The sequence below is a fragment of the Empidonax traillii genome, unplaced genomic scaffold, assembly GCF_003031625.1.
Source record: "Empidonax traillii isolate 1590-97213 ecotype Southwest subspecies unplaced genomic scaffold, ASM303162v1 scaffold40:size2234952, whole genome shotgun sequence".
Classification (NCBI taxonomy): domain Eukaryota; kingdom Metazoa; phylum Chordata; class Aves; order Passeriformes; family Tyrannidae; genus Empidonax; species Empidonax traillii.
Window position 1 is genome coordinate 284,864 of NW_020955233.1, and position 68,659 is coordinate 353,522.

The 68,659-nt window shown below is 50.7% G+C and overlaps 4 protein-coding genes across 4 annotated transcripts; 3 read left to right on the top strand and 1 right to left on the bottom strand.

Moving 5' to 3' along the window:
* Positions 1-1,078: 1,078 nt before the first annotated feature.
* PROCR (protein C receptor) lies at positions 1,079-3,348 on the top strand. Its single transcript, XM_027878282.1, has 4 exons — positions 1,079-1,162; positions 1,293-1,529; positions 2,328-2,594; positions 2,671-3,348. Exons 1-4 carry the CDS (start codon positions 1,108-1,110, stop codon positions 2,781-2,783), a joined length of 672 nt encoding a protein of 223 aa, XP_027734083.1. The 5' UTR covers positions 1,079-1,107; the 3' UTR covers positions 2,784-3,348.
* A 5,383-nt stretch (positions 3,349-8,731) lies between these two features.
* On the bottom strand, positions 8,732-19,653 carry DNAJB11 (DnaJ heat shock protein family (Hsp40) member B11). The gene is made up of 10 exons (XM_027878276.1): positions 19,578-19,653; positions 18,832-18,988; positions 17,519-17,616; positions 16,532-16,664; positions 15,526-15,668; positions 14,263-14,345; positions 13,715-13,772; positions 13,076-13,187; positions 12,679-12,838; positions 8,732-9,605 (listed from the first exon to the last, which is right to left on the bottom strand). The coding sequence occupies exons 1-10, from the start codon at positions 19,643-19,645 to the stop codon at positions 9,541-9,543; spliced, it is 1,077 nt and encodes a 358-aa protein (XP_027734077.1). The 5' UTR covers positions 19,646-19,653; the 3' UTR covers positions 8,732-9,540.
* A 258-nt stretch (positions 19,654-19,911) lies between these two features.
* Positions 19,912-30,082, top strand: TBCCD1 (TBCC domain containing 1). The gene is made up of 7 exons (XM_027878263.1): positions 19,912-20,325; positions 20,415-20,564; positions 21,786-22,152; positions 23,021-23,207; positions 23,946-24,443; positions 28,835-28,997; positions 29,553-30,082. Exons 1-6 carry the CDS (start codon positions 19,912-19,914, stop codon positions 28,962-28,964), a joined length of 1,746 nt encoding a protein of 581 aa, XP_027734064.1. The 3' UTR covers positions 28,965-28,997; positions 29,553-30,082.
* Positions 30,083-31,409: 1,327 nt separating this feature from the next.
* On the top strand, positions 31,410-38,544 carry CRYGS (crystallin gamma S). The gene is made up of 3 exons (XM_027878283.1): positions 31,410-31,787; positions 36,131-36,373; positions 38,231-38,544. Exons 1-3 carry the CDS (start codon positions 31,767-31,769, stop codon positions 38,501-38,503), a joined length of 537 nt encoding a protein of 178 aa, XP_027734084.1. The 5' UTR covers positions 31,410-31,766; the 3' UTR covers positions 38,504-38,544.
* The last annotated feature ends 30,115 nt before the right edge of the window (positions 38,545-68,659 follow it).

A 68,659-nucleotide genomic window follows, 5' to 3' on the forward strand; every position in this document is an offset into this window, starting at 1 on the left:
TGGAGAGTTGGGGTTGATCAGCTGGGAGAAGTTTTGAGTTGACCTGATTGTAGCCTTGCAGGGCCTGAAGGAGCTACAAGAAAGATGGAGAGAGACTATTTCCGAAGGCATGGAGTGAGAGGACAAGGAAGAATGGTTTCCCACTGCCAGAGGGCAGGGATAGATGGGATATCGGGAAGGAATCCTTGGCTGTGAGGGTGGGGAGGCCCTGGCACAGGTTGCCCAGAGAAGCTGTGGCTGCCCCATCCCTGGAAGAGTTCATGGCCAGGTTGGACAGGGCTTGGAGCAACCAGGTACAGTGAAAGGTGTCCCTGCCCATGGCAGGGGGTGGAGTGAGATGATTCTCAAGGTCCCTTCCAACCCAAACCAATCCCTGGTTCCATCACTGCATGCCATGCTGTAGCAGACTATGTGATGCTGTTCCTTGCTGCCCCAGGCTGTGCCCTACTCTGCCAGTGGGATGAGTTGGAGTTTTTAGTATACATTTCATATTTTAGGAATTTTAATCAATAGCTGGTTTAGGTGTAATTAGAAAAGAAACGAATGGAACAAGCCCTGCCAGGGATTTCTCTTCCCACCCCTCAGCTTAGGTCCCTCGAGTGTCACCCCCTTCCACGGATGGGGATCCTGCTGTTGGATGCCCAGTCCAGGCCTGGTGGGTGCAGCCTGATGCTGTGAGGCTGCTCCCTCCATCCCTCCCCCATTCCCTGGGAATGGTCCCCATCACTGTGTCCTCACTGGTCTCCCAGGGGAGTGGGATGGACCCTGTCGAGACAAGGGATGGGGAAACTGAGGAAGGCGCTGGCTGCTCGCCCAGTTCCCTCTGTCCCGAGGTGATCTTGGAGCCTCATCCCGCATCCCGAGGCGCTGCAGGGCCCGGCATGTCCGGCAGGGAAGGGGTGCGGGTGGCTCGGGTGAGGAAATGGGAGAGACCTGGCTAGAGTCCCGCTCTCCTCCTCCCACAGCCCCACCTCCCCGGCCGGCTTAACATCCCATGGGCCAGCCTGGGGCCACCATTCCGTGCCCACCGCTGCCCCCACGCCGAACTCCCGGCCGGGCCAACCCCGGGGCCACCGTCCCGTCTCCATCCCCGTGCCCGTCCCCGCGATGCTGCGGCTGCTGCTGCTCTGGGGGGCCCTGGGCTGCGGGGCAGAGCAGGCGGGTAAGGCAGGGACACGGGGACCGGAGAGCTCGAGCTTGGCGTGGGGGGGACACGGGGCTGGCGAGGGGGGGATGGACACGGGGCTCGCGGGGCTGACGGGGTGGTAGGTGATGTCCCACGTCTCCCGCAGCCCCGCTCACCTTCACCATGGTGCACTACACCCGCGTCTTCGAAGGCAATTCTCTCTTCTGGGGAAACGCTAGCCTGAACGGGCGGCTCAGCCACGTGCTGGAGGGGCACAATGTCACCCAGGTGCTGCCGCTGGAGCCTCCGGACGCCTGGGCATGGCGTCAGAAGGACGTGCGCACCTACCTCAGCTACTTCAGCAACCTGGTGAAGCTGTTCAACAAGGAGAGACCCATGGACTGTGAGTGGTGCCCGGGGGGCACTGGGGCAGGGGAACCACCCACCCGCGCTGCAGGGACAGGTGGGCAGAGGGGTGGAGGCACGGCCATGTCCAAAACCTCTCTGTGGGCAAAGGGAGACTTTCTGTGGAGCCGGGAATTTCTTATCCAGAGCCTGCCCGGGGAATGGGGTGATGCTCAACCTGCTGCTGCTCCTCAGGAAAAGGGCTGGGACTGCAGCTGGGGGAGACGGTGAGGTGCAGGCACACTGCCTGCATCCCAGCTGCAACCCACCTGCACCCTGCCTGCATCCTGCTTGCTTTCTGCCTACTCCCTCCCTGCTCCCTGCCAGCATCCCACAGCTTTCCGGGAGCCATGGGATGCTGCTGGTGATAGTTTCGTGCTCCTGCACCTCTCCACGAGCCCATTTTGCTGCTCCTGCCCAGGCTGTGCTTCACCTTCCTTTTCTTCCTTACCCCCAAATCTGTTGCTCCCCAGCTCCACATTTCTGCATCTGCCCCTTGGGGAGCCCTGTGTCCCTGCGGGGTCTCTGGTGTGACACCCCCATGCTCTGGTGTCCCCCTGCTCCCTGGGTGCATCCATCCCAGAGAGCAATGAATGCACCGAAACATTCCTGTCTTCGTAAAGCCGGAGCTGTGCTGTTGGGAGATAAGGGAGGGAAAATAATCCCAGCTTCTGGAGAAGTCACCGAGGGGGAGCAAAGCTGTGGGTGGGTGGCTGTTGCAGGGCTGAGGCCGTGCGAGCACAGGGCATGGTTTGGGTGGGGCCTGGTGACCCCGTCTGTCTCTCTGTCCCTATAGATACCCAGAGGCTCTGCTGCCACCTCGGCTGCCACCTCTTCCCCAACGGCACATCCCACAGCTTCTACGAGGTAACCCTCAACGGGACGGCCTTCCTGAGCTTCCATGTCCCCAACGCCACATGGCAGCGGCGCTGGCCCGGCCAGCACCAGGTGGCTGCCTTTGCCGAGACAGAGCTGATGAAATACCCCATAACCACCCATGACCTCCAGCACTTCCTCAACACCACCTGTGTCAGCATCCTGCAGGCTCAGAGCGCTGGGACAGGTCCGTGCTGGGGCTGGGGCTGGGGACGTGGTGGGGTGACCCTGGTCGTCACCTCCATCCTTCTCGGCTCTTGCAGGAAAACTCAGCAGGCGGTCACGCGCTCCGCTGGTGCTGGGGCTGATCCTGGGGACCCTCTGCTTGCTGGGCATGGCTGTGGGGATCTTCTGGTGCACGGGAGGGAGCTGCTAATGGAGATGGAGCTGTCCTGCGTCACCCCATGGACACAGGGGGTGGTCCCATAATCTCCCTGTGGATCCATCATCTCTGGAGGCAGAGGATGGACCCATCATCTCCCTATGGATCCATCATCTCCCTGTGGAGGCAGGGGACGGACTAATCATCACTCTGGGGAGGCAGGGTATGGATCCATCATCTCACCAGAGAGACCATCATCACTCTGTGAATCCGTTGACCAAGCTACTCCCCCATAAGGGATGCACGTCCCCAGTGCCACAGGCTTTGCTCCCAAGGGACACCAGTGGCTTCCCTAACCTGTCCCAGCTGGACTGACCTCCCCAGCAGCCCAGGGATGGTCCCCATGCTGGGCTGGCACAATGTATTGAAACTCCACAGAAACACACTTGGCACAGATGGAAAAACTGAGAAAAGGGGGATGGTGGGGAAAACAGCAAGAGAAACAGCCAAGGAACGGTTAAAAGGGTGGAGTTAAACCCTCATCTATCCCTGTTCCAGAGGGGATGGAGGGAGAATGTCATACCTTGTGTAATAAAAGCACCCATCAGATCCCACCACAGCTTTGGCTGCTCTCATTCCCCCCACCAGCACCAGTGGGTTGTGGGTCCATCACCAGCACCATCACAGGTCCATCACGGGCTGTGGATCCATCATGGGTCCCTCACAGGCTGTGGCTGCTGGTGCCAGTCCCAGTGTCTGACTCTGAGCCGTGCACTGAGTTTTCCAGGCCTCTGGAAAGAAGCTGTTGGTGTTTGCTGGAGGGGTTTGCAGCTCCTGAGCTAATTTCAACCTTTGTCCAGCTTTGGTTTGACTCAACTAAGTCATTTGCCCACTATTTTTCATTCCAAGGCCAAGCACAGACAGCTGTGAGGGACAGTTTTCCTTTTTCACAGTCCAAATCCCAGCTAAAAGCTCCTCTTTGACTGTTTAAACTTTGTTTGTATCAATAAATTCTTTCACCCAGAGGGAGATTTTGAGCTCTCCTGCTCATCTCCACCTCTCCAAGGACAGGAAGGACTGGGGACGAGCCAAGAGCTGGCTGGGGACACTGTAAGAGGGGACAGTGCAGGAGAGACGAGCTTTCGTGGATTAACTTCCAGCTCTTTCTTTTCTGAGAAAGAGCAAGAAGGGGTGGGATGGGGGAAGATGGGAAAAGAGATGTGGGACAGAAGGGATGGGGAGATGACCCTGGGGATTGTCCTCTAGCAGGGATGGAGGAGGAGGTGCCCCAGGCCCTCATCTCATCACCCTGGCCCACGGCCATCCCTGAATTAGCCCCCGCCTCCCCAGGCTCCGGGGACAGGGACTGACGTGTTCCCCACCCTCTGGAGGCTCTGAGAGGCTGGAGAATCCAAAACAACAGTGCTGAGGCACGTGAGCATCATCGCCCTTGGCAGGAGCTGTGCTGAGGGACAAGCACTGCCTGTCCCTGCCATGGGTATCCACGGATGCTGGAGGTCACACACAGTGGGTTTGCTCCTCGTGGAGGGATAAAATCCCTTCCAGCCGAGAGAAACGGCCTCGTTCCTGGCTCTGCTTCAGGTTTTGGGCATCTCTGCTGCCTGCATGTGTTGCACTGTGGTCCCCAAGAGCTGGAGGGATTCTCATTCCCAGTTCCCCCACCCTGGGCTGCAGCTCCCTGCTCTGGCTGTGATGGAGCAGTTGGACAGCCAGGCTGGCACCCAGGACAGACCCAGGCTGGAGAAACCAGGGAGGTCTGGAACAGCAGGTTTTGTTTTGCTTTTTGCTTCAGAAGTGCATCATCTTTTGGACAGATGAGGAAGTCTCCGCTTGGAGCAGCTCTGGAAAAGCCTCTTTCCTGCTCCGGGGCCCCCTGTGTGTGTCGGTTGCAGCAGGAGAGTGCTCCAGGAGCCGACTCCACTGCTTATCTGGAGTTCCCACAGGGAGATTGGGGCAGCACCTGGCAGGGGGAAACCCCCAAACCTTCACGACCCCAGGGAACAGCCTCACCTCAATCCCTATCCATGGGCAATGCATCCAAACCTTCCACCCCCATCCCTTCCACCAGCACTGGTGTCCCACAGGGATGTGGTGATCAATAGCAGAGGGGTTGTGGTGGCAGCACCCACTCCCAGCACACTGTAACTCCACAATTTCTCTTCCTCATTCCCAAACCCCCAATTTGTAACCCCAAACTTTCTCCTCCTTATCCCAAACTTCCCAAAATTTCTCTTCCTCATCCCAAAACCTGCAATTGCCTCATGGAGGGGCCACCAAAGTTGTGACAAGCTGAGGACATGTGGCCTGGCTACTTCAGAACTGGGAGCTGGGCTCCTGTTCCGTCACTTTTCCGACAGGGATCAGCTCCCTGGCAGCTGGCAGCCTCATGCATGGCCCATCCTTTCCCAGATTTGGCCCTTCTTCCGCCCTGGATCCCAGCTCAGGATTGCCACCTGCGTGTCACCACTGATCCTGTCAGCCAAGGGGGGTTTCCATTTGTTCCTTGGGGTTTTTTTGGGTCCTGGTTTGTTCTGCACACAAACCTCTGACAGCTTTCATCAGCCCCTGGAGTGAAGCATCCTGCTTTTCTGCTGGGATTGCCGGGCAAGGCTCTGTTTTCCATGCATGGTTTCCATCACTCCGCTATTGTGCCTTGGATAAGGGTTCAGATAAGACCTTGATCCCTGCTCCAGTCAGACCAGTGAGACCATGCCCATGTGCCAGGAAGGAGCTTTTCCCTTCGTCCCTATCCCATGGGAGACTTGGATGGGGTGGGAAGGTCTCCCCCCACTCCCACATTCCTTTTTGGACATCAGCTCCCTCTGCAAGGTCGGCACCTCCATCCATGTCCTTCAGGAGCCTCCATGTCCCTGGGACAAAGGGATGGATGGCTCCAGGAGCTGCCCAAACCTCCTGTGCCTGCTGGGGTGGGGAGGGGGAGAAAAGTAAGGCTGATGGGATCCATCTGGAAGGAGGAAGGGATTATTCCTGTAAACACCTCTTACGCACTCGGAGCCTGCTCTGGTGTCATTGTGGCTTTTCTGGCCTAAACAAACCATGTCCTTCCAAATTTCCAGAGGTTACAGTGTCATAGCCCCAGAAGTTTGAATTCCTGGCTTTGCGACACCCTTGTTAACCCCAGGAGCTCCACTGGGGTGGGGGGGTCTGCTTTTCTGGGAGGGGATGAAGGCTGTTGGGGATCTGCTTTCTAGCAGCCTCCTGCTCCCACATGGAAGCAAGCGGCTCCCTGGAAATACAGCAGAGGAAAGGGCTGTGCTGGCCAGTCCCTCCTGGCAGGGCGGATGGGTGCCCATCTTTGCCCTTTTCCCTTCCTGCTCGCCTCCCAGGTCAGCTGCAGCACGCAGGAGGAAGCTGGCCAGGAGCAGGGATTGGTGGGCGGCAGCTGGGATGAAGGCAGCAGGATCCCATCCATCCCACCACACCTCTACCCCGCCCCCATGGGCTGCCCTCTCCCTGAGCAATCCAGCAGCAGGGGAGCTGGCATGAGGGCTGCTGGCTTGGGTTCCAGTGGGGAATCACAGCCTCACCTTCCCTTCCCAGCTGGAGGCTCCCATAGCAAAGCCACGTGCCCTCAGAGCAATGTTCTCCTGGCACTAACCCCCTCTCCCTCCTTCCCTCCCTGCCCGGCTCCAGAGCAGAAAGGCTCACATACAAATAAGGACTCAAAAATAACAAGATTTTTCTTTGGAAGAAGCCAAGCCTGGGTTGTACTTCCAGAGGAATTCCTGTAGGGAAATGGCTGTTTGGGAACACTTTCACCCCCTTCCCAGACTCAGGAAGCCCTTGCATGGCTGAAGCCAAAGGGGAGCAAACTCCCACCCCTCAGGATCCCCACACCGAGGGCTGGAGCTCCTTGGAGTGGCCCCAAAACCTCAGCACCTCATCTTGGATGGGGAACGTGGCTTTAGGTGAAGCCAGCCAGGTTGTGGAGGGAGAGGATACATGGATAAGGCTGCAGGGAATGATGGAAAAGTGTATCCGAGCCCTGTTTTCGCTCTATCATCAGCCTGCTATGGAATCCTCATCCCATCTGCTCCTTCTCCTCCCCTGGGATGGGAGGAATCCATCCAAAGGCTGGGAACCCAGCGCCGATGGAGGTGATGACATCTAAAACCCAGCCGGTGGTGAGGCCCTGGAGGTGAGGAAAACCATTCCCTTCAGGAATAAACCAGGATCCCATTTCAGCCAGGCCTCCCCAAAGCAGCAAGGGACAAGTGTTTTCCTAGGAGAACTGAAAAACACGCCTCTAACTGAACCCCCACAATCCTCACATTTAAGGTGAGATCTAGGGTAAAAGAGGACCAGGAAATTAGGGTTTATGTGGTCCAATTTGGGAACAGCATTACATAGAAAGGGTTGGAAACCCCGGCTGTGCATGACAGAATTCCCAGCTTGGAAAATTTGCTCTGTCCGGATTCTTGTTTGGTCCCTAACCAAGATGGAAACACATAAACCTCCTGGGAAGCATTTATATGGATAAAGGATCCAGAAACCTGTGGAAATGTTTGAGCAAGCACTGCTGTTGCTGCCAGGAAAAAGCATGGAAGCCCCGGAAGCTTTGTCTGGAGGTGGGAAAGGTGGAGGACACCCCCCACAGCGGGAGGTAAAGGATGGAAGGAAGCAGGGTTGCCTGCTTGGAATTTGGGGCTTTTATTCCTGTTTTCCTACGTGTTGCTGTACAATTCAGGGCTCTGCAGCCATTGTTGTGTTCCCCGAGGAGTCCAGCCCCACAGTGCCATAAAAACAAATCACAGGAAGGAAAGGGATTAGCAGGGAAAGGAAAAGCAGCAGCGGGAACAAGGAGCCAGGCCCAAAATAAACCCACTGGCTGCTGCTGGGGGTGCAGGTAGGAAAGGTTACACCTTCTCCTGGGGGAAGTTGGGACTTTGGAGTGAAATCCCGGCTTTTTTGGGTTTGTTGCTACAGGTGAACATCGGCAGCATGGTTGCAAGGGGCTGGGATAATGGGAATCAACCCCATGCACAGGGATATAGGAAGGAATATCTTTGAAATCAGAGGTTTCCTAGAAATCTGAATTGAGGGGGAGTAGAGGCAGAGCTGCCCTGCAGCACCTGGAAAAAGGCTGGGCAGGAGCGGGGCAGAGGGAGCAGCCTCAGCTGGGAATAACAGCTTATCCTCAGGGATTTTGAAGAAGACTAGCAGGGAGTCCAAGGGTTTGGCCTCCTGGGCTAGTCTCAGCTCCCCAGACTCCGCTGGGCTCTGCCAAGGCAAATGGACAAAGGATCCAACAGGAAAACTTCCCAGTGCTGCTGCTTCCGCTGCGTCAGCTCCCGCTGGAGCCGACGGTTGGGTGGGACAGGGCTGGATCCAGGGACACGGGCTGGATCAAGGGCAGCAGGGACATAGGGCCTGCGCGGGGCTGTTCCCACCTCACCAAGCTCTGCCAGCTCCCAGTAAGGAAAATAAACAACAGAACAACCTGGAGGCTCCACCTGCTGCTCCCCACCAAACAGTTCTATCTGGAGGCAAACCAGATCCTATCCACTTCCCGAAAAAGGGAATGGGGTGTAAGGCAGCAGCTGGGAGGATCTCACTTTCCAGCCCCCAAGAGCGCTGAGGGAACAGGAAGGAGGGTGGAACCAGGTGGGGGTCAGGCTCTTCTGCATAACATGCAACAGGAGAAGAGGAAATGGCCTCAAGTTGCTCCATAGGAGGTTCAGATTGGATATGAGGGGAAAATTCCTTCCCTAAAAGAGTGGCCAGACATTGGAACAGGCTGCCCAGGGAAGTGGTGGAGTCCCCACCTCTAGAGGGATTTGAAGAATGTGGACTTGGGGACATGGGGAAGTGGGGCAGTGCTGGGGGGACAGTTGAACACGATGGGCTTGAGCGGCTTTTCCAACCTCAGTAACTCCAGGATTTCTCTTGCTGCTTCCAAGAGGGAAGCACAGGCCTGGATGTCCCAGGGAAAGGGCTGTGGAAACATATCACCAGGGAGGTTTTGCCATTCCAACTCAAACACACACTTTATTTTCCGTCAGCCTGTCCCGTCCTCACGGAGGACAGAGCGCAGAAGGGGGGAGCTTTTCCAGTAAATGCTGGTTACAGGTGGGGGAAAAGAGGGAGAACCAAGACCATGAAGCCATTCCCAAATCCCACTATGACCCAGGAGTCTTCGCTATGCTGGAGGAACCTCCAATTTCAAACCAAGCGATGACTTTTGGGACAACAGGACTAATTGGTAGTTAAGAGAGTCCATAGAGGCCTTAAAAGACTATTCGCTCCTTTTCCAACCATTCCCAATCCATTCCTAACAGCACCAGTATTCCTGCCTCAAAACCACTGACTCTGAACCAATACTACATCCCAGACTCAGAGGGGAAGGGCTAGGGTTAAAAACACCACCCCAAAGCAACAATATTTTGGAAGAGATGGATACAAAGGACATAAAAAGCTAGAGCAGCTCTGAAAATACGTTGAGATGGTCGAGAAAAGTCACATCAAAATATATTTAAAAACCAGAAATTCCAACCTGTGTGGAATTTAAAACTCCCTTCCCCAGCTCTATTTTCCTGCTCAAGGAATCTCTGTTGTTCCAGGACGTGGAACATGATAGGCAGCACCAGTTGTGTCCTGAAAAAGTATTTCCCCCAACTCTGAGAACTTCCATCATTTACAAATTAAAAATTAGCTAAACCTCAACCATTGCCCTCCCCCCCTCTCCCTTTTCCATTCTCCAGTGGGCAGGAGAAAAGACCACAAGCAAATCTGACTTGGCGTTTCCACGGAAGTCCAATTTTCCCACCCATCAATACCCCTGCAATCCGTTGTACACCTTCTGCATAGGTCCTTGCTTCAACAAGTGCTTGAGACCTGCAAGGGAAAGGACAGTGACTGAGCAGGGCACAGAGGGTGGGATGACTCCTCAGATACACCTTCCTCACTCCTGAAATCCCACTCATCAAGCATTTCAAGGAACTGACAAGTCCCAGGGCCTGGCAGGATCAAATTCTTACCAGAATAGCCAAAAAGGGTGAGTCAGCCCTTTAAATCCATAAAAGCCCCTCTCCTGGGGTTGGCAGGATAGGGAAGGACTGGCAGGTCTCCACTGCTGCCGAAAGGGCAAGTCCACCCAGAGCAGAGGAAGCAGAGTGGGAAGAATGGATGTGTCACATTGTTTTTCCAGGGATTAAGGAGGGAGCCCCTCTGATTAAGTCAGTTTGGTCACTCAGTGCCCTGAGGCCCCTCAGGGCACAGCTCAGACCAGAAGCAAGACCCTCAGAGCCCCAGGAGGGGCTGTCAGGTCCCAAAACAGCTCCCCACACCAGGGGTAACTTCCAAGTAACATTCACTAAGGAAGGACACTGAGGGGCTGGAGTGTGTGCAGGGAAGGGAATGGAGCTGGGAAAGGGCTGGAGCAGCAGGAGCGGCTGAGGGAGCTGGGGGGGCTCAGCCTGGAGAAAAGGAGGCTCAGGGGGGACCTTTTGGCTCTGCAACTCCTTGACAGGAGGGGGGAGCCGGGGAGGGGTCAGGCTGTGCTCCCAGGGAACAAGGGACAGGAGGAGAGGGAACTGCCTCAGGCTGTGCCAGGGGCAGGTCAGGTTGGATATTAGTAATTAAACCAATCAATTTACTTGTACAGAAGAAAATTCCAACCCTTCAGGCATGGAAATCCTTCAGGAAATCCTGCTAAGACAGTTTGTCTCCCTGCAATCCTTGTCCTGCTTGTCTGTCCTTAACTCTTTTAGGCTACACGTCATACCATCCTTTAAAACCAGTGATTGGATGTATAATTGTCACAGTAGCTCTGTTAAAATACAGGAAAACTGGCCTGGAAGTAGTAACTGGAATGAAGAGGGCTCTCTGCCAGGTGAGAACTATTCATGCTGAAGGGCAGAGGCTCCTGATCTTTTTCCAGAAACAGGAGGACAAAGCAAACCCCTCTCCAGGAGCTGCTGATCCCTAGGGGCAGGTCATTTTGCAGGGGGTGCAAGGTAAGTTCACTTCCCCACTGCATCAAAGGAGGCTCCAAGTTGCTTCCTGGCTGGTGGGTGAGAGGATGTGGCTCCTGGATGTGTGATTCTTAGAAAGGAAGGATGTGGCTGGAGAAAGAGGTACTCCAAGAATACAAAAAAAAGTGGGATTAGCAGCATTTGTGCACCTTGTTTCCTGCTACCCTCAGTAGTGAACAGGGTATTTCAACACATATCAGAGGTTCAATCAGGAATTCCAACCAGGAATCCTGCCATTTGGTGCTACTGCACTTCAGGCATCTTTTATTGGAGGCTGAAGGCAATTTTTACTTTGAAATGTTGCTGATACCACCAAGAAGTGACAGGTTACAATACAGAGACAGAGTCAGCTCTGCTCAATTCCACTGGCAGGAAAGAAAGGATTATTTATCTTATTCCAAAGCTCAGAATGGTGCTCTTGGAGCCAGAGTATCTTCTGACAGCCCCAGGAGCTGGACATATGGTTAGGAGATAAGAAAACAGGACCACAGCCAACAATAAGGAAAAAAGGAATGTTTTGAATTCTGCAGCCCAGTTTTCCTTTGGATGTGTACAATGAACCACTGCCACACAGCAGGAATTGACCTATTCCCTCATAAAACTCCTTCAATCATTGGATGTTCAGAGATACCCAACACACAGGAAGGCATCTGACTGCCTACCCAGTCACCTTCCCCTGGGAAATGTGGAACTGCTTTAGGAGGGAGAGAAACACCCTGTGCCCGAACACACTCATGGCAGCACTATCATCTGTCTCTCTGCTCCCAGATATCTGTAAAGGTGCGGGAGGAATTGGCCCAAACACGGAGGCTTCTGTCACTGCTCCTTGCCCAGTGTCTTCCAAAGTGCCAAGAGCAACAGCTGGAATAACCTCCTATGTTTCAGAGGTGTTGTTGCCTGATGAAACTTCTAGAAGGGCAGCAGTCTGGAATGAGACTCCACAGTGACATGGCCCCTGTGCCCCGTGAGACACCCTTGGAACAAGCGGGAAAGCACGGGGATAAAACCAAAGTAGGATCACCCAAAGCACAGCCAAGGGGCACAGACCTCCCAGCCCAGACAGCTGGAGGAGCCACAGAACACCCGGAGCTGCAGCAACCAACAGGGCTGCCCATGGCAGCTGGCACAGTGTGGCCAAGGCGGCAGCGAGTGCCCCGGGGCTCAGCTCACCACCCAGGGCTTGGCTTCCCTCCATAAACTTGAGGAGCTCAGGAAATCCACTAGAAAAGCACCTTCAGAGGAAGCCCTGGAAGAAGTTCTGGGCATGGGGATTTCCTGACCAGCTGCACTGGTACATGCCAGGAACATCTTTGCCCTGTGGCAGAGGACAAGGCCCTTGATGCCCGCTCTGGTGCAGGGCAGAACTGACCTTTGCTGGAGCAAAGAATTCCCAGCGAGGAGCAGAGGGAATCCTGTCAATTTTAGGATTTCTACACGGTTCATCAAGCTTCCATTTGAGCACTGAAGCTAAGCAGCAGATCTCTCCTAGAGGGAGTAGGGTAGAAGGAGGTGTGGAGAGGAACAACCCTTCTGACACAGTGTGACATTCCTTACCCTCGACAGCAGAGGGATTCCCACAAGTCTTGCCTCCAAGAAAGTAGTAGCAGGGGCTGGAAAACCCTTCTGTGATCCCATTCCAGTGGAGGAAAGGCAGAGGCTAAGCCCAGCCAGATGGCCAACTCCAAAACAAAGCACCTGCAAACTTGCCAAGTGCTACATTCCAGCAGCAGCACATCCCAACCTCATCTGGCTCCCTACAGCTGCAGCAGCCAAACTTCGCTGCTTCCCAGGCAAATGGGAGTTCATTACAGGGCATCAGCCAACTGTGTTGTTGTACAAGGGGCACAGGGACAGGAGAGCCCTCCCTGAGCACTCCAGCTCCAGGATCAGCTGTGCCAGGTTCTTATTAGCTCTGGTGGGCTCTGAACACCCACCTTCCCGCTGGTCTGCGGTCAGCTGCTCCTTGGGGAACTCCACATCAAAGGTGATTATTAGGGAGCCTTTGATGTTGTTGTTATCAAAGTTTGGAAGACCCTCTCCCTTCTTCCACAGTTTGGCGCCGGGTTTTGTGATTTTATCCCGAGCAATGTGAACCTGAAGGGAAAAGGAATTTTAGGACATTATTAGTGTTGCAGAATCAGAATCCCAGAATCAGCAAGACTGGAAAAGACCTCCAAGATCACTGTAAGACCCACAGTTCAGAGCTTGTTTTGACTCCGTGGGAATTGGGCTGGAAGGCTCCAGCAGAGGGAATACTGGATATAACCAGATCCTGAGCAAGCACAGGAAACCTGCAGGTAGATCTGGGTTCCACAGCACCTTGGGCCTCACCTTGTGCCCATCCAAGTGGGCAATATCCATCTCAAAGCCTGTCAGTGCCTCGACCAGCGAGATCGTCACATTTGTGTACAAGTCGTCTCCCCTCCTTTCGAACACTGGATGCCTGTGGAAACAAGAGACACTGAACTCTCCTCTTTCCCCAGTGGGGAAAAAGGCCCTTCAGCTTCTTCCCTTCTCTTTGGGAGTTTGGTGAATTCACAAATAGGAGGGGAAGTGAGGAATGAATCAAATTTAGCCTCATTTTCCTGGGCAAGATAAGTACTGCTCAGTGCCCTTTCTATTTCTGGGGCAGTGAGTGCTGAGGTTGTGACTCACACAACAATTTTCTCAGTAGTGAATGTCCTTAAAACGGGGAGATGGTATATTTGTGGAAAAAGGAGGTATTTCATGTGAATCACACACGGTGAATTCAAGCTAAAAAAATTAAGATGCTTTGATAACCCCACTTCTAACGAATCCAGCTACTCCAGCACCATCAGGGTTGAACATCCTGCACAGCCCTGAGTGCCAGGGCTGCACCGACATGCTGCAGGGCAAGCTCCATGCCAGAGTGGGCAACACTGGCCAGAAAATGCCTTGCAAGCTGCCTTTATAGTCAGTAGGAAGAGCCTAACTAGGCCAGGGACTTACTTAAGAACTTTTATTCGGAAGCGCAAATCACCGGGCTCCCCATCCACATGGGGCTCACCTGGGAGGGAGAAGGAATTGAAGAAGATAGTTATTTTTAGGAACAAGTAGAGAAACAAGCAGGATATGAAACACAGACTTCCAGCTCACATGTTAAAGGAAAAAGAAACCAACTAGTTGATGGGTAAAACTCTGCTTAAATATATCTAGAAGAGCTTAGGCCTCTCTCGGTGTTGCCTCAGTGAGGTCTCACCTCTCTGCTGTTCTGGAAGACCTGCATGTCAGTGGTGTCCTTCATCTCCCTGGGCAGAGAGGATTCCCTCACACAACAAGCCTGGAGCAGATGCTCCTGCTGAAGTGTTACCTGAAACATCAGACCTGGTGCTGGTTTAGGGCATGTCCCCACTCCCAGCGAAGAGACGCTCCTGGATTTCAGCACATGCAGAGGACACAGCACTTCCAACCCCCACAAAGTGGGGCTTGGACACCCCCAGTGCCATGAACAGCCTTGAATCATAGAAGAGGAGCAGGTCAGAGCTGAGCACACCTACCTTCCCCAATGAAGGGATACTCCATGCCATCCCTCACCCCCGGCTCAATCTCTACTTCCAGCGTCCGCTCCTCATTCACAAGCCTGAAAATGGGAAGAGCAACCCAGCACTCAGTTTTTAACTCTATTTCAGCTTTATTCCATGTGGTAGTTTTAATCTAGGCCTTCCCTGGTGATCAGTTTGTAATCAAGGAAGTGGCCATGTACCCAGTATTCCATACGATTTTTACGTAAATCAGGGTATAAGTAAGAAGGGAAGAGAGGCCTTTGCTCTCTTCTCTTCCGACGAGGTTCGGGAGCAGTGGGTCCTTGCGTTGGTCTCGCTTATCTAAGGCTGAGGCCTGCAGCGACCGCTGGCCTGCCACGTGGAGGTTTGGAGAGTGCTGGTCGTGTCTGCCAATCCTGCTTTTCTAAGGGACGTGGTGAGATCTCTTTTGCTAGTTACTAGTATAGTTCTTGAGTTTGATTGTGTATATCTGTTCGGTGTCCCTTTTTTCCCCTTTCCCTTTCCCTCTGGGGGGTGTTTAAATTCCCTTTGCTGTGTACATAGTATTTTAATTGTGTATAACTGTAATATACATAAAATATATATATATTTATATAACCAGCTTGATTTCGGGTTCTTCAATTTGCACAGTTTTTTTATTTTGCCCTAAGGGAAGAAGGGAGGGGGAAGGGGGGACTGCTACTGTGAGTTCGGACATTTGGCAAGGAGCCAGGTCCAAACCATCACATTCCAGCTTTTTATGTGTGTTAAGGGGTAATGGGAACACCCTCAGAAGCTCACATGTACTCTTGCCTTGCTCACATCTACAACTGGAGGGTCAGTGCTGCCTTTTTTAGGTGCTCAGCTAGTAGGGGAGGCAAAGTTAAAAGCTCCTAAATGCGCAGGCAGCACCTGGATGTGTGACCACAACACGGCATTCCATGTCCAGCTGTTCCCAGCTGGAAGCTGTGTGCTTCCCCAATGCATTGAACCAGATTTAGTTATGGCACTCCACTGTAGTGTGACTGTGCAAGGAATAAAAGGCTGGAAGAGGAAAGTGGGGAGCTTTCCATCTAACCGAGCTCTGCTGCAAGAATAAAGATTGGCCCATCGAAAACGAGAAACCCGTGTTAGAACTTCCCACATTCCCCAGTTCTTACTGGGAATACAGACACTTTCCCCCACCTAGCGGTCGGTTTGGGAATAAACATCCCTATATTACTCGGTAAAATCACAGGATTTAGGATTCTGAGGAGTAGTGAAGAGCTTCCAACTTACTTGACATTGGGACACTCATCACAAACAACCTCCTGGGTCATCTGGAAGCGCCCAGGCCCCAGCTGGGTTGTCCTCATCTCTTGCCGGCAGTTGCATTTCCGTTTGCCCGGCGCCTGTCTGGCTACTGGTTTGTTCCTGACAACCTGCAGGGAAGAGGAAGAGCTTGATGTCAGCACTCCTGGGTCTCCAAAAGGGTCTGGATTTCTCAAACAGCTTGAACACAGAATGGTTTGGCTTGGAAGGGACCTTGAGGATCCTCTAATTCCAACGCAGCACCCCGTTTTCGTGTGTGACCTCAGCAAAACATCCCAAATTTTCACCTTGTGATCACACATTAAACACCAGGAAAGCTCTCTCTGACACCACAGTTGCCATTTCCTTTCCTTTTCCTGCACACCTTTCTACAGAGGAAAGGGAACACCAGGATGGAACACCTCACACTTTGGTTGTGACACTTCCTTGTCCCACAGAACGGGGAAATTATTTCAGGTTCCCCAAACACCCATAGCACAAAATCAGTCAATGAAACACCAATGTGCAGAACAGGAGGGATTGTCAGCACCAGAAATGGAGTTTGTTTAAAAGAAATAGCAATTTTCATATACTTCTCCCAATTATAAAATCCAAAAACTTGCAGTGACATGTTTGGCCACCTGGAGAGACCATGAAAAATCCTCAGTATGGTTTTGAAGGGATTGTAAAGTGAATTGGAGGCTTATGAAGAGGCCCTCAAATATCATTAAATTCTACACCTGCTCTAAAACAGCTCAGCTAGTGACTGACAGCCAATAAATAAGTATTATCCCACTTCACAGAGACACAGCCAGATGGAAAAGGTGGATGAATGTGTGGTTTCTTCAGTAAGCTACAGCAAAGAGCACCACAACATCCCCCATGGGCAGACACTGAGAAAAGGAGCATCTCTTGGAGCTGTATTTTAGGGGGAGATATTCTGAGCACTGGTCAGACACCTCAAACCTGGCAGCACTCTGGAAAGTGAACTTACTTCTACGAAGTTCCCTGAATAAACCTCCTCCAGCGTGACCTCCAGGTCCACGATGATGTCACTCCCTCGGGGAATGTTCCTGTCCTGCTGGCGAGGGTTCCCCCCAAACATGAATCCGAAGTCCCCAAAGAAGCTGGAGCAAAGCACATGGGTTAGTTCAGGAAGGAATCCTGGGCAAATGCTTCAATCCCGCTAAACAACAGCCTCCTCACAGTCCTAAAGCTCCAGAGGAAACCCAGGAACCTCGTTTTGCTCCTCTAGGACACTCCAGACAAAGCAGCCGCTTTGGTAGAGTTTTCTGTATTAAAGGAACCACATTTTGGAGTAGGAACATCTCAAAATCTGCCCAAGGGAAGTCCCCTCTAATGTGCACTGCTGCTCAGCTGCCACTACAAGGTGTCATGTCTAAGTGGTTGGTTTTCAGTGGTTTGAGGACAAAAGGGGTGAGGAAAAATTCCTAGAAAATCTATATATTGTCCTCCAGAGGCAGTGTGAATTCTCACCCAAGATCACATGAGATGAGCAACTTCAGGAATGACTTTAGGAAGTTTGTGCCTGGCTGATCCAAAGGGGCAGAAAATCAGGTGCAGCTGCCTTTGGATTGTAATGCTCCAAATTCCACAGTTGCTGTGAAAGTCACCCCAGCAACACTTTGCAGAAGTGTCCTCGAAGGGCACACGTGGTATGCCAACAGGTTAAACCTCAGTCACACACAGGGAACTTGGGAAAATCCCCATGTATTTGATAAAGGTGCTGCACCTGAAAAATCACCCACAGGGGTGTCCATGTGGGAAGCTCTTGAAGCAGGGAATGATGCACAACCAAACTGAGAATTTCACGTAGGATACCCACTGTAAATGTATTTCCTCAGGTTCTCAACTCTCACAGCACAACAGTGACTCTGGACTGGGTAGAAACCATGTGCTTGAGCATCACAAAATCAGAGCAGCAGCTGGAGACCAGCTTAGAGTGGGAAAACCTCCTTACTGGGAGAAGATGTCTCCATGGGAGCTCTGGTGCCCATCCTTCAGTCCCTCCTCACCGTAGGCATCATACTGCTTCCTCTTCTCCTCATCTGACAGCACCTGGAAAACACATGGAAGTAGGAAAGACATCACCTGCAGCTTAGGGGAGTTGTTTAACAAGGCTCTGAATGTGCAGCACTCTGCACTTGGGGACAACTAGTCAGGCTTTATGTCACAGAAGCCTTGTCTAGGGCTTGCTTGCCGTGCTGGTCTACAAGAGTTAAGCGTTTATCACTTAAACCCATAAAAAAATTACACTCAGATTATTAAAACAACATGGAAAATATACACACTGAGTTTATCTTAAATATTAAATACAAATTAGAAGGAATAACTCAAATCCTACAGGGACACACTGAAAAAAAAATCATACACCACCATCCTGTGGTTCAGTCAGGACTTTTAAGACTGTGAAGCATCAGTTTTAATTCTAAAGTTCTGATCACATTTACTCTTCCTTTCCCTGTTGATCATATTTGGAAAGGTCAGAGTTACCAGGTGAGCTTCCAGAAGGCTGGAGAGGAGTGGGAACAGGAGGAAAAGCAGCTAAACCATGAAAACTAGCCTGAAATTTGGGGTGCCCAGAGAAGCTGTGGTTGCCCAATCCCTGGAAGCATCCAAGGTCAGGCTGGATGGCACTTGGAGCAGCCTGGGCTAGTGGGAGGTGTCCCTGCCCACAGCAGGGGGTGGAATGAGATGGGTTTTGAGGTCCTTCCCAATCCACACCATTCTGGAATTCTATATATGCCAGTTATAAATGCCAGCAACAGGGACAAAACCACTGGTGCCTTCACGAGTTTCACCCAGTGGGTGAGGCATGCTCCTTGAAGTCCCTTCCAACCCAAACCAGCCTGGGATTCCATGAGAATAAAAGGTGTAGCATAAAATCCAATACAGTAATAGGGGAAGGATGGAATTTGATGGAAGGAGGAAAAAGAAGGGAGGGAATTTGGTATAATAGTGGAAGGTCCCTGTCCATGGCAGGAGGTGGAATGAGATGATCCATAAGGTCCCTTCCAAGTCAGAGCATTTCATGATAATAAAAGATGCAGGACAGAATTCAACAAACTGACAGGGAGAGCATGGAATTTGCCATGGTAACAGGGGGAGGACGGATTGCACCTGGACCTTACGAAGAGCCTTCCCATTCCCCACATTCCCTTTCTCATTCCCCTATAGAATGCTACAGGACGGATCCTCCCGAACCTCCCTGGCTCCATGAACACCCTCCACCCTTCCTGGCTCCAGAAGGACACTCCCGGCTCCAGGTCTCACCTCGTAGGCAGCTCCCAGGTCCTGGAACTTCTCCTGCGCCCGTGGGTCGTCGGGATTCCTGTCGGGATGGAGCTGCAGCGCCAACTTGCGATAGGCCTTCTTAATGTCCTTGATGGAGGCGCCGCGGGAAACCCCCAGGATCTTGTAGAAATCCCTCCTGCAGGGGGAGAGGGGAGGGAGAGGAAGGGAGAGGAGAAGCGGATGGAGAGAAGGGGTGGGAAGGAGAGAGAAATGGAAGGGAAAGGGAGAGAGGGGAGATGGGAGATAGGGAGGGAGAGGGAAGGGGAAGGCAAAGGAATGGGAAGGGAGAGAGAAAAAGGAGCAGGGGATGGGGAGAACGGGAAGGGAAGGGAGAGGCGATAAGGAGGGAAAAGGGATAGGAGAGAGAGGGCACGAGAGACAGGGAGGGAGAACGAAATGGGAGAGGGGAAAGGGATGAGGGAATGGGGTGAGGGCGAAGGGATGAGGGCATGGGATGAGGGAATGGGACGAGGCGATGGGATGAGGGGAAGGGACGAGGCGATGGGATGAGGGGAAGGGACGAGGCGATGGGATGAGGGGAAGGGACGAGGCGATGGGATGAGGGGAAGGGACGAGGCGATGGGATGAGGGGATGGGATGAGGGGAAAGAGAGCGGGATCTCGTCAGCACCGCAGCCGCCGACTCCGAGCTCGGGGGTCGCGGCACGGCGCCGAGGCTGAACCCCCACACTCCGCAGCGCCGAGGGCGCGTCCCAGCGCACTCACCCCGCGGCGGCCTCTCCGCAGAGGCAGAGCAGGAGGAGGCAGACGCGGCCGATCCAGGCAGGGGCCATGGCGGGGCCGGGCCGGGCCGGGCCCTGAGGGAGCGGTGGCGGCGACGGCTCCGACCCCGCCCCTCGCCCGACCCCGGCCAATGGGGGCGCGGGGTGCCGGCAGACAGCCAATGGGAGCGAGGCGCTGAGAGCCGCCGGCCAATGGGTTGCGCACACTTCAGCGCCGCCGCTCAGCGCGCAGGGCATGCCACGCCCCGACTTCTCTCCGCGCAACCAATCGGCGTGCACGTCGCTTAGCCCCGCCCCCTCGCCGGCGGACGCGACCAATGAGCGGCTGCTCCGGCGAAGGAGGGAAGGGCCCGTCTCGGTGGTGCCCGCGGCGGAACCCGGAAGTGGCGGCGGCCATGGCGGCGGGCCCGGTGCGGCTCTGGGCGCGCACAGAGCCATTCCTGGCGGGCGCTTTGCCGGCGCCGCCGCCCGCCCGCCTCGCCCCGCACTACCTGCGCAAGGCCGTAGCCTACGCCCGCGCCAGGGCCGACCAGGGGTGCTTCCCGCGGCTGCGCTGGCCCCGCTGGCGCCACATCGCCTGCGGGAAGCTGCAGCTCGGCCGCGACCTCGCCTGGCTCTACTTCGAGCTGTTCCGCGGCCTCCTCGGGTCCGACCCGCCCCGCCGTCTCCGCTGGGCCGAGGCGGAGGCCTCCTGTGCCACTGCCGAGGAGCTGGAGCGGGAGAGGAGCAAGGCAAGAGCCCAGAGCCGGCCCAAGGCTAGGGGAGCCCAAGCCCGGCCTAAGGGGGTCCTGACTCTTCTCCCTTTCTCCCCGTTCTCCAGCTGTCCGTGGACACGCTGCAGTTCCTGCTGTTCCTGTACGTGCAGCAGCTCCACAGGTTGTCCCTGCGCAGGTCCCTGCTCGGCGACGAGTGGCCCAGCCCCAGGACCGAATCTCCCGGCTTTCCTGGGAAATCTACCAGCGGGAATAAGGTACCTGTGCCTGTGAGATCTTCCACATGCAGGAGCTTCTCCCTTGTTGGGATCTGCCCCGAGGGCATCGGGAAGGGGCTGGGTTGCTCCCTCCAAGTGCAGAATCCATGTTCCATGGTAAATGAGGCAGAGTTGGTGTGTTCTCTCTGCAGTTAATGAAGAGCTTTTAAAAAGTTTTACGTGAGGCTTTCCTGGAGTCCAAAGGCAACTGAAAATTCCCCACGAGTCCTGGCAATTCTCCTTTTAAGGAGCAAAAAGGCCCCTTTGCCTTTTTCCATTGTTCAAACAGGCGGCTTTTCTTGTCTTTATAGTTCCTTTGCCTTGCTCTAGTGGGAATGTTGGACCCCTGGGTGTTCCCTGGCCTCAGGTTCTGCATCAGGGAGGGGAGCTGGTTGTTCAGCTGCAGATCAGCCACGTGGAAGTGCTGTTTCCTTTTAAATCACCGCCAAATATTTAGGAAGGAGTGAGTGGGGTGTGTCCCGTCGGCAGCTCTGGGTGGGAGGGTGAGTTACAAATTGGCCACCCCAGCTGCAAACCTCTGGAATTCTGGCATGGATGTGCTGCTGCGAGCTGGATGAGCTGGTGGAACGTAGTTGGGACAAGCTAGAATCATTAAAAATAGGAGCTGGAAAACTTTATCTTTGAACAGATGGTGGTGAGGACAAGGTGTGTTCCTTTAGCAAAGCTTGGCTTTATTAAGCTCTGCTGTAATTCCAGTCTCCTGCTTTTTTTCTGGGCATGAGTGCTTTAGGATTTGAACTAAGAATTCTTTCAGAGACTGTTTGGTTTATTGGAGAAATGACCCTCAGCTTTTTACCCTGGAAGGTGGCACTTCTGTCCTGGAATCCTGGCCCAGCTGGGCTTTTCCAATGGAGCAGCTCCAAGACCTTGCCTGCCAGTTATTGATTTGCTCCGTCCCTTCCAGTGCCAGCAGGAGTTCCCTGGATTTAGGTGGGATTGGGGGAGAGCCTGTTGCTGCTTTCTAGGATTAAATATTTGCTGCTTGACTTAGAATAAAATGGGGTTTAATTTTTGAGGGGTGGTGGCTTTGTGTGCCTTGGAATAGCAGGAATGAGCACCGTGTTTGACATGATTCCAGCTTGTCCCAACCACATGTTTGACATTCTTAGAGGAATTCTTAGCAAGGATCCAGTGTGTGATGCTTTTGGAGTTTCCCAGCCCAGAACATTCACCTCACCTGTGTTTTCCTGCCCCCTCCAGAACTGGAATGACCAGGAGCACCGGGCCTTCATGCAGAGCCACCTCCTGGACATGCTGGAGCTGCTGTTGGAGCCGGAGCAGCTCTCAGCCTCGTCCCATTCCAGCTCCAGCAGCCTGGTGTCCCTGGAGGCCCTGAGTGCCCTGAGCCTCCTGCTCGAGGGCTCCGTGGGCGCTTCCCGGGCGGTGAGGCCGCTCCACGAGCTGGCCCTGTGCCCGCCCTGCCGGCCCCACAACGGCTTCTCCGAGGGCGCCAGAGCCTTCTCCCTGCCCCGCCTGGAGAGCTGGATCCGCTCCTGCCTCACCGCCAATCCCTTGGGAATGACCGCCTGCATCAGGGCAGGCAGGAAGCTGGCGTGGGCACAGCAAGGTGGGCGCCTGGGAGACACGGCCGGGTTTGGGAATGGGGAAGCACGTGGGAGAAATGTGGGAAAATGGGGAAATAGGACTATGCGGGAAAAGATGGGAATGTGTGGGAAAATGGGAGTGTGCGGGAAAGGATGGGAGTATGTGGGAAAATAGGAATATATGGAAATTATAAAAATCTAGAAAAAATTAAAAATATAGAAAAATAGAAATATAAAACATATAGAAAGAGATAGAATTATACAGAAATATAGAGAAATATTAAAATACAAATATACAAATTTAGAAATACACAAAGAAGTGTAGAAATACTGAAAAATAAATAGAAATTTAGGAAAATACCCTGAGAAATAGGAACTCAGCTCTTCCTGCTGAGCAGCGATCTGGCAGTGGGGTGGGAACTGGTCTGGCTTTCCTAGTCTCCAATCCAGCCCCTCTCCTGCAGGGACATGGAGCCACCTCAGGAAAGAGAAACTGGCTCAGTGTTGTTTCCCTGGCTGCAGGATCCCAGGAGGGGCAGTGGATTAGGGAGACCAGGGAAGAGCTCAAGGACTGTGCTCTAGGAGGGGCATTTCCCTTATTTTAAATGTGTCCTCAGGATCTTCCTGCCAGGCTGAGCCTTGGGTTTGAGAAGAGACTTGTGGAAGTGGAGATCCCTCGGGGGCCTCTGGCTGCTCCTAAATAATCTTGAAGTGGTTGGGATCTTCCAGCGCCTCCCAGTTTCTGGAGTTTCTCGGTGCTGTGAGCTGCTGACCTGCCCAGTGGGGATTGGGGATGGTGTGGGAGGTGTAGGAAGTGCCGTCCAACTGTGGGGCTGATTGTTTTCCCGAGGGATTGCTGGGCCATGAACTTCTGTGCGCTTTGTGCTGCAGTTGAAGGAGCAACCAGGAGAGCTAAAATTGCCTGCAGTGCCCGAGTGGTGCCCGAGGTGTCCCCCATGGTGATCATGAGCCAGGTGTACAGGCAGACCCTGGCCAAGAGCTCGGACACCCTGGTGGGGGCTCATGTGAGGATCCATCGCTGCAACGAGTCCTTCATCTACCTCCTGTCCCCCCTCCGGTGAGTTCTGGTTCTCCTGGGAGGCACCTGCAGTCTTGGAGGGCCGGTGGGGTCCTGGGGACATCAGGGAGAGCAGAGCCCACAGGTCAGGGAGGGGACCCTGCCCCTCTGCTCAGCCCTGTGAAGCACGTTGAGTGCTGGATTCAGCTTTGGGCTCCTCAGGACAGGAGAGACAAGGAGAGGGTCCAGTGGAGGCCACAGAGATGAGGAAGGGACTGGAGCATCTCTGATGAGGAGAGACTGAGGGAACTGGGCCTAGTTAGTCTAGAGAAGAGAAGGTTGAGAGGGGATCTTATCAATCCATACAAATATCAATCTATACAACTATCCATACAAATACCTCACCTGACAGAGAATCCAATCAATCCATACAAATATTTCATTGATCCATACAAATATCTGAGAGGGGTTCCTATCAATCCATATAAATATCTGCAAGGCAGGTGTCAGGATGGTGCCAGGCTCTTCCCAGGAGTGCCCAGTGATAGGATGAGTAGCAGTGGCCATAAACTGAAACACAAGAAGTTCCACCTCAACATGAGGAAGAACTTTTTTTCATGGAGAGTGGCAGAGCCCTGGAACTGCCCAGGGTGGGCGTGGAATCTCCCTCTTTGCAGACATCCCAAACCCACCTGGTTCCTGTGTCACTTGCTCTGGGTGACCCTGCCCTGGCAGGGGGTTGGACTGGGTGATTCCAGAGGTCCCTTCCAGCCCTGACTGCCTGTGGTTCTTTGGCAGCTCTGTGACCATTGAGAAGTGCCGGAGCAGCACGTTTGTCCTGGGCCCTGTGGAGACGTCGGTGCACGTGCAGAGCTGTGACAACGTCAGGGTCATGGTGGTTTGCCACCGCCTGTCCCTGGCATCCACCACTGGCTGCACTTTCTACACTCTGACACCCACCCAGCCCCTCATCCTCTCAGGGAACCAGGCAGTCAGCTTTGCCCCTTTCCACACCCACTATCCCATGCTGGAGGACCACATGGCTCAGGTGGGCTTGGCCACTCTGCCCAACTACTGGGACAGCCCCATGCTGGTGTGCAGGGAGAGCAGTGACACGAGTGTGTTCTGCCTCCTGCCCCCCTCGGACTTCTACACCTTCGTGATTCCCTTTGAGATGGAAGGAGACACCACGGAGACACCGGGGGGGCTCCCCCAGGAATACCAGGAGGCTCTGAGGCAGCGGGAGCAGCGGGTCCAGGTGTGGCAGCGCACGGTGAAGGAGGCGGGTCTGACCAAGTGAGTGCTGGGCCCAGCAGGAGTGGCTGAGCTCAGCCATTCCCAGGGATTCATTTGATGTGGTTCCATAAAAATGCTTTGAGAATGGGTTGGGTGGGGTGAGCTGTGTCTTACGGGCCAATTCTGGGGCGTTAGTCATTAGTAATCCTGGTTGGTAAGGTGAGCAGGGAATGCTCATACTTCTAGCTCTGAGTCATGGAATTCCAGAATGGTTTGGGTTGGAAGAGACCTTAAAGGTCATGTCGTTCTACTTGATTCCATGGGCAGGGACACCTTTCGCTAGCCCAGGTTGTTCCAAGCCCCATCCAACCAGTCCTTGGACACTTCCAGGCATCCAGGGGCAGCCACAGCTTCTCTGGGCAACCTGTACCAGGGCCTCCCCACCCTCACAGGGAAGAATTTCTTCCCAATATCCCATCTCTCCCTGCCCTCTGGCAGTGGAAAGCCACTCCCTGTGTCCTGTCCCTCCATCCCTTGTCCCCAGTCCCTCTCCAGCCCTCCTGGAGCCCCTTCAGGCACTGGAAGGGGCTTTAAGGTCTCCCTGGATTCTTCTCTTCTCCAGGTGAGCCCTCCCCAGCTCTCCCAGCCTGGCTCCAGAGCAGAGGGGCTCCAGCCCTTGGAGCATCTCCATGGCCTCCTGTGGACTCTTCTAGCAGCTCCACATCCGTGTTGAGACCCCAGAGCTGGAGGCAGCACAGCAAGAGGGGGGTCTCACCAAGTGGAGTAAAGGGGGAGAATCTCCTCCCTCACCTTCTGCCCATGCTGCTCTGGAGAAGGTGCTTTCTCATGGTTCCATTTTCCCAGCTCGTGAGACTCCAGGGAAAGCATTCCTGAACACTGTTTGAGGGCTGAGGGGAGGGATCCACTCTGGCAGTGAGAGTTTATGACTCTGGGTCCTGCCCAGTGTCTATTCTGCTGCCAGTGCTCTGGGCAGGGCTGGGTGTGTGCCCTGAACCACATCACTGTCCTGCTACTACTGCCTGGGGTCCCTCTCATTTACCTTGGGATTGAAGCTTTAGATGACTGTCCCTTCCCTTGTTGAGGTGAGCTGGGAATGTGCCTGTGGATCATTGCAGCAGGTCACCCCGGGACAGGAACTCTGAAATTCCTCTTGAACTGATCCCATGGAATCCCCTGCCCAGCTTCCTTTGCAAGCACATTTTGGGGATAGAAACCCCATTTCAAACATTCATTTGTAAAGACTTGATAAGAAAAAGTTTTGTTCCTTAAGCTGAGCTTAGGCTGTGTAGATTTTTTTTCTGTTCCCTGCTTAGTCACTGACTGGTACCAGGGTGTAACTGAGTGCTGATAACAGTGATCCAGGAGGGATTTATCCTCTGGGAAACATGGAATAGGAGGCAAACTGTCAATGCTTCCCCTTGTACCAGGCTGAGGAGTCCCGGCCCGTTTGATGATTCCTGGTTTTGGAGGAGCTCCCTCTGCTTCCCATGCTCCTTTCTGAAATCCAGGTGCCTCCATGCTGAGCAAGGAGGAATGAGCACTTTGAAAGAGCTCTAGACTGGGAGAGAGAAAGGATTCTGGGGCAAGATTTTGCTACAGGAGTAGGATGGCAGAGCAGTCCTGACCCAGAGGTGGGGACAGAGGTGTGAAAACCTTCAAACTCCCAGCCCTGAGTCATCAAGAGCAGTAGAGAGGAAAGAGACTGGAGTCATCCCCATCAGCTCATCCAAGGTGCTTCCCTCTCTAGCTGTGGTGCTTCTTCCCCCCAGAGTTTTGGGAAGGTGTTTGGCCTGTCAGAACCTTCCTGTTAAAGAAGTGGGAGGAAACAGGGATGATGCACTTAGATCTGCCATCCTGCAGTCACAGGAGACAGGAGCTCACTCCTGGAGTGGCTTATTCCATAAAAGGGGCAAACTGTGACAAGTTTAGAAGCTTGTTGAAAAGAAACTGGGTAGCTGACAGCGGAAAATGTCTCTCTTGTCTCCTGCAGGCAGGGAAACAACTGGGGAGACAAGTAGGAAGCTTAGAGCAAACAGGATGTCGGGCTTGTAGAAAGGAAAAAGCCTCTGTGCTTGAGCGGGGAGGTGAAAGGGAATGTTAGAAATAAGAAGACATCTTTCAAGAAGTTGAAGTTGTCTGAATGAGGAAAGTGGGGCAGAAAAAGAATGTAAATCCTGCCAGGCTGAAAGTAAAACCCCAGTAAGACAGGAGCAGTAAGACAGCTTGAGGAGCAACTTGCAAAAGCATAAAATCCTGTTTATTCATTTTCCGAGTGTATCAGACAGAAAGTCTTTCAGGGTCAGTAGTAGATCAAGGTAGAGAAAAAGCACTTGGAGAAGATAAGTCCATAAGAGAAGAAAGAAGTGACTGCCTTTGTGTTTGCTGGGGAGGAATTTGGGTTAGTTCCTGTCCCCGAACTCTGCTTTTTGGGGAATGGAATTTCTGCAAAAAGCAGCCTTTAACTTGGAAAAAGGAGGTAGGTACATGGAACTGAGGGGGACAAAAAGGAATAGAATCATAGAATGCTGATTCCAGTGGGATGAAGTTCAACAAGGCCAAGTGCCGGTTCCTGCACTTCGACCACAACAACCCCCTGCAGCGCTACAGGCTGGGCACAGAGTGGCTGGAGAGCAGCCAGGCAGAAAGGGACCTGGGGGTGCTGATCGACAGGAGGCTGAACATGAGCCAGAGTGTGCCCAGGTGGCCAAGAGGGCCAATGGCATCCTGGCCTGCATCAAGAACAGTGTGGCCAGCAGGAGCAGGGCAGTGATCCTTCCCCTGTACTCGGCACTGGTGAGGCCACCCCCTGGAGTGCCCCTCAGTTCAGGAAGGATATTGAGGTGCTGGAGCGGGTCCAGAGAAGAGCAATGAGGCTGGTGATGGCACTTGAGCACAAGTCCTATGAGGAGAGGTTGAGGGAGCTGGGGTTGTTTAGTCTTGAGAAAAGGAGGCTCAGGGGTGACCTCATCACTCTCTACAGCTTCCTGAGAGGAGGTTGTAGCCAGGTGGGGGTTGGTCTCTTCTCCCAGGCAACCAACAATAGGACAAGAGGGCACAGGCTCAAGCTCTGCCAGGGATGGTTTAGGTTGGATATTAGAAAGAAGTTCTTTACAGAGAGAGTGATCAGGCATTGGAATGGCCGCCCAGAGAGGTGGTGGATTCACTGTCCCTGGAGGTTTTTAAGATGAGGCTGGATGTGGCACTGGTTCCTTCCAACCCAGTTAATTCTACGAATGGTCTGGGTTGGAAGGAACCTTAAAAATCCAGTCAGGTTCCACCCCCTGCCATGGACAGGGACACCTTCCACTAGCCCAGGTTGCTCCAAGCCCCATCCAACCTGGCCTTGGACACTTCCAGGGCTGGGGAAGCCACAGCTTCTCTGGGCAACCTGTGCCAGGGCCTCCCCACTCACTCCCCAAATCCAATTTAAACGTACTCACTGTCAGTTTAAAACCATTCCCCCTTGTTCTGTCGCTCCAGGCCCTTGGAAATAGTCTCTCTCTCTCTTTCTTGTTGGCTCCTTTAAGTATAGAAAGGCCACAATTAGGTCACCTCAAAGCTTCTCTTCTCCAGGCTCAACAATCCCAATTTTCTCAGCCTTTCCTCTCAGCAGAGCTGCTCCATACTTTTGATTATCTTAGTGGCCTCCTCTGGAGCTGGTTTCCTGCTTTTCCCAGTACAGGATGGGATCAGCACATCAAATTAGGAATGGGTCCAAAGCAAACCCACGTAAAATCTCCAGAATACTGAAAAATGTTCGTGTTTATTGGTGTTCAGAAATTAATTGCATAAACTCATGGAAAAAGTCCAGCAGGGGCTGCTCAACACCTGTGCCACTTTTGGCTTAACAAATTCCAGAGGTGAGCTGATCCCAGAGGGCTGGGATGCTGTTCTGGAGCTGCTCTTGGGCATCTGAGCAGTGCCAGGGAGCCTGAGCTGTGGGACACCCTGTGACTGCTGGGCTTATCAAAACCACCTCAAAAGTTAATTACCAACAACAAGAATTATTTAAGGAGTGTTCATAGGTGCATTTTTTTCCCCTCCATCCTTTCTCTTCCAGGTACTGTCAGAACAGAATTTTGAGTCCTTAGTGCTTAAACATTGCTTACTAATACTGGTTTTTCTCCCTTTTCAGACAGTTTTTAATCAGGAGGTAAGTGGAAGCAGCCCTGTGGAGCAGGGTGGTCGTGCTGGTGGGATGGGGAAGTTTGTATGGCTTCTCTGACTCCACCAAGTTCTGCCTTTGGGGTTCATTATCATCATATTCCCTTGGTAAAAGCCTTCTCTTCCTGGTCCAGAGGGTTCAGGAGCCAGGCCTGGCTCTTCCTGGTATATCTGGAGGCTTGTTTGGGTAGTACAGGTAAGGTAGAAGCATAACACTGTAAACAAATGTGATTTTTCCATACTTCCCATTGATCTTTTGGTTTCAGGGATCAGAGGAAACGGCTCCAGACGTTAGTAGAAAACAAGTTCTATGAGTGGCTGGTCCAGACAGGGAACCGGCAGCAGCTGGACAGCTTGGTCCCCCTTGCCATGGGATCCAAGCAGGCAGCAGGATAACATCCCCTTCCTCAGCACAGAAGGAAAGGAAGAGTAAGTGAAAGGCCTGTTCCTCCTGGTTCTTCTCTACCTGCAAGAATTGTGCCATGCTTGCGTGCAGAGCCAAGGCAGAGGTAGAACAAGCTGTTCAGTGAATGTTCTCCCCAAAGCCTTGCATTTGATTTTAGTTCTTATTTTACTGTCAAAACCCCCTTTTTCAGTGGAAATCTGTGTCCTCAGCACCTGCCTTGTTGTCAAATTTGGTTTGTTGGAGACATCTGTAAAGGCACAACATGGACATGTTGCACATAATGGGGTGTCCAACTGGTTGGAAGAGATGTTCCTTTAGAGGAACTGTGTGGATTGATGTCTATGTACACATCTCACCTTTGCTGAAGAGAACTGGGTGAGACTGTGGGTATTTCTTTCTTTGTAGTGTCTCTTCCCAAGCAGAAGTGGTTTAGGAGCTGGAGAGCTGCCCTTATCCTGCTTCTCTGCCATGGCATGTTTCAAACCATCAGAAAGCTGGTTTATTTTTGGTTTGGTCTTGGAATTCCTTTTTCTTTGCTAGTGTTGGGAGTAAAATCTGCTCCTTTTATTTTGTTCCAGAGCTCAGGGAACAGGCAGCAATACCCCCAACTCAGGCTCATTAAGACTTTGTGGCCATCCTGCCTGGACCCGCTGGATCCAACACCCAGCCTTGGACTGTCTGGCTGCTCTAGGATTCCTGATCACTGCTGCCTTCCCAGGAATGTGCTGTACTTATCCTGTTGGTGACTGAGATGGCACTGGAGGATGATGAAGTTGTGCCTTGTTGCAGAGCTGACCTCATGGTGGGTGTCCGTGTGTGCAGGTATCCAGCACACCAGGGATCCTGGGACAAAGCTGGATGCAGGGCCCTGGGCATCACCTGCATTTCATGGTACAAACCAGCTGCACTGGTTTTATAAATGTGAAAAAGAAGTGTTTGACTTTTTTATGAATTCAACCCAGTAGGTTTTTTTAATATGAAGATGGCACTTAAATGATGGGGGTTTTATGGGACGAACTTTTGTAAGCGCTGGGATTTTATGGAATGAACTTTTGTACATGGTTGCATTGTTTTGACAACTGTCAATAAACCAGAGTTCTTAGATAAACCTGGCACCTGTCCTAGAGAAGGGCTGTTACCTGCACAGAGGGTGTTAGAGGGACACAACACCTTTAATCTTAATGAAATGGGAACCAGTCAGTGAGAGAAAAATCCTCATTTCTTGCCAGCCATGGAGCTGAAGGGTTCGAAGGCTGTCCTGGCACAGGGTTTTGATACAAACACTGTTGCTGCTTTCCATATTTCTCATAAAGAATATCAGCTTGACTAAGCACCATTCTCCTGTGCTGGTGAGAGCTGTTATAGGAGATGTACTTGTGACTGAACACCTAAATAAACTCAGAAAACAGAGAAAGGCACCACCAGCTGCTGCTTCCACTCATCCATGCAATGCCTTTGGAAGAGCTCTCCAAGTTGAGAGCCAGAGGAAGGCACATTGCTCTGTGCGCACAGCTTCAGAATCCTTCTGAGGGTCTCCCTTGGCTCCTGGGCTGGCAGGTGGGGTGAGTTTCTTATATTTATTATATTCATGTGAGGTGAACTTAAAAGATTTAACCAACTTTTAAAGGAGGAATGTGTGAAGAGACCACACCTACTGATAGAACCTGGCTCATGCTTGAACTGTGATCTCCATAAAACAGCATTTGGGTTCAAAAATGAATAAATTCAACCGAAAGCAACAGCAGTGGGTGATTAGAGGCACCTAAAATGGGAAGAGGAGCTGCTGCTGGGCATGTGTGCCCCAGGCTCTCGGATCTGCCTGCATTGAGTGGAGCTGCTGTTGCGAGAGTGCTTGTCCTGACAGATTTGAAAGAGGGGTTGCGTTTCGGGCGCTGCTGTGCCAAATTCGTGTCCCTTTGTCTCCCTAAGCCTCTGGGCTGGGGCACTGAATAGCTGCAGAGGTGGTTTTTCATAATGCCCTGGCTGAGGGGTGGGTGTGTGTCAGCCAGCCAGCCTTGGCCTCCCTGCTCTGCACCCGGAGTGTGGCTGGAGGGGAAAACGCCTTTGCTCCAACCTCAGGTGGTGGCGGGGAGAGTTTGGAGTTGGATTTGTGGCACCTGCACAGACAATCAGGAGTTTGGGCAGCATTCTTTACTATAGGATGTGTGGAAGCACTCGCCACCCATCCTTCATTCCTTCTGTGTCAGGTGCTGTTTGGAGCACTGTGGATCAAGCTGAAGATGTCCTGAGAAAAGCTGCACAGATGTTTCCACTGAGAGCTTTCAGTGCAGGGCTGTGCTTTGCAAGCCTGTGGCGTGTGCCCCGAGCACGTGTTTGCTATTCCCTAACTGCATCCTTCGCTGCACAGAACATTGCCTCATAAATACTGGGTCCCCTCCTTATGAAGAGGGGTGGTCCTGCGATCCAGTGAGGATTCCTTCTGCTTTAACAAGCTGGGAAGGGAGGGAGCAGCCAAACTGCCTCCCGTGCTCCCAGGCTTGGCAGGGGGCTGTGTATTTTGAGTGCATTTGGCAGAGTTTTGGTGTTCTGACTCAGCAAATGGGAACAAAGGGAGGATGGCGAAGCCTTCCTTTATTCCATAATCCTGTTTGCTTTTCTGGAAATCGGCTATAGCCTCAGAATTACTGACTCAATTTTTGGATCCTATTCTCATGACAAAGCGGCTGTCTGGTTTAAAACAAGCCCGTTATAAAAAGGGCACCTCGGCTCCTGGCTGTTCGTAACAGCTCCTGACATTCCTCCGGCACAGGGGAGCTTGGCTGGAACGGAAAATGTCCAGAGCTGGAACCAAGGTAAGTTGATTTGCAGTATATTCATGATTTTGGGCAAAAGCTCAGAATTCATCAGGGATAAGTTGTGGAGAAACTTTGTTTTCTTTGCTCTGCTGACAGCTTCCCCCTTTGCCAGCGAGTGGGCAAGAGGAGAAGCCTCAAATCCCTCCTCACGTGAGGGGAGCCCCTCCCAAGTTTTTTCCCAGGTTTTGGCTGGTTCCTCTGGGTGTGGCTCTGCCAGAGGATAGAGTTGAGCATAGTGACTGGTGAGGGGACATCTTAAATGATTTTAAATCAGCAGGAGCTGATGCCTTGTAAATTGGGGGCGGAGGGTGCTGTGACAGCAGGGAATGCGATGACCTGGGTTTGCAGAGCGGAGTCTCCTGGAAGGCTTCCTTGGGAGAACCTGACTCCCAGCACCAGGGGCAGTTGCCACATCCCTTTTCCATGGTGGAGCAACAGAAAGACTCCTGAACATCAGCCATAGCACCAAAGGGAATAGTATTCCCTGCGGGATGCAAACTGGCCTTGGGATTCAGTGGAATTGGCAGGGGTGAATTTAAACCGGACAAGGAGGTAGATCAGGGAGCTCAGCTTCAGCTGGAGTGCTGTGTCAGGTGGCGATCCAGCTCTGGTGCTATGTTCCTCAGCCTTGAATTGAGCAGAGCTGGTTGGTGGCCTTGTGGCAGGGTTGGGACCGGGCAGGGAAAAGCAGCTGGGACAGGGAAGGAGGTTGAGAGCCTTGGAGTGGTGGCCAGTTTCCCCCATGGAATGTCAAACACCTGTTAAGCAGCTGTGGGCAGAGGTTCTAAGCTTTGCTTTTGAGTTGGATTCCTTCTAAGCTGTGGAGGCTGTAAGAACCAAGGGGGTATGGGAAGCACAGCGGGTTTGCAGGCACCAGGTGATGCTGTGGATGATCCAAATTGGATCTCAGCTTCTCCGCACTCCTCTCAGCTCTGATCTTGGCACAAGGCTTGGCTGTTAGTCTGGAGATCCGAGAAGGGCGTGCTGGTGGCTCTGGGGTCTCAGGGGTACAGTTTTTCCGTGTCCACACCTAAAATGAGTGCCGGGGAATTGTAACTGATCCATCCTCGAGTCTCCTGTCCCTTGGAGAGCCTTAAGCACAGCCTACCCAAAGCTGTGTCCCCTCTGAGTGTGCCACATGGATTATGTGCTGCTGAGGTGCAAGATGCCCAGGAGGAATTATCTCATCTTTTCTCTATCCTGTTTAGCACATTCCAGGGAGAAGAAAATCACAAAGGAGAGAATTAAACACCATTTCTCACAACCTCAGCGGGTGATCTCCCCTGGAAAGGGGTCACTGCTGACACAGAAGGCAATGGCACTGCTAGATTTGTTTTTAAGAGTTTCCTTTCAGTTGAGCTGCTGTTGGGAAGAAATGTGTGATAACTGAGGTGAGGTGACCAAGGGAGTAAGAGTTTTACTCCCATAAGGAACATCTGCTTTGGTAAATGTGGCACCTGCCAGGTAAGCCCCAAAAAGGGAAGATTTGGGGTACAGAGAGGTTAAATATAAGCAGAGCACCTTGAGGGTTTTACTGAAGGAAGGTGATTTGCCTGAGGGTCAGAGTCTAGAATTGAAGTCTCTAGTTCTGTCATTATTCTACGGGTGAAAACACCAACCTGCCTTGTTTGTACATGAATTCCCGAGGAAAACTGGGAAGAGAAAGTCTGAAATGAGTTGAGGGTGTGTGCGAAGGGCTGTGGTAGAGAATGGGTGCGCAGAATTCCCCCTCTCCTTAAGTCTTCCCAGAATAAACCAAGGAACAGCACTTTGGTTGGTCACAGTTCTGTGGGAAAAGCCATAACCTGGATGTGTTCTTGGAAAATGCCCTCCTGGGAACACCAGGGAGCTTTGCCAAGGTCCAGTTTGGCTGTGTTGGGCTGGATGGGGAAGTAACATCATTAAATCCTGGAATGGTTTGGGTCCCATTCAGTTCCACCCCCTGCCATGGGCAGGGGCACTTTCCATTATCCCAAGTTGCTCTAAGGCTCATCCAGCCTGGAGAAAGACACTTCCAGGGATCCTTCTGCCCAGAGACCAGACCCCTGGTCTTACAGATGTTGGGCAGAGCTCACCAACAATGCTGGACGCTCTGCATGGACAAGGGTGGGACTGTGGATCAGAGCATGGGGAATGAGTATGGAGAGGGGGAGAACTCCTCAGCCATCCCAGCAGCACATAATGGCTGAGCTGGGAAGAGAGGGATCCCTGTGGAGGGTGTTAAGGGATATGGTGGCTTCATTGACCCCTGGCCTCAAGAAGACGCTGATGCCAAACCTCTGCGAACAGGGCTTTTGGTGTTGCCTCCGGGTCATGCTGGCAGATTTTCCAGGTGGTGCCTCTGGGGACAAAGATCCAGAAGCAGGATCTGGACAATGGCAGTGGACTGTGGCCGGGAAGGCCTGGCTGTGGTCAACTGCCCAAGAGTGGCAGTGTGGGAAAACAGGAACTGGGCATTTCAGTGCACACCTTTCACAGCCTTTATTCCCTGTAGGAAAGGTGGTAGCGATTCCCAGCTCTCCACTGCAGGAAGGTGGGAAGAGCTCTCTCAGGAGGGAGAAATGTGGGGACAGATTGTTTTGTACTCACCAACTGCTTCGCAGTGAGAGATCAGTCCTTGAAATTAAGAGGAAAATGTGAGTGAAATAACATTATCCCAAGAAATGTCCACTGACATGAATCCTCTGGCAGGATCAGTCCGAGTCCCCAGATACCTGGTCAGGCTGGTGCGACACGCTGACCAACCAGCTCCAGGAAAACTGTGGCTGACTTAGTTTTTAACACAAAATAAATGATTGAAAATAAAAAGTGAGTGAGTTGTCTCAGGTTTGGTTTGAAACCATGACAATGAATGATGTTTTTAACAGTGGGGATGCTACCAGGAGCCAAAGGACCATGGGTGAGGTACAGCCAGGCAGGAGCAAGAGGAATCTTAATATCCAAGCTGTGGAAAAACCATGGGGAAAATGGATTGTGGGATACTGAATGTTGGGTGTTTAGATCTTTAGAGCACCTGGTGTCCTGAGCAAGCAAGGGATGTGTCAGGGGAGACGTGATAGCTCAGGAATCCTTATTGAAGAGAGCAGCTCTTGTAATTGTCAGCTGAGCTGATATGAAAATGGAGCTGGAGAAAGGACTGCTCTGGTTGAGGCCTTGGCAATATTCCATGAAGGGGTTTTTAAGGAAAAATGGGTCGCCTCTCCAGGGCTGGCTGGGTGATGCCCTGGGATAGAGGAATGGAACTTGCTCACCAGCTCTCGAGATTATTTCCAAGCAGGCTGTGATCAAGTCAGGGGATAAAATGTCCCCAAACAAAGTGCTTTGGGGTCAGCCTGGCTGTAGAACAGCTCCTGGGAAAGAAATGTGGTGTTGAATTGGGAATTTGTTGGCTGTATTATGAGCTTGCAGCAGAACAATGCAATCCTCGGATGTCCAAAGATCTCTGGTACTCAATGTCCATGGAATGCTCCTTTAGTTTCTCTTGGCACAGGCAAAGCTTGTGTGATGTCCAGTTTTTGGCAGTGAGTTTTGAGAATGGAAGTTGGGGGTTGTTGGAGCAGGAACAAAGAGAATGGGTTGAAAGGCATGGCCTGTGAGCAAAGAGACCTCACCTTGTCAGTGAAGGTCTCACTGCAAACAGTCGGTGAGCCAGTATACAGGAAATCATGGAATCATGAAGGCTGGAAAAGCCCTCAAAGGTCATCAAGTCCAGCTGTTAACCCAGCACTGCCAGAGCCACCACTAACCTGTGTCCCCAGAAATGCTGCTTTGTACAGTCCATTGACTTCTCACGGCTCCCTTAGCTGTAATTTAGTAACTCCTGATCTAGAGAAGGTGGGAGGGAATTATTTTAATAGAGTTTTGCTGGAAACAGGACAGAAACTTCACCAAAGGAGAATTGGATTGGATTCTTCACAGAGAGAGTGATCACCCATTGGAATGGGCTGCCCAGGGAGGGGGTGGATTCACCATCCCTGGAGGTGTTTGAGTTGAGACTGGATGTGGCATCAGTGCCATGGTCTGGGAACCACGGCAGGGTTGGATGGAGGGTTGCACTTGATGAAATTGGAGGTCTTTCCCAGCCTGGCTGATTCTGTGATTCTGTGATTCTGTGATTGGGACAGAATGAGGGACTGGGAAAGGCAAGACATTGGTGGCAGCTGAAGGCATTGGGGCCAGACTGGTGAACTGGCTGCAGTTGATCCTGCTCAGGGGTTGGGCTTGATGATTTTTGACGTCTCAAAGGCTCTGTTTTCAGATGTTTCATGCTGTGATGAGGCTGGAATTTGGATGTGCTGGGACAAGGAACCTCCCCACTTCCCTTCCTCTGCTTGTTTCAGGTCACCTTCTATGAAGACAAGAACTTCCTCGGCCGTTACTACGAGTGTGACAGCGACTGCCCCGACTTCCACACCTACCTGAGCCGCTGCAACTCGATCCGTGTGGATGGAGGCACCTGGGTGGCCTACGAGAGGCCGAACTATGCCGGGAACATGTATGTACTGACGCATGGCGAGTACCCCGACTACCACCACTGGATGGGCCTCAACGACCGCCTGGGCTCCTGCAAGTACATCCAGATTGTAAGTGTCACCTCCTCCCAAAGGATGTTTCAATTTATTTATCAGGGAAGGGTTTCATGTGGGTGGCCTGGCCCCTATCTTCCTGGGGACCCATGGAGAGGGGGGCTGCGGGATATTTGTTCCTGCAGTCCTGCTCTGGGAATGGCAAAGTGTTTGGAGAGGCGAGAAAGTAAATCTTTCCCACTCTGGACTGCAGAACCCTTTGAGTGAGGGGGTGTGTTTCCATGGGAACATCAGCCTGGTTTAATCTGCATGTTCCTTTAGGGACTTGAGTGTCCAGGCAGGTCGCTCCAAGGTTTGCCTTTTCCCTGGTGTGCTGCTAACTGATCCAACTGATGGTGGGCACAAGGCCCGTAACAGTGGGAGGCAGATTTTGCAGGGCCAGTTTGTTCTTCTCTGGCAAACCAAGGCTCCTTTCTGACTCAGGGAACTGTCTCTCAGTGTCATCAAACCCCTCTGGGCATGGAGAGACCAGCCTCAGGAGCAGCCCTGGAGTGCCCAGCAGTGGGAAGGATGTCTGGAGCCCTCGGGCATGCTTGGAGCAGCCTGGTTATCTCCTGGTGTTAGGAGTATATCTCCCAGCTGCAGCACAGGAACTGTGCTCATCCCCTCCAAAATGATGATTGGGAGGAAGGAGCAGAGGGAACGATCCTACTGGAAAACCTGTGGGGAGGAGCACCCTTTAGACCTATCAGTGTGGATTGGTGGTGCTGCTGAGGTTTTGCCCGCAGTGGGACAGACACTGGTGATCCGTGCGCAGCTGGCTTGGAGCGCAGCCACAAATTCCCACTGCATGGAGCAGGTCTCACAGCTGTTTTCTTTTTCTGTCTGGAGGTCTAACACCCCTCTGAGTCTGTTCTGGGTTTGAGCTGGGTCTGAATCCCTTTGCAGAGGGCAGGGAGTGTTTCCAGCCCCTTCAGAGCACTGATTTGGCATAAGAGATGAAGCCAACACACGTGGGGGATGTAACACAGCTTCCCTCAGCAGGATGAAAGGCGGGAGCCTTATCCTGCACATCCACCTGGTACCTGGCTTTCCCTCCTGCCCTGGGGGAGACCCTGAGACCCTGCAGAGCACGGCGAGGAGGGAGTGGGTTGGGTTCGGAGGGCCGGGGAGGCGGGGCAGGGGTATCCAGGCAGCTGCAGATTAAAAGCTGCCGCGGTGCCTTCGGGCAGAGCAGCGCTTCAAATCCCGGTGGGAAACACCCGCCCTGCTGCAGTACGGCCCAGCTGGGGTCAGCGGCTCGTTAAACTCCTCGCTGCTGGAGGAGCCGGGGATGGAGGGAGGTCCGTCTCTCCGGATGCTCACAGGGACTGGCTGAAGGGCTCAAGCCTGCCCCGGGATAGCGATCCTGGCACTGCTGACTTGGCCTTATCCCTATCCCTGCCTGCAGCCTTCTCTCTGCAGAGCCAGGGCTGGGATGGGGTTTGAGCTGGAGCTGCTCTGCTCTGGCTTGGTGCTTCTGTCTCCTCTGTGCACATCAAAATTTACCCCAGCTGCCTCCCCCCGGCGCTTTTGGGGTCTGACATAAGCTGTTCAGCCCTGGCCTGGTGTGCTGGGGTGTGGCTTGGACCTGGTTTGAGTCTGACTGTGTCCCAGCTCTGCTCCCACATGCTGGTGACTGTTAGAGCCAGGACTTGTGGGTATCTCCCTCCAACACTTTGCCATCAGGTTGCCCAGAGAAGCTGTGGCTGCCCCATCTCTGGAAGTGTCCAAGGCCAGGTTGGATGGGGCTTGGAGCAATCTGGGATAGTGGAAGGTGTCCCTGCCCACAGCAGGGAGTGGAACTCTATGATCTTTTTGTCCCTTCCCACCTGAATCATTCCATGATTTCATGACTCTGTCCCTTTTTTCCAGCCAAGTGGAGGCCGGGGTCACATCCAGGTGTTCGAGAAGGGCGATTTCGGTGGGCAGATGTTCGAAGCCACCGAAGACTGCCCCTCTGTCATGGAGGAGTGGCACATGCGTGAGGTGCACGCCTGCAGGGTGCTGGAGGGCGTCTGGGTTTTCTACGAGCACCCCAACTACCGGGGCCGGCAGTACCTGCTTCCCAAGGGGGAATACCGCAAGCCCGTGGAGTGGGGAGCGGCCAGTCCCGCCGTCCAGTCCTTCCGCAGCATCTCCGAGTGAGCCGAGCCCATGGGCTGGGCTGCCACAACCCCCAATAAAGCAACAGAGTAGCTCAGCTCCTCCTTGTCCTGCTCATTCCTGGGATCTGCGTGCGGGTTTTCCTGCCTCGGGGCGGGGGGCTGGGGTGGAGCTGAGCCTGCTCCAAGCCAAGCATCCCCCCACCAGCCGCTGTCTCTGCTGCCATCCCCTTCCTCCACGCCCCTAATCCTTTCCATCTCACTGCTCCTCTCTAGGAAAAAGCCACCCCAAAGCTGGAGCTCATGCCCCAGCATTTGTCCCACTGCTCCACTGGATTGGCTCACACATCCCCAGTTTTCAGTGCTGGTCGTGGATGGCTCAGTCTGTCATGTCCCTGTGGAGTCCCTGCCTGCTCTACTGCTGCTCCACAGTATCCTGGGAGAAAGGACGAGGCTTTCATCCATGCCACGTGCCCCCCTGGAGACCCTGAGCAGCAGATGTCCTGGGGGAATGTGTGCCTCTTGCGATGCACGGGGCTGTGGGACTGGGAAAAGGTGGAGATGGGAGATTGGAATCCCAGGTGGAGTAGGAAAGGGTCAGCCATAATCCCCATGGGGAATGCTGGGGACCTGGTAGACCTGTCAGGCACAGGATGTCCCTTGTGGGCAGGAGCCGAGGGGTCCCCCTGCTTAAACTGGGGCTGAGCACTTCATGAAGCTGGGCAGCTGGAAGTAGGGGAGGGGCTGGATGTGGGATAGAGGCAGGGAGTGTCTCTGAGGGCTGCCTGGGATGGGAGGTAGCTGCTGGAAGATCTTGAAGGGCCGGAAGAGCTCCTCGGGCACCTGAGATGTGCAGGAAGCAGACGGGAGTGTTGAGCTCCTAGTCTGCCAGCAGGAACATCCCGTTTTTCCCAATGCTGCTGTGTGTCAGGCTGGTCCCACGCACAGCCTCCCGAGCAGGAATAATGGATGCCTGGGCACTGTCCCCTGGAGATCTGCAGCCTGTTTGCACACGGAGCCCGGGGGCCTCGGGATAATGACGCTGGACGTGGAAGCAGAACCCTTCCAGCCACGCTCCGCAGTCTCTCTCCGGGTGATGTATGAGGTCATTAAGGAGCAAGAGGCAGGTTAAGTGATGTCCGTCAAACCTCGGCGCTGCCACCCCCCGGGAATGCCAGCAGGAAACAGGAAGGGCCTGCCAAGAGGAGCAGCTCCCGCCCCCTGGACTTCCCCCAGCACCAAGCTGGGCTGAAGAGAGTAACCTTCTTCTTCCTCCTCCTTCTCCTCCTCCTGTCACTCCCGTCCTGTCACCCCCCTCCCTCAGCCCCCTGCCCCATTCCAGCCCTTCCCTGTAGAGGGTGGTGCATCTTCCTCACTAACTTCCATTCATCTTCCATCTCCATCCCGGATCAGCAGGATGCAGGTGATCTGGCATTACAGTTCTCAGTGTATTTTCCCCCAAAATATTCCTCCAGGACTAACCAGCTTCCATCTCCAGCCCCCCTTCTCCCAGCAAAGCTCTCCAAGTGTTTCTAAGGGCAGCAGCTTGAGCACAGCTCCTGTTTCTTTTTCAGGGAGCCTGTTGCCATCCCCATTTTGGATGGAGAATCTCCTTCAGGCAGGTGTGCTCTGCCCAGTGCAATTCCAGCCATGCTCCCCCCGGATTTTGAGGAATGCTTAGTTGGGAAGCGTGTTGCCCACCCTACATCCCCTGCAATGGGGTTTGTGGGCGCTGGAGATGCAGTGGGTGCGTCTGGGGCACATCCATCCCAGAGCATTGAAGGAGCCAGACCTGGATCTGCTTTACCCTTAAGGTAACATTTTCCCATGTCCTTCCCTTTCACTGCTGATCTACTCACGTCAAAATCCCAGTTATCCCAACTCTTCCCTGCTCCTCCTCATCCTCCTGGCTCTTGCCCTTGGGTGAACATTGCGTTGTGCCCGCAACGTTGGCAACCAACATGAATAACAATAAAATATTCTACTTGGCAGGGGGAGTTGATTATTGTTTTTTATTTTATTATTCTTCTAGATGACTTTTTCCGCTGGGGGCTCCCTTGCCACGGCAGCACACGGAGCAGGGCACCCGTGGAGATGAGCAGGGAGCGCAGGCAATCCAAACCCAGCCTTGCTGACGCCGGTTTTTCCTTGACAGCTAATTTCCATTTCCCAGTATCAGGGGATCTGCTCTGGTAATTGGCATGCAGATTGTGTCCATGGGCCTCTTAGACATGGGCAAAGACTCTGCTCGTTGGAATAAGCCAACCGCAGGCTGATGGATGGAGTGTAGGGAGGTCATGGCGGGGGAGAATATCCAGATGCCCATGCGTGCACACTCCTATAAAATTCCCCATTCCATGCCCTCCCCCCATCCCTACTTTCTTTATCCAGCAAACTCTAATCTATCGTATTGCATTGAGAGAAATCCTGCTCCATTTCCCTCTCTTTCCTTTTTTCTCTCTAAGGGGAATGTGATGGAACCTCCTCCTGGATTTTGTAAGGAGATGGTGCAGGAATTAAAGTGGTGCTGTGCTTCATTAGCAGCTGGTGATCACACGGAGCTGCCCCAGATGTTAATTACACTTTGGGAGTTAATTGGTATAAGGCTTTCCTCTCCTCCATCGTCTGTAATCCGGTGGGGGTGTGAGGACCTCTGGAAGCAGAAACTGGCAGGCTGCTGTCTGTCCCCCCTCCTCAGCCCACCCAGCGCTGGCCGTGACCGAGGGACACAGGCTTGGAAATCTTGGAGTCACTTTCATTTCCATCCCCTTGGTGCCCAGAGACCTACTGTTATTTTTTTCCTCTTTTCCTTCCTGTGCTGCTCTGCTCCAAGCTTTCTCTCCAGGTGCTGGGGAGAAGCAGGTCCAGGTGGGATGGGGGAATGGTGGGAGGTGGCTTCATGCTGAAAGAGGAAAGAATGGCCCTGTCAAAGCTGGTCATTCCCAGGGGATCCCTTTCTCCTGCTCCCTGATCCATCTTTTCTGGCCCATCCCTTCCCTCCAGCTCTGGGGAGAGATGGAAGAGTCTCAATCTGCCCCCACAGCATCTCTGCTGCTGAAATCCCCCCAGTTCTCAAAGGAAAATGGTCTCCATTTTCCTCCCTCCCCTTTTCCACCTTGGACTGAGCCTGATAAAATGCAAAAGCTGCTAAAAAGCTGAGGGGGGGGCTTTGTGCTGGAGGGCAGAAATTATAAGCTTGGAAATGAGGAATATTCCTCTGAATGCTGCCAGTTTGTTCCTTTTTTTTCTGAGCTGGCTGGCTGTGGCCCAGCGTGGGACAGGGATGGAGCTGCACATCCTCGCATTCCTGCCTGGAGATTCCTGTATGGCCCCAGTGGGACACTTGCACTCAGCTTTACCCTCCCCAAAATTGCTCCCAGGCCCTAATGGTGGGACATAGAGCTCTACCACTCTGGTGTAACACAACCAGCCCCCACTCCCATGTTTTCCCTCCTCTTCCAGTGCCCTCAGGGCTTTGTGGGTCTTGGTGTTATTGATGCTCTTCGATCTTGAAGCATCAGCAGCTCAATGCACCTTTTCCCTGCCATTAATTGATGAGACACAGTGTCCCTTCAATTCCACCCCTGGAAGGGTTCAAAAGACCTGTGGATTTGGCAGTTTGAGGTGGAGATGTTGAAAAGCAAAGCCATTCAAGGCTTCTTTGGTAGGATTGAAAGAAAAACAATATTTTCATATGTCGAAAATTATTTGGTTTGGGGGTAGATGAAGAAAGAAGAGGAGATGTTTAAAGCCTTTTAACTTTTGATTTTGTGTCTTGTTTTTAGGTTTAATGGTGGGCTTGGCAGTGCTGAGGGGGCAGCTGGACTCGATCTTAGAGAGCTTTTCCAATCTAAACAATTCTATGATTCTATGATTTCATGATGCCATGATTCTGTGATTCTGTCATTCCATGATTCCACAATTCTATGATTTCATGATTCTATGATTTTATGATTCTGCAATTCTATGATGTCAGGATTCCATGACTTTCTGATTCTGCAATTCCATGATTCTGTGATTCCTTGATTCTCTGATTTCCTGTGCCCGTGATTCTCTCCTTCCATGATTCCATGAGTCAGGGCAGCCCTCCATTGCTGCCTGAGTCCCTTGGAGAGCTACCCTGTTTCTCACCATCTCCTCACTGAATTCAAAACCCCTGGTTCAGGGATTCAGCCCCACCTTCTCCCCAGCTGGGCAGTCTGAAGCTCCTCTCCAGTGACTCCAGCACCTCCTTCGGGAGTGTGGCCCTTCCAGATCTCCTGTTTCCCTCTGTTTCATGTACAAACCACCCTGTGCTTTCCCTGTGGGCCCCGGGTGAGAAGCAAAGCTTGTACGGAGCAAAGGGATCAGGATGCTCAGGACAAGCTCCTTCCATCCCGCTCTGAGCCTAGGGGAAAAGTCTGGCCCAGTTCTGGGCGTGAAGAGCTCTGGAGCTGGTTTTTTATCTCGCACACAACCATGTCAAGGAGAGGGAAGGAGAGGAGAGGGAAAGCGAGAGGAGGCACTTCCCAGGGCTTCTCTTCGCCGGCGCCCAGCAGAGGGCAATCGAAGCAAATGGAAGAGACGAGACCTGGCGATAGAGGTGCAAGAGGAGCAGATTCCAGGCCAGAGCGACCTGGAAGCGGAGGGATGTGCAAGAGGGTGCACAGGCAGAGGGATGCGATGAGGGAAAATGTGCACCTGGAGCGCTGGGCAGGGAATAGGGCTGGAGCGGTGCTGGAGAAGGAGGTCGGAACAAAACAGGGCAATTCAAGGCTATTTTTGTAAGAACTAAAGTGATGTTTTTCTAACTCCAAAATTATTCTCTTTGGGGTTGAAAGGAGAAGGAAGGGGAAATGTTTAACCATTTTGTTTAAAATTTCTTGATTTTAGGTCAGTGTTTATGAAAAGCGCTGCATGACTGACCACCTTCAGCAGATGTTGCAGGTAGGAAAGGCTTGGATTTTATTGCACCTGGTCCATTGTGTGACCAAGCCCAGCTCAGTTTCTGGATGCTCTGGTCTCTCAGAAATCAAATTCCATCATAACCACACGTGCCTGAGGGGAAACACCAGGGAAAAGTTGGGCACAGCATCCCTTCCATGTCCCCACTGCTGGACCAGCTCGGGCACTGCTCCTTGCATGCTCCTGCCTGGCTTGGCAGGTATTCCCAGCCTGATTTCCTACACATCCAGGTTTCCTCCCTATGGCTTTCCAGCTTCTTTTCGTGTGTGTGTGGTTTTGTTTGTTTGTTTTGTTTGCTTTTTTTTTTTTTTTTAAATTATTATTTCTTTGGTTTTGTCACAAACTGCTGGAATCACAGAGGGCTGTTTTAGCAAGGAAAGCTTCTGATGGCAGGAGCGTGATCCTGAGCTGCCCTCACAGCCAGGACAGAACAGTGCAGGGAAGTCTCTCCTGGCAGGAGGGATAGGCGTTTTGTAGCGATGCCGCTTCTCGGATAGGGCACAAGTGGTCTTTAGTCTTAAAGGAGAAGAAGGAAGGGGCTCCACCACCTTTTCCAGCAGAGCCCCCACTTTGCCTCGCTGAGACGAGCGCGGTGCAATCTCCCCATCTCGGCTTTATCTCGCCATCTCCCGCCGCGCTTCCAGATGCTCCTTATCTCGTCTCACCTTCCCAGGGAGCTGGAGGCAGGGCCGGCTGCCCAGACTCCCCACCTGCGATGTCCCCAGCTCTTATCAGCCTCCGGGAACCGTGACTGAGCCCCCGGGTCAAAGTCAAACAGATTTCTGGCAGCGCGGGCGCGGCGAAGGTCGGGCGGCGACAGGAGGGGAGGCAGGAGGGGACTCCGCTGTCCCCCCGCGCCCCCCGCTCCAGCCGATCCCGGTGGGCAGGGCCTCTCCCCGTTTTTCTCCAACATTATCAATTACATTTGGATTATTATTCCTCACTGAAGCCCAAGTGAGCCGCAGACAGCTATTTCCTAATGGGGAAACGTTATGGGCAACTTATTAAGGAGCAATGCGTCATTAAGGGGGGAGAGCTTCAAAGGCTCCTAAACGCGTTTCAAAGGACACAATGCGGGAGCGGCTCCTGCCATCGCGTATCTGGGGGACACGGGCGAAATTTGTGACAAGGAATAGCCCGGGTCCAATGTAATTAACTAATTCTCGATCAAAGGGGTTTTAGAACTGAATGGTCAGGGAATTCATTTATGGGCTTCCTAATGAAGCACTCTGTGCCAAGGCATGGGTATGTTTTCTCCTGGAAAAGCAGGGCTGAGGATCAGGGCTAGGATTTCCAGGGAGGTTCCAGGAAGAGAAGCACTAGAAAAGCTCATCGCGGGTGGATTTGGGGCAGGCAGAGCGAGATCAAGGAATCATGGAATCACAGGATGGTTTGAGTTGGAAGGGACCTTAAAGCTCAGCTCGTTCCACACCCTACCATGGGCAGGGACACCTTCCACTAGACCAGGAGCTCCAGCATCCAGGTCCCTTGTGATGACCATCTGTCCTGGAGATATCCCTGTGCTGCGACATGTCCCCCCTCCCTCTGAGTTTTGGCAGACTGACAACTCTTTTGGAGCCAGGGCTGGGGGATGCAACAAAACAGAATCAGGAACCTCCTGGAAAACCCAGGCAAGGGAGATTTCCTCCTCTGCTGCCAGAATCCAACCTCTGGCGAAAACCCCCCATCATTCTCTGTTTATGAAAAAGCATCTTCTAGTCCTCCACGAGTTTTCTCTTATTATGGAAAGTTGGTTTGCTCACTTGACAAAGGGAAATGTATTATGAATTTTCCCTTCATTCTCCTCCTTTTTTTTGCCCCGTTTAACAACCGATTTGTGTGTTGCATGAAAGTTACACAGTTCTTTAGATGCGTTTGCTATTTTATTTTCTTTCATTCAAAAATATGTCAGTAATCTTTTTGTTAACATGAAAGATAAAGGATTAGTAATGCAAGATGCAGTTTTCTTGTAACCTTCTTGAAAGCAGACTATAGTTTCTTATCTGGCTCTAACATTCATTTTCCTGAAATGAAAAAAAAAAAAAAGAAAAAAAGAAAAAAAAAAAAAAAAGGACTTCTCAAAATGAAATAAACTCTATTCAATTCAGACTAGCGGAGCCGGCAGAGGAATTTATTGCAGCTGCACTGAAGTTCTGCTGCAGCACTGAGGACCTTCCCAAGGAAACAGGGAACAGATACATGGAAAATGCTGCTGGAAAGAGAAACCTCTGTAGAGTCACAGAGTCATGGAATTGTTTAGGTTGGAAAAGCCCTCTAAAGTCGAGTCCAACCATTCCCCAGCACTTCCAAGGCCACCACTAACCCCTGTCCCCAAGTGCCACATCCACATGGATTTAAATCCCTCCAGGGGTGGGGAGTCCACCACTGCCCTGGGCAGCTGGGCCAGGGCTGGACAACTCTTTCCATGAAGAAATTTTCCCTGATATCCAACCTAAATCTCCTCTGGTATAACTTCAGGCTTATCCTTCCAAGACCATAAAATGCCCATCTGGGTGACTTGGGCAGCTGTGATATTTCCTTGGACAAATCCAGGATGTCTCACCATTTCCTGGGCTTGGTGCTCACTGCAGATGCACAGAGAAGCTGCCAGAGGAGCTGTGGAAGCTTCCCATCCCTAGAAGTGTCCAAGGCTAGGTTGGATGGGGCTTGGAACAACCTGGTCTAGTGGAAGGTGTCCCTCCCATGGACTGGATGAGCTTTAAGGTCCCTTCCAACTCAAACCATCATGTAATTCTATGATCTTCTGCTCATGGCTCCTGAAGAAACAGGAGTTTTCAGCAGTGGCATCTTCTGGAACTTTTTTGAGTGACATTGGGTCTCCAGGAGGTCCTGCCTTGCATCACTCCACCTGCCTCATCTCAGAGCTTCCCTTTCTCCCTGCTGAAGGCAGGTAGGGAGAAAAGGACATGGAAAAACACCAGGGAGAGGAAGAGGGGGGATAGGGACAGTGCAAGGGGCTTCCAGTGACCAGAAGATCTTCATGCAGCACCTGCTGAAGCAAACAGCTTAATTTTCATCAAATGGCTTGAGTTGGAAAGGGCTTTAAGATCATCTAACTCCAAAGCTGATGGAGTTGATTTCTTTGGAGGTACAGAGGGTGAAAGTAAACCAAGGCTGAGCAGGGGCTGGTTTCCACAGCACCAAAATCCTCTGGTCCATAAACCCTCCAGAACAGCAGGCGGGGAATGCCCTAACCCAGGAGGAGAGGGGGGCCAAGTGGGCAGAGCAGGATGCCCTGCCCTGCCCTGCCCACCCTGCTGCCATGCCAGCCACCCTCTCCCACCAGCCCAACAGCTCCTTCAGGGTTAAATCCCTGTATAAACCGCTGGATTTCTTGGCAATTAGCTAATGGGTCCTCAGCATCTAAACCAAGGTGCTTTCCCCACATCCGGTGGATTTGGTTGATATTAAGTTGGCCTGACAAGGACCAAGTTTGTTTATAACCTGGTTTGCAGGGAATACTTTGTTTTGCTCTGGAGAAACTTGATATTTTCTGTTGCAGGGGGGAATAGTGATTCCTGTTGCACAAAACACAGAATGCAGGGCTTAACAATTAAATAAAATAAAGAAGAGCATCATCCTTCAAACTGAAATCTTTGCCTTCAGTGTCTGATGGGCCTCTTGTCCTGTGCCAACAGATCCGTGGTTTCATTTGAGGGAAAAGTGTGTTTTCATATCAAAGGAGCCCCCCCTGCACTGACCCAGCCTTCCCTTCCCCCCTCTGCCCCAGCACACATGGTATTTTAATATTTCATATATTTCATAAGCTTTTATGCTTCTAAAAGAGAAGTGAATTTGTGGAGAGTTGAGCTCTCCAGAGCTGTACTTCAGAGCTGGAAAGTAATTCAGGGTGAAGCCTGTATTAATCTCAGGTGAGAGAGATATTTAAATTCAGGCTACCAGTGTGAATATAAAATGGGTATCTCTTTACAAAAATTTCAAATTGTAATATGCAAAGCTTAAAGAAAAGAAACCCCAAGGGACCAGCTTTCTTCTAGAACATTTTGTTCCAACCATCATCTCTTTACCTTTATTTTTTTATTTTAGAAACCCTCCCTTTGCCATTTTGTATTTTTAAATTAAATCTTTCAGTTTTTAAAATGAAATTCTTTATTGCTGGGAGAGGGTGACAGGGGAAGGGGGGGGGGCAGGATGGAAGTGCCTGGCTGTGAGAAATGGCACATGGCCCCAAAATTTTAGCTGCAGAAGGAGGAATAGTGACCAGCAGGAAAATAAATCCCTGTTTGGTTGGCTCCTTGTGTCCTAAGGAATGTGGGGCCTCCTCCCTGCTTGGGGAGGCTCCCTGAACCTTGTTTTTGGAGAGAAATCTCTATCTGGGGGGAGGAGGGAGGCAGCATAACGATGTCCAGTGGCAGCACTGGGGAGCACTGGGATGAACTGATCTGTCCCCATCAGTGCCTGGTGCTCACCCAACCTTCTCCTTCCAAACAGATGAATTTTTATTGTCAAATAATGATCCTGGACAGCAGGAAGGTTCTTTGAGTGCGTTTTGTTAGGGGTGGGGATTGGTTGCAGATGTCTGTGTCGGGTGTACTGAGCCAGTACATCCCAAATCCCACAGAACCACTCCTGGGAGAGCCCAGTGTTTGCATCCATGACAAACTCCTCAGGCTGCAACGAGCTCCCAGGTCAGGAGAACTGGTGACAGATGACATGCTATTATCAGCTCTGTCAATTAATTAAATTATACATTATGCTTATGAGAGTGATATACTGAGCCACTCTAGATTAAGTATTGCAATTAAGTCTTTAATTTCTATTTAATAAGTAAGTTATTATATGTTAATAAAAGATCAATTAGTTGCTGAAAGAGCATTCATCCAGGTACAATGAGGGTGTCAGGGGCACCTCAAGCTGACACAGAAGGGACTGGGGTGACTTAGGAGGGACTGGGGGAATGTGCACAACACATGTACAATTAGGTTTTTAATACAGACAAGCTGCAGTGTGCAGGGGGGCATCCAAGTGGGATTGGGATAATGCTCCATGTGGGAAACCTGGCTCTTCCTGGGCTGTCAGGGCTGGGACAACCAGGCCAGATGCAATCACAGAATCCCAGTATGGTTTGGGTTAGAATGGAACTTAAATCTCATCCACTGCCACCCCCTGCCAAGGGCAGGGACACCTTCCACTAGCCCAGGTTGCTCCAAGCCCCGTCCAGCCTGGCCTTAGATACTTCCAGGGATCCAGGGGCAGCCACAGCTTCTCTGGGCAACCTGTGCCAGGGCCTGCCCACCCTCATAGGGAAGGATTTCTTCCCAGTATCCCATCTATCCCTGCCCTCTGGCAGTGGGAAGCCATTTCCCATTGTCCTGTCTCTCCATTCCTTGCCCAAAGTCACTCTCCAGCTCTCTTGGAGCCCCTTTAGGCCCTGGAAAGGGCTCTAAGGTGTCCCCAGATCCTTTTCTTCTCCAGGTGAACACCCCCAGCTCTCCCTCCTTTGGTTTCAGTGGGAACAAGCTGTTCCTGGATGTGGGATGACACTGAGTAAGGATCTTCCAGCAAAACTGTCTCCAAACCAGCTGCTTTTCCTGCTCCCTCCACCACATCATGATGCCTGTCCATGTGCTCGGCACACCTCCCACCAGGATCCTGATCTTCCATCTTCTCATTCCCACTGGGAAGTTCCAGAGGAGCTATGAGGAACCTGCGGCTGAGCTTCCAGAGGGAGAGAAGTGCTGGGCTCTGGCAAGATTCCGGCTGAATATGGATGACATCATTATACGGGTGATCCTTTCAGCAACAGCGAGCTGGGTTTTAAAGTAGCGACCTACAGCATACAAATGATGGGTTTAAAGGAAATAAAAAAAGATGTGATTTGAATAGTAGACATTTAGAGAAGAAAAGCTCTCCCCCCCACCTTCTTCCCATGTCTAATATCTTCCGACGGGGCAGGCGCTGTGCTTTGGAAAAGAAATTAAAATACTCCTCCTAAATACACTCCAGGCAGGAACAATGGCAAAGTTAAGAAGGTTACGAGACTTAGTTGTCCCAGCAACATGTCATCAAGTTGAAATGAGCAGGAAACACAGATAACAGGAGAGAAAGAGGAGGGGGGGGGGAGGAGGAGAATAAAAATCACAGGAGGAAAAATGCCAAGAGATTGAGGAAGAAAAGGGAAACCCCTTTTTATTTGCTGTTTCGTTAGGATGAAAATGATTTTATAGTCTCTAAAAGAGGCTAAAATATAATCTCCTTTTGTATAATGCTCGTGTTAGGAAAATGTGTCATCAGCAATTCTTGTGTGCGCTACAGCAATAGTCAGAAAATTAGCAGGGATATTCAAGGCAGGCTACAAAGAAAAACAAACAGAAGACTCACATTTCCAGCACGAGATGTCATTTAAGAGCTTTTTCAACTTTTATTCACCTTTTTGATTGTCCCTTATGGTTTCTCTTCACTGCAGTAGCAGAATTTGGGGTTTCAAAAGGGAGACAAAGCAGAGGAGGAGGTTTGAGACCTGGCTTTAAGGGGCTGGTGAGCCCAGGGCTCACTCAACCCTTCCAGCACAGCAGGTTTTGTGCTCAGAGCTGTCCGTGGATGGAGACAGAAAGCACATGTGGTGCAACCCCTGGCAGAGGAACAGGGAAGAAAGAGAAATGAGAGACTCATCTGAGCCATAACCCCAAATCTGCCTGGCCAGACATGGACTAGTTGTCCTTATTCCAGGTGCCACCCCAGTGCTGGGACTCTGTGGCACAGCCACACCACTTTGCTTTCTTTCCGTGGGTGCAAACCCCAGTGTCACGGGAGCCTGCAAGGTTTGGGGGACATCTCTCTGTGTGGTGATTTTGAGGGGACCCAGAAGAACACATGTCGACTTCACTTTGGCTTCCTCCGCCTTGAAGTGTGCAAGGCCAGGTTGGATGGGGCTTGGAGAAACCTGGGCTAGTGGAAGGTGTCCCTGCCCATGGCAGGGGGTGGGGCGAGATGGACTTTAAGATCCTTCCAACCGAAACAATTCTTTAAACTCTTTAATTAAAATAGTAATCAAATAATCAACCAAGTGGTTGCTGTAGGAGGTTTGAGCTGCTGAGGAGTGGCTGCTCCCTCTGTTCCCAAAGGGAGGGCACTGGAGTGGCTGGCAGCTCGTTTGGTTCCAAGGGATGTTGAGCTGGGAGAAGTGGGGCTGAACTGGGAGAAACTTGAGCTGAGTGCAGGAACCAGTTCCTGATGGCAGAATGAGGAGCCTGGGCAGGAGCCCTTCTACCAGAGCTCTGATTGCAGCACCCCCCAGACTCAACCCCTGCTGGAGAGGAGCGATTTTATGCTGAGTGATGAAGATGATAAAACACCAGCATGTGGGAGGATGGGCTTGATGATCCCAGAGAGCTTTTCCAGCTCTGTGGCCCTAAGGTGGACTCAGGAACCTACTTTTATGCACTATTTTAAAAAATCTTGACCCACTTTTTTCATGTGTGGACCCCCAAACTCATGATACCCCAAAGTCCCTCAGCTATATCTAAAACCTCAAACTGTGTCTTAGTTTGCTCCATGCTGAGATATTTTTGCTCCTTATACGTGATATAAAACAACCCACAGTTATTTTGCTCTCTGATAAAAATCTCTCGTCTCTCCTTCCCACCCTTTTCTTGCACAAAAATATTTATTTGTTGTGCTTTTAAAAAAATTTAATTGTCTCTTGCTGTGGCTTCTTGTTGTGGATTATATTTTAAAGCAAGGCTTGGTTGAGTTAATTGATGGGGAGCTTTGCCTGTGAGGATTCTGTAATCCTTGGCATTTTATCTTAGCAATAATTGCCGTGTTTGTGATTATTTCAAAGGACTAAGGAAAAACAGACAACAAGAAAACAAGCTGATCCACTTCTATTTTGCAGCTTCTCCAGGTACCTGGGTGGGCTCCTCCTCCACAAGATGTTCCCTGTGTTGCAGCTCAGGAGGGAAAACCAGGCAATAGGGTGAGGTGGTGGGGAAGGGTGAGGACTTGGGGGCCTGGAGCAGACAGAGCAATGTCATGGAGATCACTGAGGGCCTCGGTGACATGGTGACATTGAGGACTTGGGGTCACCTTTCATCTTGAAAAACTGCCTTTTTGGTGAAAGGGCTCCCATTTGAGGGTTGGTTTCTGCTCTCACCAACAAGTGACAAGAGGAAACGGCCTCAGGTTGTACCAGAGGAGGTTTAGACTGGATATTAGGGAAAAATGTGGATGTGGTGCTTGGGGACATGGGTTAGTGATGGCCTTGGCAGTGCTGGGGGAATGGTCTTACAGGGATTTTCCAACCTTAATGATTCCATGATTTATATCCTTCTGGCTTTGGGCCAAGTGTGAATGCCTGTGGGCTTGGATGTACTGGAGGAGATGGTGGTGACGTGCCACATGGAGGATGCTGGATGTGAAGATGCACCTGTGTGTGCCGCGTGACCCGGGGACATGAGGCTGTGTTGGTGTTTGCTGTGGGACCTCAGGTGTGGGGCCAGGACGGTGCTCACCACAGGATGTTGGATGTGAAGCCGAACTGGAATTCGCCATGGGACACTGGGGATGAAACCTCCCTGGTGTCTGCTGTGGGATTGCAGACATGAGGCCACGCGGGTATTTTCACGGGACATTGGACATGAGACCACACTGATATTTGCCATGGAACACTGGGGATGAAACCACAGTGGTGTTGGCCATGGGATGTTGGATATGAGGCCACACTGATATTTGCTGTGTGACACTGAGGATAAAACCACGCTGGTGTTGGCCTTGGGACATTGGACAGCAGTATTTGCTGTGGGACATCAGACATGAGACCACATTGGTGATGGCACCCTGGACACAGGGCCACACTGGTGATGGCTGTGGGACATCAGACACAAGGCCATGCTGGTGTTGGCCATAGGACACTGGACACAAGGCCACAATGGCAATGGCTGTGGGATGTTGGAGAGGAGGCCAAAACTGGTCTTGGCTGTCAGATGTTGGGCACACTGCCCCACTGGTGATGGCCATGGGACATTGGACATGAGGCCAAACTGGTCTTGGCTGTGGAATATTGGACACAGGGCCACACTGGTGTTTGTCATGAGATACCGGCCATGAGGCCACGCTGGAGTTGGCCATCGGGCATTAAACATGAGATCACACTGGCACTGGCTGTGGGGCATATTGGACATGAGGCCACACTGGTGTTGCTTGGGACACTGAAGATGAAACCACACTGGCCTTGACCCCGGACATGGGACGTGAGGCCAGGCTGGTGGGACATCGGCCAGGCATCCCCGCCGGTGTCGTTTGCCAGGTGGCCACTGGAGGCTGCTGCTGTCCTTGCAGTCACCGCAGCTGCCGGCGGTCCCTGAGCACCGCCCGGGCTCAGCCCAGCACGGCCGGGCAGCAGCCTGAGCTTCTGGGCCTTCTCCCAGCACCCCGGGCCTGAGCTGGGAAGCATCTTGTCATTCCTTCCTTCACAGGAAGGAGAGAGGCTGGGAGGGGATCCTGGGATCTGGGGAAGGAGAGGCATTTCTGTGCCACTGCTGGAGGAAGCAGGATGATCTTTGAACTGGTCAGTGCCCAGATGTGTTTTTATAACAAACACAGGCTTTTCAGTGCTCTCTGTGTGTTTTCTGAGATTTGGAAACCGTTAAAACCAGGGTCAGAGCCTTGTTATTGCAGATATCCCTGGCATAAAGCCAGGGCCCCATGTGTGCCAATGCCTCTGGATTGCCCTGAGTAGGCTCACCTGGGGCCCTGCCCTACACACCCAGCTGCCCTGGGCTCAGCAGCTCTATTTAAGCCCACTTTTGGGTGTATGTCCCTGTTTTGGGCCATGCTGTAGGTCTGTTTGTCTCCAGCCTTCTCTCTCTCCTGGGCAGGTCATGAATCCTCGTTGTATTTAGATTGTTTCTGCCCCACCTTCTGAGGGGTCTCCATGGATGGACCTCGAAGATGGTGCAGCCCTTTTCTGTGTCAGAGGCTGTTGGAGGGGCTGTGCCAGCACTGGGTAGGCTCTGTGATGTTGAAGGACTGTGCTTTGGTGGGTGAGGGCACTCTCCATGCAGAGGTCACTCTTGGCTCCCAGCTCTTCCCACCTTGCACATCAGGACAGCCCCTGCTCAGGAGTGCTGATACAACCTGACTGGAACTCCTCTGCTCTGTGTGGCTTTGCTGGTTTCCCTTCAACCTAAGAAGCTCCCACGACTTTGAAATTCGTGGATGAGGAATGAATCCTCGTGGGGCACACTCTGGAAGCAGCTGGATTTAAAACTGCTGTGTGAAGCAAATTCCAAGCCGGACATTCAACATAAAAATCATAGATTGGTTTGGGCTGAAGGGACCTTAAAGCCCAACTCATTCTACCCCCTGCCATGGTCAGGGACACCTTCAAGTAGCCCAGGTTGCTCCAAGCCCTGTCCAACCTGGCCTTGCACATTTCCAGGGCTGGGGCAGCTACAGCTTCTCTGGGCAACCTGTGCCAGGGGCTCACCACCCTCCCAGGGAAGAATTTCTCCCTAATATCCTATCTAAATATCTTCTATTTGGTTTCAAACATGGGGAGACCCTGACTTCTCCATGGCTTCACTCATGTTTCCATGTTCCAGCTGCTTTTTACGTTATCCAGTGCAAGGATAATGTAAAATCTGGTGCTTTTTGTGACATCCTGTGGGAACAGAGGTCATTTGAGTTCCATGGTGATGTCTGGAGAAGCAAGAAAGGAATGCTGTGCTGGTTTTTAAGAGCTTCCATGGATTTGGTGAGTGCAGAGCAAGCAAATAATAAATATCATTAAAATTGTTGCAGATATAGAGGCCACAGAGTCCTGAACACATTACGTAGCTTGTAAGGGTGCTGGGAATGTGCATTTACCTGCTTGGCTGTTGGGATAGAGTTTTCTATCATGGGCTAGGAGGGAAAAGCTCCTTGAAAGCTGTCAGTATGTACTACATTTAAGGAAAACACTTCTTTAATTCTCCCTGCTGTCATTGGGGTTTTGGTGATTTCCTTTGAATCAGTCCTCTGGGCTTTTCTTGCCTGTTGTAATCTGATCAAACCCTTGGAATACATGGGAAAACTCCTTAAACTGCACAGGTCTCATGACTCACAATAAAATGCTTTCAGTGCATGGAGTCTGCCAAGTTTTCAGCAATCATATGAGATGTTTCTCCCCTTCTCTAAGTGTCCTGATAGTCCTCTTGATATCAACCTCTCTGCATCAACTTGCTTTGATTTGTATCATCCCCTTGTCTGTGTTCAGGGGTGGGTTTCTGCTCAGTGGTGTGAGCAGGAGGGGGGCAGGGGGATTTGGGGGCTCTCCCTGCCCCTCTGTGAGGCAGAACCGTGCAGGATTGAGAGCTCAGGGCACAGGAGGGGGCCTTCAGCAGCCCAAGCAGATTGGATTAGCTCCTGGCAATACTTATGGGGTCATCCCTCTCCTGCTGCTGCTTCCTATACTTGTTCCTGGTGCTAAATCCCCACAAGTGACGTGACTGCAGCAGTGGAACTCAGCTCAATCAGCTCCTAAGCCCAGTTGCCAAAGTCCTGTGTTTTCCTAAACCTGTAAGGGCTCAAGACACTCCTGAGTTTAAGACTTACCCATAACCTGGGAAGTTGTCCATTAAAATCAGCTGCAGGTTATCTTTGGGCCCTGATCCTCGGGATCACCTCCCTGTGGTGTTGGCACCAGGGAAAGAGGTTGAGTGAACTGCTGGGCACAGACCCTACAGCTCTGCATGAGATAGGACCAACAGACATGGAGCCATAAGGATTGGAAATGACCCCTGAGATCGAGTCCAACCATTGGCTCTAGCAAACAAAACTGGGCTTTGCCTGAAGTCCCAGGATGCCTCAGTCCAGATGCTTTGGGAAACAGCCTCCTAAAGTCAGACATTTGGGTGCTGAAGGGTGGAAATGGGTGCTGCAATGCAGAGGCTAAATTTGGGAGAAAAGGAGATTTTTTTTTTTCTTGTGGAGAAGAATGGTATTTGAAAAGAGAGGGGTGTCTTGGAGTGTAAATCTACAGGGCAGGTGAGAGAAGAGCTAATGAGGAACCGGAGGGTCTGAAGCCGTGTTCTTGGCACAGGTTACAGCTGGGAAGGACTTGATATTCCCTCTTCAGCTGCTCAACTTGTAGGTCCCCCCTAATGAGCAGAAAGAGGAGGAAGGTCATGGATTCCTGTCCCTCTCTCTCAACTGCTGCCGGATCCCAGAGGTGTTTAGTCCACCATGGCCTCTCTCATGTCCTCAAACTTGTTTCCAACACCTGTAGCAAATCTGTCACACCCTGAGCTCTCTGTGCACTGACCTGCTGAACTTGCTCCCACAGCTCATCCCAACTTCGAGGTGACCAGGGAGGGATTTTATGAATAAAAATAAAATAGGCTGTTGCAATCAGTGCTGAGAAAGACTCATTGTGACAGAGAGGTTTGTGTGGTAGCTCTACCAAGGCCATGAGAGACTCACTCCTTCCAATATCTCCCTGCCATCTCCATTACCACAACAGAAACACTCCCTGTAGGAAAAGCCTGGCATTGGAAGCAGCTTCTTTTCTGGCAGAGAAGAGATGTAGTTTGGTTTGGTTTTGGTTTTTTTTTCCCTCAGTGGGAGAAATTTATATGCTAAATGATGGATATAATTGACTCCCTGCCTTTAGAGTAAGAGCTAAAAGAGCTGTGCTTGGCCAAGCTGAGACATAGCACAGGAACAGGTTTACAACCGCTTTGTATCCCAGAGCCAGGGGTGTCTGAGGTCCCTGCCAATGCAGGGGGGAGGAAGGGAGCAGGTTTGGGATGGACAGCAGGATGTGTTCCTTTGCACAAATCCTCACAGGATTTGGATCTGGCACATGTGGCCTGAGCCATTTCCTGGGAGCCTCAAGCACTTGAGCAGCCTTTCCATCCCCTGGCTGCCACGATTTGCCTTCTTCCCGGGTAAGCATGAGGAGCACTCAGGAAATTAAGGAGATGGGAACACTACAGTTTGGAAGCAGCAGCACTAGGAGAAGAAACTGTCCTTCATTTCTCCACAGTCAGTTCTTGATCACCTTTTATTTTCCGTGTGGGGAAGGTAGGGAGCAGGGGGGGAAACCTCATTAAAGCCCTTGCTGTTGGGAATGGTTGGATATCTCATTAGAGTGGGCAAAATGACTTGTTTCCTCTCTGCAGGTTTCTTTTTTTTTTTTCTCTCCCAGGAACTCCGTGGAGGGAAAGAACTCATTTAAAAACAAATATTCGTGCCTGCAGGACATGCCGTTGGAGCACCAGGATTCTATCCCAGCAGCCGGGGAAGAGCTCGGTGGCCCTTCTCGAAAGGAAAACGTCGTCATTGTGGCTATTTGGCTTTTTGGGTGTTACTTCATGTGCCATTTCTCAAGCGTAAGCACCGAGTGGAGACGGATGGGGCTGGAAATCATGGGAAGAAAGAGGAAGAAGAGGCGAAGTGGGGGGGGTGAAGGTCCTTTCCCACCACCCCACGCTCACCCAGAGCTCACGCTTGCACGTGCAGTCCCTGTCGAAGAGCCTTGCTCCAACCAGGAGAAACTTGGACGGGGAGGGGGGAGAGGCAGGGAGAGACAGCAAGCACACTTATCAAGTGGCTTGGACCGTAGCCGATTTGAAATATTACTAACCTTGCATTTTCAAATTTGATGCACAACAACCAAGATGCTAATACTTTCCTTAGTTTAGAAAAAAAAAATCCTTTCACCCATCTCTTCTAGCCGAAGATTAGGAGAGAAGCTTTAAGAAGATTTAAAAAAAAAAAAAAATCAACTTCTGAGCAGCGGAAAAAATGGTTTGTGATTCAGGGGCTCCGGGCAATTCATCATGGAAATTGGGTTTCTTAGCCGACATCATGTGAATCCTTTCGGCCCTGTCAACTTTTTAATACATTACATTGAGAATGTAAATCGTGTTGGTGAGGGGGAAAGAAGAGGGGAGAGAAAAAAAAAAAGAGAGAGAGAAAAAAAAGAGAGCTGCTTCATTTTGGGTTTAGAGGGGAGGCAGCTTGAGGCCTGTAATTCATATTAACTAAATAATAATGCTAAAAAAATCCCTCTCTAAATATCCAGATGTGTATAGACACCTAGGGAGGGAGGGAGAGGGAAGTGAAGGAGACAACCCAAAATTGAAACCATTTTATCCTTTTGAAGGGCGAGTGTTTGAGAGGGGTTTGTTATGGATTTATTTTTATTTTCTTTATTTTTTAATTTTATTTTATTTGGGTTTATTTTTTCCCTTTTCTCAACTTGAGCTCATTCCTCCATCAAAGAGAAGAGCAAAATGAGTGTTTTGGAGGTGGAGGAAGACGGAGGAAAAAGAAAAGGGGAAAAACTGCAGCAATGTCTGGGATCTTTTTGGAGTTTGGCTGGTTTTTTTGCTCACATGCTACATCCTGGTGATTTTGATTAACTCTTTAGTGGGAGGTGAAAGGTCCTGTTAATTTTTTTGACACAGTAGAGGGCATGAAAGTAAAGATCTGGATGGAGAGTAGCAGGTGGTGCTGTGAGATCTCCGAGTCTGGACTTCAAGGATTCTAAACCAGGAACCTCTGGGTGCATTTAGTCCTTGGAAACATCCTTTGGGACTTTCACCCTGAGCTTTACCCAGCATAAACTCCAGGATAGGGCTTAGCTGAGCTGGCTCACAGCCGGCTGTGAGCTGAGGAATCTTCACCAAGCACGTTCTCTTTATAGCTGGTGGCTTCTCCTGTGCCTTCAAATGCTCTTAGCATAGAAAAGTGGGATTGATCATCTGGAAGAGGCAGGGGAAACATATTATCTGACCTTATGGGGGAAAACACCTTGATTTTTTTTTTCCTCATTGGATGTTGTTCAGACTTATTTTATTCCAGCCTTGACACAATGCAGGGTGGAAGGGGCTTCTGTGGGGCTCTACATGGATGTCCTGCTCAGAGCTTGTCTCTGCATCCAAATCCTCTCTGCTCAAGGGCAACTCTGAGAGAAGACAGGGAAGGAGATGTCAAGAGGGATAAAAGGAAATAGGACCAAGAATGATTGGTTTCAACACAGATTGTGAACATCAGCTTAATCGTGTGAGGATCAAGTTGTGAAGAAGGCTCCTTAGAGAGGGGGAAAATGGCTAGAAGTGGGACTTATAGCTGGAGTACCCCTAGGAAGACCAGGGAATCAAGCCTATTTGGGCTGCTGAGGACTTCTTGGGAAGCATCTGAAAAGATCAAACCACTCTCAGAAAAGCCAGAGAGGTGTTTCCCCTTTGGAATGCTGCTGTCAGTTTGGATGGGTGGTGGGAAATAAGAAGGACTGGGTCACAAGGGACAAACTCCAAACTGCAGCTCCTTAAAAAGGGTCGTTAGTGGCTGTTTCTGGGTGTGGATTAACCAGGTGAGTTCATCCCTCTCCCTCTGTGTTTCAGCTATAACAGGAAGGAGGGGGCACTTTCCACCTCTCCCATGGTTTATCACCGGTACCTTCCTTGCTTGGCATCTGTATAAGTCCTGAAATAGTAGTGTGAAACAATGTAACTCTGCCTAAATAGTGTTGTGAAAACACATATAAACCCTGAATGCTTCTATTAGGGTTAATAAGCTCAGTTTTATTCCTCTTTTGCCTGTGAGAATCAGGAGCTACTTCTTGCTCCACGTTTGTAGGTTAGATTTGCAACACAAGTGGCAGCAGAGAGTGATCCTTCTGTTTTCCTGGAGATGTTTGCAGGTGAATTTGGGGATACACACATGTAGACTATGCAGTTACGCCAATCGGGTGTGTGGGGGGAGTTGATATTAATAATGCACAGGGAAGAGGTTGGGTGTTATTTTTATGCATAAGAATATTCCTGTGTGTGACTCTACTGCATTCTTCAGTCAAGCAGCTGATGTCATCGATGTATTATTCAGTCTGATGCTGGTACAGCATTTCCAGAGGGGCTTTCTGGGCCTGGTGTCCTTCAGAAATAATTACTTTCCTATTTTCTTCTGTTCCCAGGCCTATACTTCTTCACAGCTGCAGTTCCGCTCTTGGAAAACAGTCTTGTTCCCATTTGGGCACTGCACCTATTCCCCCAACCTGATCCTGCCAAAAGCCTGATCTGCCCCACCTTTAGAAGGCTCCAGAAGGGTGAGGACAACACTGTGTGGGAGTAGACTCAAAAATATTGGAGTTGATTCATGCGATGGTGTCCAAGGACTTTTGAACTCATTTCCCTGTGAGGGTGGGGAGGCCCTGGCACAGGTTGCCCAGAGAAGCTGTGGCTGTCCCAGCCCTGGAAGTGTTCAAGGCCAGGTTGGACGGGGCTTGGAGCAACCTGGGATAGTGGAAGGTGTCCCTGCCCATGGCAGGGGGTGGAATGAGGTCCTTTCCAACCCAAACCACTCTAGGATGGAAACTTCATTGACAGGGTCACCTCTGAGGGTCTGAAAAAATGATTTTCAGCCTCTCTGTGGGTCAGAGGGGACCAATCTCAGCAAGCTGGAAACCCTTTGGCAGCTTCAGGTTTGACCTGCAAGAGGTGAAGGTTGTCTGGGCAACTCCCTGCTCAAGGTCAGACACATCTTCACCTCATTCTGCACCACCTGACTGCCTCTGCTCTCAACACCAGCCACCTGCTGAGCATCTCCCTCAAAAGTGACCTTTTACGCCCTTGTGCATGAAGATGCTCATTCCCAGGTTGCTTCCGGGAAAACTCCAGGCAGGTTACTTGGGGTTTTTTCCCTCTCCAGTGCCTCAATCCCCAAGTGCCACTTGCTCAGACTGTGGGAATGAGTTGTTGAGGCTGTCAGGGCCGTACAGCACATAATGAAGTGCACCCACGTCCATATATACATTTATCCATGGGCAGGCTCGTGTGGTGCTGCTGTAGTACGGCTTAATTAGGACATCACTTGGCATCTGGGACTGAGCCTAAACTGGAGAGGTTTTTTTTTTTTTAATTTGGGTTTTCTCATTTCTGTTTTAGTTAGATTCCCAAGTGAATGAAACAAAAGGCTAATTGCTTTTGGATTTTAATTACCACAGCAATACCTGGGTTTATTGTCTGAATTGTGTTTTATAGGTGGCGAAAGGACACCACCAGTGAGTGACAGATTCCCAGTGACAACAGCACTGCTCAGACCAGAGGAATCCTTTGCAGTGGGATCCAAAGGACACCACACGCTTTCATTTGCTGAACTCCTCATTTTTTTTTGTTATGGAATGTAACTTCAAGGCTTGGCTGACTTTTAAACATGATATAATTAAGCATGCCTGAAAATGTGTTCATAAAAAAAAAAAAAAGGAGACAAAAGTAGAAGTGCTTTATAATCCAGAGTGTTAAGTCTCTTCAAAATTCCTTGAATAGTTACACTGCTGCTTTATTTAGGGGTGACACAGCACATTCCTAATACTTAATCCCCAAATGACTCTTGACTGGCTCAGTTCCCAGCTGTTTGGTTTGTATCTGGTTATCTTTAATGCCTTGATCCCTGTGTATTTTTCTCCGCCTCCTCCTTTGCCAGGTGGGTTATTCCAAGGCTATAAAACAGGCAAATTTTCATTTTTCATCATTTATTAATCCTAAAAATATCTTGCATCATTACATCCTTCTGTGTTTCCTTGTCTGTGGTGTCCTGAAAGAACAGTTGCAGGAGACAAAAAAATTTCTGAAAATGCTCCTAAACTTTTTGACAGGTTGGAAGCTCCATATTTCTCTTTTCTTTAGTGGCCAAAGGAAATTGGAGCAACCAGATAATGTATTTCAAGTGTATTTATTACAAATATCTCAATTTGGCAGTAATGTGAAGTCTTGAATAATTCCAGGTTACCCTTTCCAGTCTGGCCTTGGACACTTCCAGGGATCCAGGGGCAGCCACAGCTTCTCTGGGCAACCTTTGCCAGGGCCTCCCCACCCTCACAGGGAAGAATTTCTTCCCAATATCCTATCTATCCTGCCCTCTGGCAGTGGGAAGCCATTCCCCCTTGTCCTGTCACTGCAGACCCTTGGAAATAGTCTCTCTCCATCTTTCAGGCTCCTTAAGGCCACAATCAGGTCACCCCAAAGCTTGTCCTGTTCAGGCTGAACAATCCTGACTCTCCCAGCTTTTCAACTGGTTTTATTTCAAGACTGGCAATGAGGGGACACTCAGGCACCTTGAAGTAATTGTGTTTGCTCCCACCCTAGTGCAGATCTACAGATCCAGATCCACAGCTGGTGCTGTGCTTCCTCAGTGGGTGACTTTAACTCCTTGATAGAGTCCATAGAAATCCTCCTTGCCTTTTCTATGCTTGTTCCGGAAAAGGGGACAAACTTTTGCTTGTCTCAGTCTTCTGGTTTTAGGCCAGAAGGACCAAGCCTGCCCCCACTCTCTCTGCTAACTCTGTGCATTTAAGGGCAGAAAACAAGATGTGTGGGATGACATCCAGCCTTTCCTTTCCACTGGAGCCAAGGTGAGACTTGATGACAGAACAAGAGGGAATGGCCTCCATCAGGAGGAATTTTTTCCTGGGAAGGGTGGTCAGGCATTGGAAGGGGCTGCCCAGGGAGGTGGTGGAGTTCCCATCCCTGGAGGTGTCCAAGGAAAGTCTGGACATGGCACTTAGTGCTCTGGGCTGGGTGACAAGGTGGGAATTGGGCACAGGATGGACTGGATGGTCTTGGAGGTCGTTTCCAAGCTTAATGACCCTGGGATTGGGGTGGAAAATGGATTCTGCATATGTGGACAGTTGTGTCCTGCTGGTTTTATTTCTTTCTGTTGAAACTCTCCATATACCAGCCCACAATGGGATTTGGGATGAATTAAGAATGTGTGGGATTTATAATTATTGCTTAATTTTTATCCCACAGACATGACACCAAGGCTGTGGTCGGTCTTGGCTCTGCTGTGACAGGAGTGTGATGTGTCTCTCCACCTCTTTTCCCACCTCATCTGTCCCTGAGAGCCCCTCTTACCTCTCCCAGTGCCCACCAGCAGTTGTGTGTCTTGTCAGTGAGCCATTCCCAAATTACTAAATGATGCCGTAAGTAACACGTGATGAACTTTATTCCTTTGGGAAAAGAGCTTTTTTCGTAACCTCAGTTGCTGGATTCTCTCTGACCAAGGGAAATATGAGAGCTGGCATGATTTGTGTCAAGAGGGTGAACTTTGAGACTAAAACATGCGATGACCCTTGAGGTGAAGAATCTTGGATAAGTGGGGATGATGGAGTGGGGTGTTCTGGAGCTTTGTTATAAACCAAGAGGGAAAACCAGTCAGCTCTCTCTGACTGTTAGTGCTGTGCAAGTAAATCACATGAAAACAGAGAGCAGAATTCCAGGGTTTAAGGATAAAATGAAACACCAATTATTTTTAATATATTAGGAGAACAGTGTTGAGAAGTTTTTTTTTTTGTTGAGGATTTAACTTACCAAGGATGGAGCTTTTTCTGAGGCAGAATTAGAACAAATTTTGAAGTGTTGAAAACTTCACTAAAACAAGTTTTTCAGTTTCAACAGTTTGAGCGAAGGTTAAAAAGATCTAAGTTTTATTTGACAAGGCAAAGACAAACTTTCTGTTATGAAGAGAGATTTAATACACTTATAGTGTTCTTATACTTGCTGGTAGGAGCCAGTGAGACCTTTTGCTTGTACAACCATCTTGGATGGTCTAATAAAAATTAAATCTCGGGGCTTTTCTTACTCAATAGTAGGAATTTTTAACAAAAAAGGAAACGTTGCTGTGGGGAAAAAACTCTCCCCTAAAAACCACTTGATGAAGTCATAACTTTTAATTAAGAGAAAGAAAAAATATTTGAATGGGAAGGATGGGATTTACTGGGTTGTTGCTGTGGACTTTCCCAGTTGAAGAGAAAAATTGTGTTTATAGAATTAATCTGGACCATTATGGGCTGGTCAAACGTATATTGATTGATCCGAAATGCCACAAGTCAAATAATACTTTCCAATGCCATCAAATGCAAGGTCAGATATTGAGAAGCAAAAGATATAGGAAGCACAGATGGGCTCCAGGAGGTTATAATTTAGATATCTCCCAGGAAACAGTGAGTCTGAAGGGATTTTTGTGCCCTTTCTTTTGTTGTCCTGAAGTATGGAGGGTTTTGTGGCACCTGGTGTAGTGATTTGAAGAAAATAAGGGAAATTATCTCCACTCATGGAGCTGGGGAGATCCTTATTGGAAGGCAGCACTTGAATTTGGTCTTCACACTGTGGGGAGAGAGGGCACAAGAAAACTGGGGCTTCAGCAAAGACCTACACACAGGATGTGGAAATCAGGTGAGTTCAGGTGACTCAAAGGAGGTTCAGAAGGTATTTTGACTGTGGTATCTCAATGTCAACACCTGCACCTGGTACTAAAGTGCTCTGACAGACCCCTCACTGTTCACTAAACTCTTAAACAGAGTGCTCAGAAGATGAGCACTTGATTGGGCTTTAGTGTGCTAAATTCCAAGGGAAAATAAGATGCTGACAGTGAGAGCAATTAACTACTGGAATAGCCTCTCCTGAGGAGCAGGAGACACAACTATTTAATGACTCCTTGGCTCTTATTTCACACCGAAATGGCTTCTGAAAGGTCCCTTAGTTGAGCCACTGCTGTAGAACAGGCTTGGGTGTCTAAAAGGTGGAAATCCTTCTGTTGCCACACCTAGGAGGTGGAACTCCATGATCCTCATGGCCAACACAGCCTTTTCCATGCTCAGCTCCCACTCCAGACCCAAACCCACGCTCATCTGCTTTGGCACAGCTGCTTCCCTGACACTGGGAAGGATAATCTCCTGGAGACACTGGGATTTAATGCTAAATGATTTACCAGATCCTGGGCCTACCGAACTATCCTGGGTGAAAGATGTCCCTGTTTCATTTTAAACTGTGTAGGACATGAGTGGGCTGTAATCCCTGGGAGTGTGAACACCCTGTGTTCCTTATCTGGATTTCAAACTTGGTCTCCATCCAGAAGATAATACATCCAGTCATACCCTTCCAACACCAGTTCTATACTCACTGTGCATCAGCCTGGCTTGGAGACAAGTGTTTGAAGTTATTTTTCTAAAACTGGAGGGGTTTCCTGCATTTGGGGTGAATCCTGCTGAAGGTAATAAAGCTGATTTCACTTTCTAACCTTAATTCATAGGTCTCTTCCTGGCAGCTGGAGTATCCAGGAGCTGGCAGGAGGAACTCTTGGCTGTGCCAAAAAAAGCACCATGTGTGAAAGGGGGTAAGACTGAGGCATCTGTATATGATAACAACTTGGTAGTGATTTCTTTACAATTCTTTCATTCCCATTTTCCCCTTGCTTTTCTCCTTTTTTACATTTATTTTGCTTTTCCTCTTCCTGCTTCTCTTTTCCATTCTTGTCTTCCCTTCCCTCTAGTCTGTCTTGCATGTATCAGCTGTTCCTGCCTCAAATCAACCTTATTAGGAACACCAAAGGGATTCTTACCAATGGCCTCCCTTTGTGAACTCTCTGCTTTTTTTCCCCTTTTCAATCTGCAGTGTTCCACGTTATATTGCCATTGATTTAATAGACCACCATGAATTTTACTTCCTGTCAAACAACAGCACAATTATTTTGAATTCTAGCTTGATACCCAGCTCTGGATCACTTTACACTTTTCACCCTTGCTAGAGTGCACTTGAGAATCCAGGACAGCGTTAGTGGGATTGCAGGATGGCATTTGATCCCAATTTGGGCATTTTGGGGATGGAATGAATTAGCAGTCAATGCACAAGGAATCCCACCTCCTTGAAGTCTGGAAATGTCATGTGGAATGTGGAAGCTATTATAGGATGTTAAAAACCCAAACCAGTTCTCTTCTTCCTGCTGCTCCCAGCTCTGGATACATGAGACGGGAAGGACACTCATCCTTACTGTTAGTTCCTTGTTTGTGGGCTGATCCTAAAAGCTCCCCCAGCAGGATGTTGAGTCCTCTCTAGCTGGGCTTTAACATGGTGTTCTGAGCTGACCAGCAAAGCCTTGATCCACGTGCCTGGAGGGATATTCCCCATGGAGAGGCAAAAACTGTTGAGTACTTTGAGAGCTGATGTTGGCACTCACCAGTATGCAGCTGATTTCTTACGTGGAACAACGAGTGGATTACAGCTGTATTAAAATAAAGAAAGGATTGGCTAATTCAGGATGAATCAACCCTTTGTATCTCTGTTTAAAAAGCTCTTCTATCATCTTTCATGCCCAGGATGAATTGTTTTTCAGATGACAGGGATAACAGGATGAGCCCGTGTTGTTCCAGGGGCTGCACATGTGCAGAAAAACTGAGGTACTTAATGGATATCTTTAGGAAGAGAAACAGGGTCCTTGGTGAAAAGTGTGAACTCACCGAGAATTAAATAACTTGCCCAAGCTCACTGGGTGAGTCTGAGCTGGGTCTGGGACCTTTCTACAGTGTCTTCCAGTTTTGTTCCAGGCGTTTTCCTTAAGAGGTTTCTCTCTCCCTGCTGAATATGGTCCTTCCCAGAATGAAATATTCTCCTGGAGGTCTGGGACAGATGGGTTTGGATTGTGAGTAAAAAAAGCTGTTTGGATCATCCAGATTGGATCTGAGTTTTTGCTTTTATGGACCTTCTTTTCCAGGAGAGCTCCTGGTTGCTTTGAGGGTGTAACAACAATGTGTGGGGATGCTCATTCTTCCCAATCCCTGAGTTAGGGCTTTGGGAACATTTTGTTCCATCTGTTCTCTGCAGAGTGAGCCCCATTCACCCCAAAAAAAGCTGCTGGCCCCTGTCTGTGAGTCAAGAGCTCCCTCTGGGCTCCTCAAACCTTCCCCGTTCAACCCAACTCACTTTTACACTGGGATGAGAAAAAAGGCTTAATTCTCTGGGATAAGGAATACAGTGATCCATAACAATTAGGGAGGAGAGAGAAAATGCTTCTATATCCCCTTGGCCTTGCAGTAGAGAAGGTTTATTGTCCCCCTTCAGGAAGGTGGTGTTGGAACACCATCACACACAGGGCTCAAATTTGTCCTGTTGGGGGCAAAATTTGTTCTGGTTTTGACTCAAATCCCCCAGGGAAGTCAGGTGCAGGATACTCTGCAGTGTCTATGGTGAGAACCTGGCAGAGCAGGCAGATCTCTGGGCTTTGTGGCCTGGACAGAAGTGGGATTGAGCCCAGGTCCCGAAAATTGCAAGTTTAAAAAGTCCAGCTCCCTCCTCCTCCAACATTGTGACAAATATGCCTTGTGACCTGTTTTTGAGATCCCAGTCAGGCAGAATAATTAGGTGGCAACCCAATTTATTGCCTGCAGCCCTATAAAGCTCAGGGAGTGCTCTTTCAGCCCTCAGCTGGTATTTAATCAACGCATCGTAACTTTTATTAAGCTTAAATGCAGTGCTTCTGAGATACTAAATTTTGAGTGTGCCTGGAAACCAGGGCAGTTTTTTGTTTGATTTACATATCCTAGCATGATGAAAAATGGGAATAGGATGACAAGGAGCCTGGATTAGAGGCTCAGGGTGCTTCCGGGGGTTTTGTCCTGCTGTGAGACCTCTGAGACATCACCACATACCAGGATGGGGAGAAGTGTGTCTGAGTCCTTCCAGAGGTGTTTTCTGCACCACTGGTCCACAGGCAGGGAAAAATGCTTATACTCTTCCCAGGAAGTAAATTCCTGCCTCTAAAGTGCTGTGTCTGAGCTTTCCTGGACATCCCATGACACCTCTCGCAAGGCAGAGGGGGAGTCCCCGTCCCTGGAGGGATTTAAAAGCCATGTGGATGTGGCACTTGGGGACATGGCTCAGTGGTGGCATTGGCAGTGCAAGGTTGAGGGTTGGGCTGGGTGATCTCTGAGGTCTTTTCCAACCTAAACAATTCTATGATTTGGGCACCTCCTCTGCCCTCCCCCATCCTGGTCCAGCCTTCCCTATGCGTCCAAAAGGCAGCCAAGCCCTGTCTGTGTCAACTCACTGAGCTGCCTTTGCCAACAGCTCAGGTGACAACCAGAAAGGAATTCCAGGGGCATCCAGGTGCCAAGTGCCCAGGATAGGTGGCGGCAGGCCTCCTTAGCCAATTTGTGCCCAAATCACGCCCATTTCTGCACTGGCCAAACAAGGCTCTGTAACAAACTGCACAGTGGGACACCCACATCCAGCTGGGATGGATGGGGAGGCTGAGGGAGTGAGAACCACACCCTGGTTTCTGAATTTACAGTAAGACTCCCAGGCCAGCCTTAGGTTTGCCAGGAACTGAAAAACTTTGCCAAATGTTAGAGACTGGCTTAAAATTCTAAAAGCAATATTTAAACCCCATGAAAATTCTAAAACAAGGGTGTTATTAAAGAGGAATTAAAGACAAAAGAGTTGCTAATATCTTCAAGAAAAGGGAGAATTAAGAATGTTTGGGTTTTAAATAGTATTAGAATATTAGCTGAAACCCAGAAATGAGTTTTTTTCTGTAAAACATTGTATCTGAGAAGGATTCAATTCATGGATGAGATAATAATTTGATTTCAGGCATCTCATAACACATTCCCTTCTTCATCCTGGAGCTGGGAGGTCAGGGTGATGTTTGTTGGGATAACTTACAAGATAAAAAGATAAACCACCAAGATGACAAGAAACAGGACTGGAAGACAACATAAATACCTCTTGGAAAGAGTGTGAACCCTCATGCCTCAAGGGAAAAGCCAAACGCAAGTGAGAATAGGAAAATTCCGAAAGGAAAAGTGCTCCATTTTGAATAGAGAATTGCTGACCATGGTTAAACTGGTTAAACTGGTTTCTAAACCATATAAGGCATAGAGGAACTATTTTCAAATTTCAAAACATAATGTTTTTTAAAATATAGTTTTCCCTCCTCACTATTTCCTGGCTTTGAATTTGTTATGAGTTTGTCTTTGAGTTTGTTATGAATGTTTTTTCAGTTATCTGAAAGAAAGACTCGCTTTGCTTTTCCCCCTTAACACTCACGTAGTGATAAAATTAGGAACTTCAGCAGGATAGAGTTGCCTTCTAGGCTTGTCTGAAGGCTACTGGCCTGAAATACAACTCTGACCCTTAGCCATAATTTAGTTTCTAAGGCACAAGGACAGTGGCTGTTGGTCCCAGAGTGTTGCCATGGCCAGCAGGTCAAGAGAAGGGATATTTCTCTATTGCCAACTGGAGCAAGACCAGTGGAAACCAATGAGATGGGGGTAGAGCTAGGGCCCTACCAGCCTGTCCCTGGGACAGAGGTCAGAGAGCTGGGAGGATTTTAAGCTTTGGAGATATTCACTACCAGATTCTTTGAGGCTCATAGAATCCCAGAATGGTTTGGGTTGGAAGGGACCTTTAAGATCATCTCATTCCAACTCCCTGCCATGTGCAGGGACTCCTTC

Excerpts from the sequence above, each read along its gene's own strand:
- CRYGS (XM_027878283.1), top strand. The coding sequence starts at position 31,767 with ATGTCCAGAGCTGGAACCAAG. Across the intron at positions 31,788-36,130 it reads TGTCCAGAGCTGGAACCAAG|GTCACCTTCTATGAAGACAA; the intron begins GTAAGTTGATTT and ends TGCTTGTTTCAG. Across the intron at positions 36,374-38,230 it reads CCTGCAAGTACATCCAGATT|CCAAGTGGAGGCCGGGGTCA; the intron begins GTAAGTGTCACC and ends CCTTTTTTCCAG.
- PROCR (XM_027878282.1), top strand. The coding sequence starts at position 1,108 with ATGCTGCGGCTGCTGCTGCTCTGGGGGGCCCTGGGCTGCGGGGCAGAG. Across the intron at positions 1,163-1,292 it reads CTGCGGGGCAGAGCAGGCGG|CCCCGCTCACCTTCACCATG; the intron begins GTAAGGCAGGGA and ends CGTCTCCCGCAG. Across the intron at positions 1,530-2,327 it reads CAAGGAGAGACCCATGGACT|ATACCCAGAGGCTCTGCTGC; the intron begins GTGAGTGGTGCC and ends CTGTCCCTATAG.
- DNAJB11 (XM_027878276.1), bottom strand. The coding sequence starts at position 19,645 with ATGGCCCCTGCCTGGATCGGCCGCGTCTGCCTCCTCCTGCTCTGCCTC. Across the intron at positions 13,773-14,262 it reads GTATCCCTTCATTGGGGAAG|GTGAGCCCCATGTGGATGGG; the intron begins GTAGGTGTGCTC and ends TCTCCCTCCCAG. Across the intron at positions 9,606-12,678 it reads GACCGCAGACCAGCGGGAAG|GTCTCAAGCACTTGTTGAAG; the intron begins GTGGGTGTTCAG and ends TTTCCCTTGCAG.
- TBCCD1 (XM_027878263.1), top strand. The coding sequence starts at position 19,912 with ATGAGCGGCTGCTCCGGCGAAGGAGGGAAGGGCCCGTCTCGGTGGTGC. Across the intron at positions 22,153-23,020 it reads GCTGGCGTGGGCACAGCAAG|TTGAAGGAGCAACCAGGAGA; the intron begins GTGGGCGCCTGG and ends TTTGTGCTGCAG. Across the intron at positions 23,208-23,945 it reads TACCTCCTGTCCCCCCTCCG|CTCTGTGACCATTGAGAAGT; the intron begins GTGAGTTCTGGT and ends GTTCTTTGGCAG.